This window comes from Saccostrea echinata, unplaced genomic scaffold (assembly GCF_033153115.1).
Source record: "Saccostrea echinata isolate AGI-Se365-2 ecotype Australia unplaced genomic scaffold, CSIRO_AGI_Sech_v1 ptg000016l, whole genome shotgun sequence".
In the NCBI taxonomy this organism is placed as follows: Eukaryota; Metazoa; Mollusca; class Bivalvia; order Ostreida; family Ostreidae; genus Saccostrea; species Saccostrea echinata.
Window position 1 is genome coordinate 14,915,272 of NW_026889765.1, and position 72,089 is coordinate 14,987,360.

General features: G+C 33.5%; 2 protein-coding genes across 2 annotated transcripts; one reads left to right on the forward strand and one right to left on the reverse strand.

The window, feature by feature from the left end:
• The first annotated feature begins 24,911 nt into the window (after window positions 1-24,911).
• On the forward strand, window positions 24,912-35,415 carry LOC133188170 (neuronal acetylcholine receptor subunit beta-3-like). Its single transcript, XM_061323551.1, has 7 exons — window positions 24,912-24,953; window positions 27,125-27,258; window positions 28,567-28,611; window positions 28,767-28,876; window positions 29,354-29,868; window positions 30,202-30,415; window positions 35,223-35,415. Exons 2-7 carry the CDS (start codon window positions 27,151-27,153, stop codon window positions 35,413-35,415), a joined length of 1,185 nt encoding a protein of 394 aa, XP_061179535.1. The 5' UTR covers window positions 24,912-24,953; window positions 27,125-27,150.
• Window positions 35,416-43,240: 7,825 nt separating this feature from the next.
• Window positions 43,241-54,298, reverse strand: LOC133188171 (polypeptide N-acetylgalactosaminyltransferase 5-like). Its single transcript, XM_061323552.1, has 9 exons — window positions 54,280-54,298; window positions 53,998-54,151; window positions 53,490-53,656; window positions 53,208-53,372; window positions 52,184-52,400; window positions 50,889-51,006; window positions 50,340-50,525; window positions 49,836-49,964; window positions 43,241-43,393 (listed from the first exon to the last, which is right to left on the reverse strand). The coding sequence occupies exons 1-9, from the start codon at window positions 54,296-54,298 to the stop codon at window positions 43,241-43,243; spliced, it is 1,308 nt and encodes a 435-aa protein (XP_061179536.1).
• Window positions 54,299-72,089: the final 17,791 nt, after the last annotated feature.

Here is a 72,089-nt window from a genome sequence, read left to right on the forward strand (position 1 = left end):
AGATATGTCTTACGACATAACTTAGGAAACGATTTTGAAACAGGCATGTCAAGCATTCAGTCAGATCTATTACGACGTCCATATTACCATATAAGAGAATGAAATTTTGTTTTGTATATAAAGTGGTTATTACAAATATGCGTGTTACAAAAATGTATGTTGAACAAATTTTCAGAGCTTTTAGACTACAAAATTTTTCAATTAATATTAAATAAACTATATACATAAAATAATACTTTTAAACATACAATAATTCACGCCTTCTTACAGCAGACAATTTATTCCGCTCTGTCTCTGTGTTTAACTTCAAAATTTGTAACCCACTCGTCGTTCACACGTGGCCGCAGAGATTAGCGAGCCGCGGTCATATCGAAGTTAAAATGCAATGTGTACTCATAGCGATTAATGGAAAATTGTGTTTGAAATCATTTCAAATCTTAAATATTATTTTATTTCACTCTATCTCACGCTTATTTTTATCATTATTTTATCCGCCTGTGTATTTATTCATTTTAAGTTATATGCATTTTAATTGCCGACTTAACCACTAGGTTTGCAACAATTTATTTTTCTGTCTCATGTTTTAAACTGCATGTACACATGCATAAAAATTGTAATTGGAGGTGAGTCAGGTGACATTTTCAATTCTCGGGAAAATCGAAAATTAAATTAAGCACTTCTAAGTTTGCATTATTTGCTACCAAACTTATAATTGTATTGTACAGAATGATATACTTATGCATTTCTTTTGAATATCCCAATACACGATTTTACGGATACATGCTTGTAAGTACATGCAGTTTTACATGGAAGAGCGCCCAAACTAAATACATCCTGAGCTTTCAGAATACACGTGCTTGTGTACAAAGCAAATGGGTAATTCACAGATAAGGAAAAACACAAAAAACATGTCTCCATAAATTAAATACACAATCGCAATGATGTTTTGATTGATCAGCATACGGTTTTTTATCCTTCGTCCATGCATTTCGACTATACGGAAAAAGATCCGATTCAGTAAAATTATAGCAAACGAGGTTGAAAATTGTCGGACTTTTAATCCAAATTAAAAAAAAAAAGTGTTGGTCCTTTGAATGGCAATATATCCGAATAGTAATTAAACAGCTTATCAAATATATCACGGCGTCCATATAAGGATGAAACTGTTTGGTAAATAAAGTGGTTCTTACAAATATGTCACAAATCTTAAACATCTAAATAATTATTTAATTTTTCTAACAAATACTAATTTGGTTCTAAGAAAGCTACGCAGTTGTATGCAAATATTCCAAAATAATCTTTCATGTTTAATGGACTGACAGGTGATCAAATTTCCTCTAATCACGATACGTACCCCCCCCCCCCTTAAAAGAATTCAATGTTTTTCTTTAGAGCCGAAAATGTCAATCGGTCGGTTTGTTCAGGTACGTATACATATAGGTGAGGGCTGGTCCGAGAGAAATCCACAACCTACATGTATTTTAAAGTAAACCAATAATCATACGCGACATTTGTTATTCGCGAATCGTCAAATGAATGAAAAACAAGGTCTGCAACGATTAATATCTGTGACTAAGCTTTCCTATTTTATAAACTTTTTAAGGTCTTTTATTTTATTTCTAAAACTTAAAAAATGTAACGATTTAATGTGTTCATTGGAGTGGTCAATCGCACATTGCATGAGCGTCGAAGTGTGTACTAATAGTTTCTTTGGGTGGGGGGAGGTACCATTTTCGGTGCATTTGATTTGCATTGCACTTCCGACAATTAATAAATTTCACTTTTAACATTTATTATTTTCATTCCGGATTTTTTGACTATATTTCCAGCAATTTAATGTTAACAAAATAGATGGAATTAAAATTTTAATAGGATATAAATGGTGAATGGCTGGAAATTTATACATTTTATAATGTACATGGTACTTACGGCCTTTAAGCAGTAAGGGCCGATGGAATACGGAGAAAATGATCAGCATTCCACAGGTAAAATGTTAAGGAAAAATGTACTTTTCCTTTGTGGAAAAGAGTGAAAGAGAATAATCTAAATGTGGAGACCACACTCTCTTTATTTGATACATATGTAGGTTCTGTTCTTCATTATGGATGCGAGATGTGGGGATTTCATAAAGCCCCACATGTTGAGCAAGTACATATTAACTTTTTGAAGAAAATTATGTCGCTTCGAAAATCTACAAATAACTTAATGGTTTATTTCGAATTTGGTAGATGCCCAATGTATGTTCAAAGAAAACTTCGAATTCTGAAATATTGGTGTAATTTGCTCAACACAAATAATTGCATTCTGCGGACATGTTATAAACAATTGTTATGTGAGTATGAAGAACAACAGGAAAATTGTACAAACTGGTTAAGTGCAGTTAGAAAGCGTTTTTAAAACGCTATTTGGTTTGAGTGATAAAATCCTTTAAAAAGAATATTGATGACAACCTTAATTCATCTGGAAAATCTGCAGCAAAATTTAAATTCTAATGAGTCGATTTCGACTTCTTTATCAAAATTGCTTTCCCTAAATTCTGTAACACTCGGAACTCGAGAGTTATCCGCTAGGTGTCGCTTCTGCATCACTTCCGTATAATTTCTACTTTGACATTTCCAACTCTTACATTTTTTACGTTTGACGATGAATACTCGGATTATTGTGGAATGCATAGGCAATTAAATAGCACGATTAAAGACAAAAAATGTCTACCGATACAAGATATAATAACATATTTTGGTGACATGTGTTAGGTATATAATATTTTAGGCCCGATATCCAAGAGGGGTCCGGTGTTAACAAATCGAAGTGACTTACCTTCTCTATTTTATAATACCGCGGGTATGATTTTTTAATAAAACATTAATTCTACGTTATTTTTTGGATTTTTCATATGGAATACATTGTAAATGTGTACTAGAAGATTAATTTATGGAAAAAGACGAATAAAAAAATATTCTTGGACCCAGGGTGTATATGGGGGGGGGGGGGGGGGCTGGCCACAAGCACCTGTGCAGCATTCAAGCTTAAAAGACCATTCAAACAATACAAATCAGGAGCAGTGCAAATCTTTTGAAATCAGAGGTAGAATCAAGTGCCATGGATCTGTCATGTTGTAAATTTTGAACTTACCGGTTGTCAGTAAATACAAAATTTACATGTCATGTTGTAAATTTTGTATTTACTGCCACCCGGTAAATTCAAAATTTATAGCATGAGAGATCATTTTCATGCTAGCACTTACTCCGACACGAGACCTTATACGGTCTCATCCAAAGGACTGATCTCCACGTTTTACTACTTTTCCAAACTGGATATAAAACATTCTCAATGAATTTTTAAATCATTGTGTTCAGTTGAACCTAACAAATTATTCCAACTCGCTGTATGGTCTCAAAAAACATGGCTGAACTTATCCATTCAGAAACCAACAGATTGGGATTGCTCTAAACCAGAGTGTGTTATGGCCAAGGTCATTTGGTCGAGTCAAGGTCACTGACAGAGAAACTGTAATTTCGCTAGCGTATTTGTGTACTAGTGAAACATTGCTGGTGTCATGCAGAGTGTGACATGGCCTTGAATCAAGTTCAAGGTCACTAAGGATTAGATGTTTTGACTGTATGTATGGACTAAAAGAACATGACGTGTCACTGTGAACTTTTCAAGTCGGTAACACACAGATTGGGTTTTATGACGAGAGTGTGTCATGGCTTGACGCAAGGTCATTTGGAATGTTCAAGGTCACATACATTCCTTTACAGTTTTTCCTAGCGAAATATTGTAAGTTGCTTCCCCTTACAAGATTGTTTACATGTATAACTTTAGAATGTGGCATGACCTTGACTCAAGGTCACTTCTTTCTTCCGCAGCTCCAACGGAAGACCTATTCGTTGCTTTGCAACGAGCTCGCTCTAGTTATTGTTAATTTTAGTCAGCAGAACATTGAAGAAAAGCTGATTAGTCATGGAGGAAGAAGTCTGAAGATCCCTCTCAAGAAAATATTGCAGGTGTGTGAGCTAAACAAAATCTATATAGAATTATTTTGGATGTGAAAATGTGTGTTTTGTTGAGGTAATGATTCATTAAATTTTATTATTATATCATTCTGTTCTATATTTCACAGTGATGAAGTCAGATGAGATGACAGGTTGTGTGATTTGAAGATGGACTTCTGCACAAAGTAAACACTCCTCCACCTTTTCCATACAAAAGAAACAGCAAAGCAGAGAGATCGAAACATTTGGTAAAAGTACAAAGAAAACAGGATTAGTTAAACTTGTGAAAAAGATCAAGACTACTGTAGAGCAGATTATATGTAAGAAGAAAGATCAAGACTACAATTGGTAGCTGAATCAGTAGCCTGGCCACATTAATTACTTTTTAATTAGCTATTTGTACATTTAAGGTAATCTGACTGAGTTACTAAAATTGTTATTTAACAAATATTTCAAATAAATAAAAGATTTTTGAATAACAATCAATAGATGCTATTAAGAACCTCAATCTCCAACCCCTTTTCTTCAAATAACAATTTTTGCCCATGATCATTTTTGTAGTTTTTAAAACTCTGTTTTGTATTATTTTAAGCATTTAAATGTATTTTTTGTCTATCATTATTGTACTTTTTTGATATTTTTGAAATACAATCCTTCATGCTGATAAAAATACAAAAACAATACATATTAATACAAAATTAATACATTCTATATTTTTTTCATACTTTTTTGTGTACTGTATTATTTTCATATTTTATATCTTTTTTGTACTTTTAATTGTTCCAGATGAAAAAATACAAAAATAATATATGTGATACAAAATTAATATATTCTATATTTTTTTTTGTATTTTAATTCTTAAAGGTGAAAAAATACAAAAATAATATATGCTAATACAAAATTAATACATTCTGTATTTTTTCTATACTTTTCTATGGACTGTATTATTTTTATACTTTGGAGAGAAAAATAGAGAAATAATACAAAAGTACAAAAACAATACGTTTTTACAGGTCATGTGTATCATTTCTGTATTATTTCAAAAAAATAAAGTATATTAAAAATATATTTTTCTGTGTTTGGCTTTTAAAAAGTCTATTATTTTTTACCTAAATTGGAACCAAGATTTAGAGGGTTCCAAATTTGGTCATTAAAAATATACTTTTTTTGTATTATTTTAGTATTTTTTTCTTGTATTATTTTTGTATTTATTTTCGATATGGGTTACCATGAATATTTCAAGTTTATTATGTGAAGTTTATCATTTTAATTAACCAACCTATACAAATTATTTACCTTTTTCTGATAATTAAAGCATAAAGGATGTATATAAAGTACATATACTAAACAACAAGAGAAAGAAAATAAAACTTATAACTACCTCCTCTAAAATTAAACTTGCTGTTAATTTTGGGCAGCTGTAAATCAAAATAATTAAACAAGATTCTGTGAGCCAATGCTCACGACTAATACCCCTGCTCTGGTGTGAATATATGCTCTCAAGTGAATATACACAAGATCAGTTGTGACAGAAATTTGGTACGGACAGATCCAGGGATAAACAAGAAGTTGACATCAGATTCTAAAAAAAAAAACAGAAGTCTCTGACGAGACTATAGCTCTACTGGTTGTACTTATAAATGAAGATAAAAGTAGCACTTGGACTTGAAACTTTGCAACAGCAATAAATAGAATAATGATCCTTGGTTTAGTCTCTTTTTGTGGCAAGATTTATTGCAATCAAACTAAAACTGTAGGAGGAGTAGCCTTTTAAAACAATTTTACAGAAATTTTGATTTAAGTAAAAATGGCAACATCATTCAACAAAATCAAAAAACAATAACATCAATTAATTATCTCAGTCTAGTCTACTTGTTTGGCACGTTATACTGAAATCAGACAAAACATGTAGGAGGAGTAGCATTTTGAAAGTATTTCAAGAAAATTTCTATTTTTAATAACCATGGCAACACCCTTCATCAATATCCAAAACTGGTAAAGAGAATTATGTATCTTAGTGTAGTCTACTTATGTGCTAAGTCATACTAAAATCAGACCAAAACTGTAGGAGGAGTAGCATTTTGAAGTTATTTCAAAGAAATTTCTATTTTTAGTAATCATGGCAACACCGTTCATTGAAATCAAAAATCAATACACAGAATTATGTATCTTAATGTAGTCTACTTGTTTGCCAAGTTGTACTGAAATCGGACCAAAATGGTAGGAGGAGTAGTGTTTTGAAAATATTTCACAGACATTTCTATTTTTAGTTAGCATGGCAACACCATTCATTGAAATCAAAAACCAATACACAGAATTATGAACAGTGGACCTTCAGATATCCGGACGCCAGGTATCCGGACGCTTCAGTTTCCGGACGATTTTTAATGGGAACGAAAATTTTCAACGTTATTTTGTCTCATTTAACCGGAATTCCGCGTTCCGTATCCGGACAGTCATTTTTCACCACAAAATGAATTTTTACGTTATATTTTGGTTCATTTATCAGGACGATAATTTTTCAACTGGTCTGTCAAGTCTGCTCAAATTACTTGATCTGGGTGTTAGTAATTGTTGTATAAACACTGGTCTGGCTGTTTGTTTTAAAAGATGACCACCTGCGACCTGTTATCAATGGCTTGCGGCAAGGTTAATTGTAGTTCGATAGGTACGCACGAGACTCTCGCTTCACTAACATGGTTTTGATATGTATTAATTAAGGAAAATAATTTTTAAGTCTAGGATAATTTTTCGTAGTCAGCAAATTTATTTCTTTTACTGTTACAATACAGTCGTAACATGGGTTTATGTATTTATAGACATGACATCGGAGTTTTTATATGCACAGTATTTCTATGCATTCTATGATTTGATGACATTTATAAAATCACTTTCAGAATTACACAATCGTTAATATGATCTCGCATTGGATTATTACGATTAGCGTTCGTATACATATGCAGATTATGTCATATTTAGCACTGATAGGCGTTCATATTAAATAAGACTCTACCGACAGTACCGTACCGACATGGCTACTAGGAGAAGTTGATTCATTAGACACTGGGATGTAGAAATAATTAGTGTGACCATATAAACACGTTTTTTTCCCAATGACAGATGTACTTGTTTATTTATTTAAACAAGTATTGAATAGTACTAACTTATATAAAAGTATTTAAACAATAAAACATATTGATATAAAGCAACATTCTTTACGATTGAAAATGGTATGAAAGGCCATCTAACTAAAATCAGCGCAATTCAGGTATCCGGACGCTTCACATATCCGGACAAATTGACTGGGAACCAAAGCGTCCGGATAAATGAGGTTCCACTGTATTTTAGTATAGTCTACTTGTGTGCCAAGTTATATCTAAATCAGATCAAAACTGTAGGAGGAGTAGTTTTTTGAAAGTTTTTCACAGAAATTTCTATTTTTAGTAACCATGGCAACATCGTTCATTGAAATCAAAAACCGATACACAGAATTGTGTATCTTAGTATAGTCTACTTGTGCGCTAATTATATTGATATCAGATCAAAACTCTAGAAGGATTAGCATTTTGAATGTATTTCCCAAAAATCACTATTTTTAGTAACCATGGCAACACCGTTCATTGAAATCAAAAACCGATACACAGAATTATTTATCTTAGTGTAGTCTACTTATGTACCAAGTTATATTGAAATCAGACCAAAACTGTAGGAGGAGTAGCGTTTTGAAAAATTGTTTACAGACGGACAGACAGACAGCTAGACAGACAGACAGACGGATGGATGACGGACACCTTACTATCGCATAAGCTCTTCAGGCTTTGGGGCCATAAAACTTAGACGAGCTCACTTTTGATCTCAGTCTCACTTTAACCAAAGGAATTAATAGTGGAAAAGTGAGACTGAGATCAAAATTGAGCTTGTCTAAGTTTTATGGCCCCGGGGCCTGGTCTCTGACCAGTAGAGCTAAAAATGAATCCCACCATATCATGATATGGCATGCCAAAACAGTGCGCTAAAATTTAAAGCATCTGCCTTGAGTAGCTGCTGAGAAAACTGTGATGGAAATTTGGTATGAACAGATGCAGGGATAAACAAGAAGTTGACATCAGATTCATACAACAAGAGGCCCATGGGCCACATCGCTCACCTGAGCACATTGGCTAGGAAAAAAAGCAAAAATCAGTACAGTATTCAGGGATTTTTTTACCCTCTGATTCCAGGGGCCGGGGCCGTCAAGATTGGGAAAAATAGTGATATTTCGCTGAAATTGGAAAAAAAAATATCTTCATACAAATAACAACAAGCAAAGACAAATATTTAATCATTTTTCTTATTTTTTTATAGTATGAAGCTGGCCTAAACCAGCTTTAGTGATATGAAATAATAGAGACTGTTCAGGACCTTAAAAATGGTAAAGCCGCAGGGTATAATAACATTGTAAATGGACACTTTTATACGATGTTGTCGTCTTTTTTACCTTTACGTAAGAAGTTCTTTAAAATAAAATTTGATAGTGGGTTTGTCCCAGATGAGTGGTTAATCGGTATTGTTTGACTAATTTATAAGAATAAGAGTGATTCAACACAGCCTGAAAATTACCGCCCTAGGCAAACTGGAAAGACTGACATGATGCACGTTTATTTATTATTTAACGATCCCGACTTTAATTTTAAACATCGATCCCGCTTGCATGCAACATCCGTAGTATTCTGAACAACTTTTCGGAACTCCTCGGATGGCTCGTACATCACACATAGAGGACATAAACACCTTTTTGTCATTATTTTATTTTAATAATTTACAACTTAATACTTTTTTCATATTGGGAATTTTTAGGTATAATTTTGGGAAAAACATGCACTTTTCAGCATTGGGAATGGGGCCGAATTTCGGCCCCGGAGAGACCCTAAAAAAATCCCTGGTATTGAAAAGTTTACAGGGGGGGGGGGGAGGTGTTGAATTTTAAACTACCTAATGATGCTTTCATATCAATATAACAAATGGCTTTGTTGTTCTTGAGCAGCAGATTTTTTTTCCCATATATTCATTTGTAAAAATTTGATCCCCCATTGTGGCCCCACCCTACCCCCGGGGGCCCTCATTTGAACAAATTTCATTCTACACTACGCAAAGATGCCTCCATATCAATTTGACTAATCATGGCTTTTCTGTTCTTGAGAAAAAGACTTTTTCCTATATATTCCTCTGTAAACTTTGATCACCCATTGTGGCCCCACCCTACCCCCGGGGGTCATGATTTGAACAAATTTGAATCTTCACTACCTGAGGATGCTTCCATATAAATATGACCAATCATGGCTTTACTGTTTTTAAGAAGAAGATTTTGAAAGATATTTTCTTATATATTTCTATGTAAAACTTTGATCCCTCATTGTGGCCCCACCCTACCCCTGGTGGTCATGATTTGAACAAACTTGAATCTTCACTACCTGAGGATGCTTCCATATAAATATGACCAATCATGGTTTTTCTGTTCTTAAGAAGATTTTTAAAGATATTTTCCTATATATTTCTATGTAAAACTTGGATCCCCCATTGTGGCCCAACCCTACCCATGGGGGTCATGATTTGAACAAACTTGAATCTACACTACCTGAGGATGCTTCCATATAAATATGACCAATCATGGCTTTACTGTTCTTAAGAAGAAGATTTTGAAAGATATTTTCCTATATATATCTATGTAAAACTTTGATCCCCCATTGTGGCCCCACCCTACCCCCGAGGGTCATGATTTGAACAAACTTAAATCTACACTACCTGAGGATGCTTCCATAAAAATATGACCAATCATGGCTTTACTGTTCTTAAGAGGAAGATTTTGAAAGATATTTTCCTATATATTTCTCTGTAAAACTTGGATCCCCCATTGTGGCCCCACCCTACCCCTGGGGGTCATGATTTGAACAAACTTGAATCTACACTACCTGAGGATGCTTCCATATAAATATGACCAATCATACCTTTGCTGTTCTTAAGAAGAAGATTTTGAAAGATATTTTCCTATATATTTCTATGTAAAACTTGGATCCCCCATTGTGGCACCACCCTACCCCCGGGGGTCATGATTTGAACAAACTTGAATCTACACTACCTGAGGATGCTTCCATATAAATATGACCGATCTTGGCTTTACTGTTCTTAAGAAGAAGATTTTGAAAGATATTTTCCTATATATTTCTATGTAAAACTTGGATCCCCCATTGTGGCCCCACCCTACCCCCGGGGGTCATGATTTGAACAAACTTGAATCTACACTACCTGAGGATGTTTCCACATAAGTTTCATCTTTCCTGGCCCAGTGGTTCTTGAGAAGAAGATTTTAAATGATGCCATTATTTTTTCACTAATTCCTAATTATCTCCCCTTGAAAGAGGACGTGGCCCTTCATTTGAACAAACTTGAATCCCCTTTACCCAAGGATGCTTTGTGGCAAGTTTGGTTGAATTTGGCCCAGTGGTTCTTGAGAAGAAGATGAAAATGTGAAAAGTTTACGACAACGACGACGCCAACGACGACGACGACAGACAATGGACAAATTCTGATCAGAAAAGCTCACTTGAGCCTTTGGCTCAGGTGAGCTAAAAATGAATCCCACCATATGGCATGCCAAACCAAACAGTGTGCTAGAATTTCAAGCATCTGCAAAGAGTAATTGCTGAGAAAACTGCAACAAAAATTTGTTATGGACAGACAGACAGACACACAAGGGTTAAACAGTGTACCCTAGTCTCCTTTGGAGCAGGGGTATAAATACAATCACATGACTTTCTTTTCATTAATAGCAAATCAGTGTTTAAAAGGATTATAAAAGTTAATAATAAGCTGAACTCTCTATTTAAAGCTCTGAACAGAAGCAGATGTACCCATTACAAAAAAAAATATAAATTCATTTGAAGAAACAAATCCAATCTAAAAAAAAATATGGAGACTGAGCACTTAATCCCTCGAGTGGATCATGAAGTTCATGAAAAAGTCACACCTTAATTGAACTTTTGAGGATTACATAATAGTAGCAGGTTTAAAGGGGGTGCATCCAGCACCCCCCCCCCCCCTTAATATTGTCAAATTCAAGATAATTAAATCATGATTGCATGATCTTTTAAAAGAAACAAATTTTAATTAGCATAAAAGGGTATAAATAAAAGGCTTTATTTCTATATTCTTGCATGGCAGAGCTTCTGGGGACTTGTTTCCTAGGTGCTAGGCTATGTTTCCATAGACCTTAAAATAATTGCATTAATTTATTAACTTTAATCATGACAACAAGAAATAGTAAAAATGTCTACGTAGAAGACTTCATTTTTGCTCTACTAAATCTCTAGTATTCAGGGGCGTTAAGGCAGCCCCAAGACCCACAGCCTAATCAGCTGGCAATTAACCTCTCTAACTTCAAATCCTGGATCCACCCCTGCAAACACACACACTTACAGAGAGAGAGAGAGAGAGAGAGAGCGAGAGAGAGAAAGAGAGAATTTAGCAATAAATCATCTAGACATATGAAAATGACAGGCAATCACTCTAATATTGAATATAGATAACAAATGTCACTATTATAAAAAAAAAAAAAGAAGACATATATATATAGGCAAATTAGAACATATTACCATTCATTATTTCATACGCATTTTTTTTAAATCTAGATAATTGAAGTATAGCTAGCTTTACCTTTCTTAAATGAAGAAATTGCTCACCTGACATGCTAGTAAATGATTAACATAGGCCACAACTACTCTCAGCTAGATTTGAAAATAACAATGAAATTTTAAAACAAGAATGTGTTCTCCTCGAGTTAAACCCTAAACCAAACAAACAAGTTCCACTTTCTCTAACAGTGAAGAAATACAAAACCCAGAAACCGACTGAATGAATGCCTGGGTTCATTTTTTCACCACCTGATAATTTAAAAAGAACTTTTTGTCCTTTATGCGACACCCTACGTAATGAATAACTGTGTCAATATTTACACTGCGTCTAATCACTCTTCCTATAAAATCAAATTGAAAATAAAGATCAATATTTTTATATTGTCTACTATTTTATAACTGAGAATGTATTTGATTGTAATAATTTTTTTTTATGTTTGTAATCCATCATCTATGATAATTCAATAAATGTATTTGATTTATCACTGTAGATAATTTAGTAATTTATTCGATTGGGGGGTCACTAAAAGGTGACAATAGCAGACACAGAACATTTTATTGTCTACAATTTATTATACAAAACAGTTAGTTCAATGACGGTCATAAAAGTATTATTATAACAGATTATACACACTGTAAAAACATATGTATATTAGTGAAAATCCACGAACAGCTTAAATCAATGCTGCTTACTGGGTATATACATTAAATCATTGATTGTAACCAGTTTGTATTTGATAAATTATACTCACTAAGTGACAAAATTCCTCAAAATTTGATTTTTTTTAAAAAATTGAATACATTTAATGGTCCAGCTAATATTTGACGCAGTCATCAGGCCTCGACCTTCCATTAGATTTAATCTTATATTTGTCAGTATCAGATTACTGAAGACTGTAATAACGCCTATATTCAAGTCATGTTTGTAACCTGTTAGAGTTTTTTTTTAGGTAATTCCCATAATAGGATTAGACTTTCAGAGTCCCCATGGACAATGTAAAATTCACAGGCTGATTCTGGTGACACGAGTGTTGATTTTTAATGACAAATATATTCCAAAAATAATAAAAATTGCATCAGATACAGTTGAACTTCGGTATCTCAAACACTCGGTCTGATATCTCGAATACCATGGATATGTCGATGTGATTTGGAAGTCCCAACCCCATATTCTTTAAGTATTTTACCTTGGATATCTTGAATCCTATCTCAAAGTTTTTTCTCGGTCCCATTGAGTTCAAGATAACAAGGTTTGACTGTATTTCATAAGTGAAAACTTTAAACTACATGATCGATCTATAAAACTTAAAAGTATTTTTAATATACTAAAAGTTTTAGCTTGGTAGTATTATATACTGTAATCTAACAAGTCAATGCTACAGATTTTAGACTCCACTTTTCTTTACAATACTAATTCTCAACTACAAGGATAAAGCCATTATTTGTTTAGAGTTACCTTTAGAAAGGTCAATGCTTACTACTCTCAAGGTTAACTCCACAGGCTGTGTAACTTGAGATCTTTATTTTTCACCAGTTAAAACGTTATACCTTCTGAGCACATATACATTCATTTCTCGATCCTTCCAAGGAGTAATGAAGAAATGCATATAATATATATACCATAGGACAAGTTTCACCATAAAATTTTAGTTTTTACAGTTCTAAGCCTTTAGCTAACACGAACACTCATCTGTTTTTCCAAGGAGCAATGAAGAATACTACCATACATGACAAAAAATATTATAGGACTTGTTAATTAAATAAATCAGTATTCCTGCATACCATCAGGTGTTATACTCTTGAAGAACCCCCCCCCCCCCCCCCCCCAAAAAAAAAAGGGATTCTAAAATAGCCACATTAATGACAATTATCCCTTTATTAAAAAATTCAATAATCATTTTTAAAGCAATATACTAAACTTTACAACAAATATACCAGAGTCCATTAATTTTCTGATCTGAGCTGAAGATCATAAAACTGCCATAAACTTTGAAGGGGGGAGGGGATGATCTATCTGACCTATCTTACTAATTTTAAAACATGACCCACTCTTGTTAGAACCAGCTTGTAGCAAAGAAAATTACACAGACAAATTCTAATCAGGCAATGATATAGCAAAACTTATGTTACCACTGTATACATGTACTTATACAATATATTTTTACTTTATTGAAAAATGTGTATTACTTCCCTGTTCACATTTTTTTTTTAACATTCTATGCTTAACCTTTATTAAATTTCCATATGTCAAGAAAGTTTTATACAGGAAAACGTTATTTTCAATTTCTGCACATCAAGCCATCAATAAAATACATGTACATAAGGATTTAAATGGAAGGGGGGGGGGGGGGGGGGGGGGGTAGTGCAGCGACTTACTCCAATTACCAAAAATTGACATCTTCAAACTACATAAAAAAATTAAAATTGCAGTCAATTAATCTTCAATGTATCTTTTAGTCTGTACCAGCTAACAAGGTTAATAAGGTCTAATAATGTCTGACTATAAGGCAAATTTCTTCTCTCAGTTATAGCACCATATATTTCTTTGACCTACATACATGTATATTATTGTATATTATAATGTACCTAGTCATGAGTACCTCTTATATTTTCCTCTCCTTGAAATCAACACCTGTGATATATTTCAGAAAAATACTATGTATAGAATAAGATATGTTAATTTCTTCAATAAAAATAGCATTTACCTCCAAATATGTCCACTTTCCTCTATCAAAACCCACTATATATAATAAAACGGAAAGGAAGTGTTTAAATTTTATCTCCTAGAGGGAAGTTTTGTAACATATATATAAATTATAATACTTCACCGAGACATTTACGAGATACCATCTCTAACACAAAGCAGCCAGGCATGGTAAAATATAAAACCATCTACAAAAAAATCTTTAATGGATTTCATACAGTAAATTTCTAAAAGGTGTAATATGATTTTGAGTACATTTCTTTTATGATGAAACAAAATCCATATAACATTTAGCACAAGATATCATACATTTTTTAAAATAAGGTCTAAAAATTATTAAAAAATTCATAAATATGTTAACATACCTTGTATGTTATTTTCCATCTACATATGTATCAATACATATACTTCTACAATACATTCATTTATTAAAGGACACAAATTCTCACCTGAGAAACATGCATCCGACAATCACAGAAGAGTTCTAATTAAATGTCATGCACCCTTTTCAAAGGCTCTCTATATAAACCTCAAGACACTTTAAGGCTTTCTGATTACAACACAGATTTCAATTGATAACCATCAAAATTTGAAAATAAAATTTTTCTGGATTCTGGCTATAGATTCTATTTGTCAGTTAACTGTCCTGACAATCTAAGGTTAAGAAGGATTAAATTTGTGGGGAAAGAGGAGGTCATACATGTGCCACTCTGAAGAGGATACTCATAAACGTGTCCTGAAGTTTTTTTTTTCTTGTGACTGTCAAGATGATAATCCTTTTAAGCATTATGGGAATCCCATATGTTAAAGAGAGTCTAGGCAAAATAAATACACAATATTTATATTTATATTTGATATTATTTGTCCTCCACTTTCGTGAGAGCAAGGGGACATTAATTCTCATTCATCTGTCGGTTATGTCTATCAGTCTTTCTGTCACAAAAACTTTAACTTGGTCATAACTTTTAAAAGGAGAAAAGGTAGGACTTTCATATTTCACGTGTACATTTCCTGTGACAAGACCTTTTCAAACATACTAAGATTTTTTACCCCATGACCTTGACCTTGAAGTTTGACATACTTTTCAAAAATGTTTACATTACTTTAAAATTTTTACCTTGCTCACAACTTTTGAATGAGAAGAGATAGGGCTTTCATATTTCACATCAAATATACCATGGTACTATTTTTGACATGTGACCTTGACCTGAAATTTGACCTACTTTTAAATAAACTTTAATATTGTTTATAACTTTTATATAATAGAAGATAATGTGCTTATATTTGACATGTGCATTACCTGTGACAAGATGTTTTTCAATATGCAACAACTTTTGACCCTGTGACCCTGACATTGAAGTTTGTCCTAATTTTCAAAAATGTTAACATCGGTGATAACTTTTGAACGAGAGAAGATAGAGTGTTCATCTTTGACACCTTGATGGTGAAGTCTGACCAAATGTTTTCATTGCTGTTGTCTTTTGAAGGAAAGAAATAGGGCTTAAATATATTTGACATGTCATTATCTATTTTAAGACCTTTCCAAATGTACTCTGGGTTTTGACCTTGTGACCTTGACATTCATTGACCTACAGTCTTTTTTCAATTTTTTTTTTTTTTTACATTGGTAAAAATGTTTGAATGATAGAAGATAGGGCATTCATACTTTACATGTACATCACCTATGACAACACCTTTCAGAAAGACATATTACTTCATTACCTTGACCTAGAAGTTTGACCTACTTATCAAAAAATTTTAACTTTGCTCCAGAAGAGCTTTCATTTTTTTTCACATGTACATGACTTGTGACAATGTTTTTTGAGTTGTATTATGATATTTGTCCTCAAAACCTTGATCTTGAAGTTCGATGCAGTTTTGAGAAGCTTTAATTTTTGCCATAATTTTTATCAATTCAATAATTTATAATTTTTTGGTATGACGGAGAGACAAGATAGCAAGGACATACAAACAGTACAGTTACAATATGCCAGATATAACTGCATATCAACCACTAACACACCCAAAGCGGGAGACCACAATATATTCTTTGAATTTGCTTTTTCTTAATTATCTTGTCTTAAAAAAATTAAATTTAGGTCACAGTGACCTACTTTTGGTATGTAACTCAGGTATAAGGTTTCATGATTCTAGAATTCATGGTGCATTTACTTGATTTGAACATGACAAAGTAAAAGAACACACTGACAGACAGATGGGAATGCCTGTACCATAATTCAGCCTAAAGATGGGTGACTATTTAAAAATTATTCTTCAGTAAATGAATACTACGCATTAAACCAGTGTTTTTTTCATAAAACCAGGCAATAGGGCTGTCACGGTTCCAAAATTTTTTGGGTCAAGTCGGTTCTGTAAATTTTCGGTTTGGTTTCGGGTTTTTCGGGTCGGTTATTTACATCTATTTTAAACCTTAATTTCATGAATTTAACTTGAAAAATCTTTATTTGTTACATAAAATTTACATTGAAAACAAGTCTTAACCATGCGAACGTCTAGACATCGTTGACTTAATTGGCCTATTATTAGCCACAACCTGACCATTCCTGCTCGTTTTGATAATTATTTAATACTTCCATGACAAGTGTTTTGTCATGGAATGAAGTAGATTTCAGTTGTGATGTTTATTTATCACTGTTATCATCATCATTCCTTTGATTTTGACGCCATTTTTTGTATTGAACAGACTCTAATATATAAACTAGACCCGAACCAAAATCTGGAAAATGGAACCGGAACCGAACCGAACAACTTGGACCATGGTTCTCGGTTATTTCGGGTACTCATGACAGCCCTACCAGGCAACCAGCAAAATTAACTGCATGAAGGAGAAATTTAATTCCTGTCATTGAGATTTCTGCTGGGGTGGGAACTTGTAAGTTAATCACATAGAAATCCAATAATCTGATATAATAGTTTAAGATTTTATGTGAAGAAGTCAAAATCTTTTAAGACTATATAATTCTTGCAAGCTACCATACTTCCTCAAAACTAAAAAAATTGTGAAACTTAAATTTCTCATTGATTATTATTACTTGAAATGGAGAACTTTATAATTATTTTATACAGTACTGGCCAGACAAAACATACATAACAGAAAAAGGACCCCAGTTGAACCCCCGGGTTTTCTTCGGGTCCAATGCATGGGGCTGACATCGAGCGGACCCAGAGCACACCAAAACCGTATAGCCCGGGCAGACCTAAAGTGAATTTGAACGCCAATTTCAGAAGCAGACCCAGAAAGTGAACCTGGCATTCTCTTTCACATATATCATGTTCTGACAAAAAGCAAATGTTACATGTGGAATGGCAGATAAAAAACACTCAGTAAATTTAGAAATATTTTAATATGGAGATAAAAACACAGTTGAATCAGTAAGATTTCTTTTGAATAGCTTCTTAGATTTTTGTAATAAACAAATACAGGAATAACTGACAACAAGAAAAATTACAATCTATCGAATTAATTTATGTAATACCGTAGTCTTTGTTTTGCTATGCATTAACTGAAATCTTAGATGTTGAGTCTGACAGTCAACTCTGATATTTAATTCTCTCTCTCTGAAAACTTGGCCACTCCTAAAATTTTTTGTCTAATGATATGATTTGATAATGAATTTAAAATTATAAAGAAAATTAAAAAACGAAAATAATTTTATTTCTATATTTTTTAGTAAATGTATCTGATTTTATATTCATGAATTTATCATTAATCCAAGTGCAGTCATTAAATAAGACATTATTTCTCAAAGTAAACAAAAAAAAAAAAACCATACAATTTCCTTTCAAATAGGTTTTTCTATTTTAACTTGAATGAATAGTACAGTAATACCCATATGACTGGTTAGTGGGCAATGATTATATATGTGAAGTGTTTTGTCATTTGAGCTCATGCAAGACTTCATGCATTTCAGTCACAATACAACCCCCTCCCATACTATCCTTGAGTTTCATGTTGTTGCATTATATAATTTTTTGTAAATGAGAAAGCACTTTATTAAATGTGCAATGTCATCAATTAAATGCACAGAGCTTGGAGCTACTACAAAATATTGGTGTTTTGTTTTGATTTTTGAATGAGGGTATTTATAAATAACGTATGTTCAGTCGAGACTGCATGGTCGAATTAGAACATAGGTACTGAGTAATCCCAATTCATTTTTTGTTAAAAAGAAAAGAAAAAAGTAAAGTAATTTAATTATTAAAAATATCGATCAAAGATTGCAAAATCTTTTCAATACCGGTATACATGTAATTTACTATTTTGTACTACATAATGAAACTTAGTGTTTGAAAGATCTTTTTTAAATTTTGTATGTCATAATGTTAAGAATTTAGACATAAATCAAAATGTTTGCCAGCCATTTGAGTTAATGATGACAGAAAGTTCATCAACAATTGTCAATGATGCCCACCAGATTAAATGTGATATTTCCGCTACTATGACATCATGTACAAAGTTTTAAGAAAATGAACATATAAGATTATAATTAAGTCCTGTTTTCCTGACATTGATAAAATACAGATTTGATGATTACCTTTAATGATTTTTTATGAAGGATACTGGATAATTAGTATAACTGACACACATTCAAAGCAAATTAATTTCCCAAGATTATATGAAGGAGAGTAAATATGCAGGACAGTAAAACATAGTTACAATGAACATGCTTATAATGAATTCATATGCATTCCCTGCAGCTGCATGTGGTTAAAACACATTATGTATAATGAGCTTTATGGTAGCGCTACAATATTGTCTGACATAACGAATTATGTTTATATTGAATCAAATGGTTCATCCCTTACACTTCCCTAATATATGCATATTTGACTGTATATATTCAATATAATAGAAATTTTGGCACAGATTCATGTTTTTATCTGAGCAGTATAAGTTTGAAGAAATTCTCAATCTGTTAAAAAATAAAAAATCAGAGAGTGTAAAAATATGTACTTCTCAAAATGGCACTATCAGCAGGTATGGTCAAATTAGGTTCTTTCCCGTGGTAGACAATAAAGACTTGAGATGCAAAAGGGGCTTTCCTTGTGCCTGATTCATCCTTGGGCCTTTGACCCTAAAAAGATTTTTAATGCAGTTTCAGTATGCCATGTGATCATGCAACATAGTGTACCCTACCCCAGAAACCTGTACCCAAGCTACCCTGCAAGATGACCACGACAATAGACTTCAGACATACAATGAGATCTTTATATAGGGGGAAATTTTTCTTTTATCATTTATCCTTGGTTTATGAATTTCAAATAGTTGGTAAAGCACTAACAAGTTATAATGATTCCTGCTAGATATCAAGGAGTAAATTTTGTTCAGGACTTATATGATCAGCTAAGCCATATGTCATCTGTGATCTAGGTGCCAGGCTTCTTTAATTTCACTATTTTGGTGAAGGGCTACCTAATCATTAACTTTCTGACACTACAAATAGAATTTGCCTGCAACATGTCCATGTTAAGAATTTTAAGACTGCATACATTAATTTTGATTGTTTTTGGTCCCAATATTATAACCCTTGAGCGATCTAGCTGCATGGCCTCAAGACCATAAACTGAGAACAGACTTAAGTCAAAATTTTGATCTTTTATTTCTTGAGTTCCACTAAACATATGTGAATACAAACTTACAGGTTTTTATAATACACAAATTCAACCACGTTGAAAATTTTGTTTCATTATCAAAATTATTTTAAAAATTATATTGATTTGAAATTTTGACTTATGTCTGTTCTCAGTTTATGGTCTTGGGGCCTGGTTCCATTTCGAAACTTCAAAAATTTTAATTTTTCTTCATCCAAAGATGCTATATGCTAAAACTGATTGAAGTTCTAGATGCTGAATTTGTTAAAAATTCAAAAGAGTTACACAAGACATGACAATAGAAAGGCATTTACAGATATTAATGGGTCAAATGAATGACTCAAATGACCTGAAAATATAACATAAAAAAAATAAACTTTAGCATTAATCTTTTTTTTTTCAATTAAATCATGAAAACAGTAAATAAAATATCAACTGTTTAATAGGAGGAAGTTGTTGTAAATTTGACAACCTTGTAAACAGCTGATTATAGAAGATGTCTTACAATCCAAAACAACTCATTTCACAGATTAGGTTGTCATGATTAATGTTTGTGTCCTCAACAACAAAAGGTGTATGTTAACTGCTACCATCAACTCATCTAAGAAACATACATTACAGACATTAAGGAATAATGGAACCATACATCAAACTTTACATCTTTCAGTTGTTAATTAATGTTTAAAACTCTATGTAATTACAGGTCAGAGTGTAGGAGGCTGTTTAAGAAAATGGCCGGATTATACCTTGTCTCTATTAATGGCAAACACACAAGTTTGACAAGGAGAGGAAAAGGGGGGTATCAGGGTAGAAGGGGATAAAATAGATCATTCAAAGGTATTCTCTTCAGAGAAATGGACAGGCTTTCACCTACATGTAGGCGAAAGCCTGTCCACTTTACTAAAGAAAATTGGGGATTCTAGCTTATGAATTAAACTGTGGCCCTTTTGCTCCTCTTCAGGACAATATATTTTCTTTCTCTATAGACATGCCCATGCAAAACAGTGTCATTACCCCATCACGTACTGCCCCACTATAGTCTCCGCAACATGTGCAATTTGTTTATGTTTTATAATGAATCTACACTTCATATTAATCAGTTCGACTGAATTTCACAACATTGTATTAAGAAAAGCAGTGCAGATATTCTGAGAAAATGTCTTAGAGAAATATACAGAAAAACACGATATAGCACTAATTTCCAATCATGTCATGTGTTTCTGGGTCTAAAATCAAGAAGTAAGACCTGATATAACTTTATTCTAATAGAAGATTTCGGGCTTTATATGAATTTATGGGCGATATTTCATTTTGGAATACTTACCATAATTACACCAATCAAAATATTGCGGGATGCAAATTATCCACGTGGGGGGTAAATTCCTTGTTAATTCATTCCAAAGCTGATTCGGCCAATCAATATTTTTGCCGGGGGAGGGGAGTCCTGTAATCAAGATTCGGAGGCCTATAGTTTTTGCTCTAACCGTCCGTCTGTCTGTCTATCTGTTTGTCCACAAAATCTTTAACCTCGTCCATAACTTTTGATCGGTTGGAGCCAGGGCTTTCATACTCCTTGTGATAAGAGGCGCGAGGCCTTTCTTTGGGTACCAAAATATTTGACCTCTTAACTTTGACCTATTTTTGAAAATTTTACCAAACTTTAACATTGGTCATAACTTTTGAACAACTGTCGAAGGTTTCTTACTTCATGTGTGTATTCCTTGTGATAAGACCTTCCCGGCTTGGTTACAAATATTTTTGACCTTGGAGTTTGACCTACAATGTACTTTTGAAAAACTTTAACCTTGGGCATAAGTTTTGAATAGTTGGAGCTAGGGCTTTTGTATTTCACATGTATATATCTTGTGACGAGAACCTTCTTTGGGTATGACTATCAACAATTGTGACACCTTAGTCTTGACGTTTGACCTACTCAGTTTAGAAAAACTTTTACCTTGGTCATAACTTTTGAATGGTTGATGCTACGGCTTTCATATTTCACGGCATTTGCTTTCCTTATGACAAGATCTTATTCATGGCCGTAGGAACCGGGGGGGGGGGGGGGGGGCGTAGTACCAGCATTTTGATATCTTGACCTTGGGCTTGGAGTTTGACTCAAGTTGTATTTGAGAAATATTAACCTTCGCCATGAGCTGCCATACGGAGCTTTTTTTTTTTTTTTTTTAATTTTTTAATTTCATTTTAATTTTTATTTTATTTTTGGTTGTTGTTTTGTATTGTTTTGTTTTGTTATTGTTTTGTATGATTTTGTTTTGTTTCTTTTGTTTTTTTTTATGTTTACGTTTTTTCCCCTTAATTTTTGTCTTTGTTTTTGTTTTGTTTTGTTTTTTTTGTGTGTTTTTTTTGGGGGGGGGGGGTGTTTAGTTTTTTATGTTTGTTTGGTTTTTGTTTATGTGTTTATTTTGTTTTCTTTTCTTTTGTTTTGATTTTGATAATGCGTTTCATGTGAAAGTATTTGACTAATTTCTCAAGAGAATTCTATTGATTTCAATAACATTAAAATATCATGAATTGTTTCCCCGAGACATTTATCCTATACAATAAAGAGAATGTATAACAGAGTTATGCCTCTTTCTACGTTCAGAATGTCTGGATACGTAAACTTCCCCTCCCCATATATTTGTTGATAAATTTTCAATTAGATTTAAATCAACTGGATCTTTTTCTCATATCAGAAATCTATCTCTACTCACAGTTCACTTTCTAAGGATGAAATTTTCAGAGTCACATTTCAGTGGTTTATACTTTTAACATTCCAGTCAACTAAGGTGAGCTCGATCTTCCCTACCAATACTGGATTTCTAAATTTCATAAAAATCCTTACAAACAAAGATACATTGCGGGTACATGTACGTCCAGTAAATGCTCTACAAAGCAAATAGCTTTACTCCTTACAAAAATATTAACCGCTGTAAAGGAGAAACTTCTGTGCTACAGCACACTCTAGAAGTGGTGTAACTCAGTTGTGGATTCTCAAAAATTCCAAAGAACTTTTAGAAATTTTAAAATTATGCATCAAATTTTTCTTAAGTCAATAAAATCAAAACTTAAAACTTTTCTACACTTTATACAACTAAATTAAAAACTAGGCCTTTTGATATCACATACAACTGCTTCTTCAATAAAAATGGAACTCGGAAATGTTCGTATCTCTTTTTACGTTGTCTTAGTTAAAAACCACTCTGATTCTACACAAAAGAACTCTGAATTTGAAATTAAAAGAATGTTGGAGTTCCTAATAATTAGTAATTGCCAGTATATACGTAGTGTTTGGAGACAGTCTTCCAACAAACTGCTAGAATTTCGATGGGCTCTAACTGTTTTCTTTTATAAGCTAACTTGCTTTTTACGTATATTCCTATAAAGCAGAATTATATAAAAAAATATTCTAGATGAGAAGAAACCACTGTGGCCTTCAACTCGACACTCAGATATATCGACGACATTTAATCAATTAACAATAGTTACCTCCATTCATATGTCGACTCGATATATATATCACAGTGAACTTGAAATAAAAGATACCATAGGATCTGCCACATCTGTTTCATATTTGGATGTTTTACTGACTATAGACAATAAGGGCCAACTAACAACTAAATTTTATAACAAACGAAATGACTTCAGCTTTTCCATCATCAACTTTCCTTATTTATGTAATAATATACCGCTGTCACCCGCATATGGTGTTTACGTCTCCGAACTTATACGATACTCAAGAGCATGCTCCGATCAATTTTTAAGGCAGGCTACTGATATATAAGTTGATGTTGCAGGGATTTCAACAACCTCGTTTAAAATCAGCACTTCACCAATTATATGGTCGCTGTAATGACCTTGTTAACGAATATAATCTGTCATTGAGTCGTATTTTGTCTGACGTGTTTCTTACCAATTGTTAGGCCTTTGTTTTTAATACTAAATTTGACTACGGAATGTTCCGTCTACCTGATCAATACATAGGACTCACGGCGGGTGTGACTGGTCAACAGGGGGTGATTACTCCCCCGAGGCACCTTTGGCACCGAGGGTCCGTGTTTTATGCTAGTTCATAGATTTGTATTGTTTTGTATTGTCATAGATTTGTATTGTTTTGTATTGTCATAGATTTGTATTGTTTGTAGATTTTTTGAGATCGGTTACTGTTCATTATGTTCACCTTTTTCATTCGTTACAGAAAAGTTTTAGTTCCCAGCACGGCAACCATAAATCAAATGACTTAGATGTAATAAAGATACTATAATTGATGCATATGGTTTGTATTTTCTGGCCTATTTGTTTGTTTAGAAGAGATTTTAGAGGATCTTTCCAATTTCAAAAGATTTTTACAAATGTTCCACTACAAGGTAAAGCGTCCCTTCATTAAATGAAATTTTTAAAGGTAAACCGCCCCTACATTAATTAAAGAAACAAAAGAATAACCATCGCCAAAGCTTCTTATTATTGCATCTTAATTGTCTTTGGCAGGAAAAGACGATAAAATGAAAAGGGGGAAAGTTTACAGAGCTAAAAAAATACAGATGGCAAACACGTCTTTCAGTGTAATTCACTTGAGATATTTGCTCCTAAAAGGTACAAGAAGTCAATTTCTGTATTTGAAAAAAAAAATCCACAATTTGACCCCAAAATTAACTTATGTAATGAAATATTGATTTTCTTAAGCACTCAGGGAGTTACCGATTTGCACAGAGACAAACTGTGTTTTTCTTTCTACTTAAAAATAATGACCACACAATGAGAAGGATGAAACTGACAAATCATTGAGAATTGATTTTATTTAATGGATTCCTCGTTTCGTAACCATTGAACAATCTCACGTGTGCAATTGCGTGGCTGTTTTCAAATTAAAGTTCCAAAGATGTCTTAATTCTCTCCATCGGACGATGATGAGTTCGTGGATGAGGGTCCTTTTTAAAGTGTGCCTTTTATTGGAGATTTCAAATTCTGTTAAAGGTACGATACAACTTCATAGTTTACAGTTTGCTTTATTTTTTTTTGTAAATTAATGACCTGATTTATTACTACGAAAAACCTTATAAAGAATACTGTCATGAGGAAAACTTTGACTTCCAATTATATTTAAAATTCTTAATAACAGTATTCCATAATTGTAATGGGTAAGTTAAATATAATTATATTTTTTAACACATCATTTATATAGTTATTTTTAAACAGAGATATAATATATTAAAACTCTGTTTTTGGTAGAAAATGTACATGGCCGTCTTTTATTTGTTTATAATTAGTCATATACTCATTATTTAACGACTGAGAATTGTAAATTAGTGAAGGACAATACTGAGTTATAAACTTGCTACCGAATTTGAGGCTGGTGTGAAGGAAACAGACCTATACATTACTAGGGACCATTTGAAATATCTTTGTTGCTGAACAGTGCGACATTTCTGTACGAAAAACCAAACAAGGTTGACTAATTATTTATCATACAGTTTCATTGTCTAAATTGGCATTTTTTCATTCCAACAATGTCATGTGCAAACATTAATTAAAAAGTAAATTTGAGACTTAGTCAAGAGTAAGATTTCCAATATGTTTTCAATTACCTAATGATTTTCTGTAACGGCAACGAAGGAATAGAAGACTATTCCAAAACGTAAAAAGCAACCTCGATTAAATGATCAGCCATGCGTTTTCTACCATATATACGAACAGACAGACAGACAAAGAAAGAAAAAAAAGTGTCCTTGATGAAAAATATGAAGTATTTATTCTTGCTACCAAGTGTTTCATAAATGTAATTAAGAGAAGCACCAATATAGAAAAATTTGTTTTGCATTAGAATCGGTGCATATTTTGAAACCCTATCACACAAAGACTCCTGAAGCATAGTAGTTGGGGCGAAGGAAGGGGTGGTACATTTAAGTTGTTTTAGACCATAGCAGTTAGGGTTCCTTTCAATGTTTATCTTGCCAACACCTACCAATCAGGGGATAGAGAGGTTCCAAAATCGTTTTCGTGCTTCTTTACCACCAATCGATTGAAGGATTGAAGGAGGGATTCTTGTCTGGTTTCTGACTAGATGAAATGTTCAAAGTATATTTGCTTATATGTTTTATACATTTAGATGTAAGAGATTAAAAAGATCATAATTTTCTTTCCTCATCACAATTGTACAACTTTAAATAGAATTTGATAAACTGAGTTTGAAATCTAGCAGGGACTATATTTTTGGCGGAATGGCGGTGTATGAAAATATCTTCTTTTCTGCCTCTCAAAATAATTATAGAACAATGAATTTAGTTATCATTTTTACACAATCAAAGACTTGGAGAAAATTTTTAAATGTAAGTTAAATTAATAATAAGGGACAAAAGTTTTAAAATATATCAAATAAATATGATTTTCCAATCAAACTAAAATTATGTTAACATTTAAAAGCTTCAAATCTAAGTTCAGATTTGAGCCAAAAATCCGTAAAAAATGTTTTCTCTCTCTTAGTAAACGGTCAAAACTTTTTTTTTGTATCATTTTGTATCTTTATGTGACAACTTTACCATAAGTGAAAATAAGAAAAATTTAAATATAGGAAGCATATAAAAGTAACTAAAATATCTTAGAATTTTAAGAAAAATAGAGAAAATTCGGATTAGCCAATATCTATTTTAGTTAAATTATTTATGTCAATTTGGTAATATCATCTTATTGACCCTATATGGTAATATTTCTTTATGCAAAAAGAAAAACATTTAATTTATTGAAATAGAGGTAGGCATCGCATGATTGGCAAAAGTAATTTTTTATTCTTAATGTCCAGGGAAAAGGTACTGACCTTGACCTGACCTTGCCTTTAATATAAAACTGTCAAATTTAATCTAAATGATGCCATCACTTAGTGATATTGTCTTCTTGATTCAGTGAAAATTTCATTGATTTTTAAATATAAGAAATAAGTGTTCTTATGAGAAGAATCCCTCTTTAAGAATATTTAAAACCCATTGACACACCTTTTTATCATCCATGATCTCGTAGTTGAACAAACTCCGAAGACAATCAGATCCCGTGAACGTAAATATTGAAATAAAATGTATATGGATTCCAATGCACTGAGGAATCTTCCTTTCTGAACGACTTAATTAATATCTACGTATTATAACTCCATATAGGCAGTGGTTCCTACGCCGTGACGTTGATGAATTCTCTCTTAGCGACCTACCACCCCGGAGTTCGACCTCTACTGAACTCATCTGACGCTGTACACGTCAACGTCACGTGGGAAGTAGCCGTTGTTAGGGGAGTGGTACGTTATGCAATCATATGAAAAAGTGTTTATTTTGAAACATTTTCAACACTTTTTGCTCACCTGAGTAAAAGGCTCAATTGAACATTTCTGAGCAAAATTTGTTCGTCGTCCATTGTTCCCTCTTACTGTTGAGCACATCAATTGACATTTTCGATTTTTCCAGTAAGGTGTCCTGTGCCTGTTTGGTATTACTGCAGTGGACTGGAAAGCGACGGAGATTCAACTTTGTTCAAATGATGGGATTCGCCTTTTCCAAAACGAGATAATTAAGAAATTGTAATAGGATGAGGTCATTTACAAATCTTTTTTTCAAGAGCCATTTGACAAAACATATAATAAAGGCTTGAGAAGAAAGGACAAAACTTTTAATGAAGGCCTCCTTACTGAGTGGAGATTCAAATTCATTCAAATCATGGCTCCAGCGTCTAGGGTTTGGATACAACATTTGTTTAAACTCTTAAAATGGGATATAATATGTGTGAGGATATTTGAGAAAAAATATTTCAAGAGCATGACTATAATTATTTAAAATGCAAACATTCTGATGTAGTATAGATTCAAATTTGTTCAAATTATGGTATACCCTGGAGCTGGGGAAGGGCTCAAAGTATATTTTAAAAATGTAGGAAAAATCTGCTAAAATCTCCCTCTGAAAACTGACAGACCACGGTTTCTCGTATTTATATGCAAAACCCCAATGTAGTGCAAATTCATATTTTTGTTCAAAATATGCCTTCTGGGCCTAGGGTAAGGCTAGAAGAGAAATTGAAAGTCTACATGGGAATATGTTATTTTAAAAAATCTTTCACGAATAGCAGGGCCACGCTAAATCACGTAAATGATTGAAATACAAATATCAGAAAGCTGTTTGGAGTCAAGCATGCTCAAGGTATACAACCGGGGTTCGGGTGAGGCAAAAGTTGGGGATAAAATTTCAAATATGCTATGAAAAAATATCTTTATATAAAAACCTTTTCCAGAACAGCACAATTGCATTAGTTATATTGATACTAAGCACCATCATGTCGATTGGATCCTTATGTCATGGCCCTTTTGGGCTAGACTTTGTTCACAATATGACAAACAGATTAACAGACAAACGGGCGAATAGATCAAAACTACATGCCCCCGAATCTTTTATTACAGGGGCATAAAAATATAAGAAAAAATTCTGAAGAAGAACAGGTTTTAGGTTGTTCAGATGAGCATTGTGTCCCATGGTTTTTATTCAACAGGGAAGTTTTTAAAATTTTTAAAAAGCTATTTTTTTTTTTTAATATTTCTTCAATATGATTTTCTTTCTAGATTGAAAAAGAGTCCAAAACACTAATGACTGTCGTTATCGGCTGTGTAAGTACCAACACATTAATAGTTAACTGCCAAGTTAACTAATTCAGATTTAATCACATATGCAAACCAAAATACATTGTAGAATGTTTAGTTTTCATAACATTTAAAAAGAAATTTCGGTGTTAAATTTTCCTAGTATTTTCTTGTTTTAACAGACTTGGAAAGACGAATTTCTAACTTGGAATCCACGACGTCACGGAAATATATCACGCCTTGTTTTCGGAGGGTCGCAGATTTGGAGTCCAAGACCGCTTGTTTTAAACAAGTACGCACATAAAACTGATTAAAAAATGTTTAATTATACTTAAGCTCAGACATGTATACGCTATACTGTAATTTCCTAAGAAAGAAGAATTGAGAAGTTGAAGGTGGTACATGTACATATATGTACATTATAAGTGCTCTCTAGTAAAATTGTTACGCACTAAGACATTAAGCCCTCTTGTTGCTGGTAACTCTTACTGTCATTGGACCATCAAATGAGTTTGGTGCCTATTGAAATGCTTAGTTCCATATTAGTTTAAACCATATTTCATTTGAAAATTACAAACGTTAAGTACAGACATACAATAAAGATCAAACTGGATTCGGAAACAAGTTTAAAAACATCTTTATCCATATTATAGATCCATATTACTGGATCGTGATAACATTGTCAAGTTTTTAATCAATTTAAAATTTACCATAATACGTTTTAGACTGAAGATTTTTACTGTTCATATCGATGGCATTGTTCTTTCAGACTAGGACAGTTTCTGTCCAAAGGTTTTACAGAGGACCTAATGGAAGTGACCAGCGATGGATTAGTTACTGCCAAACATACGGGTGACATTGAACTCGCAGCAAATATCGATACTCAGGAGTTCCCATTTGACAGTCAAGTTTGCACAGCTTTAATCCAATTCAACAAGTATACACCTTCAGAAGTTTATATGGAGGACGTTCGTCTGAGTCTCCGTCTATACACACAATCACCTGTGTGGGAAATATCCAGTGCAGACACAATCAATTACTTTTATCCCCAAACCCAAATTGCTTCATTTAAGTTTATATTGAAGAGAAAACCCCTTTATTACGTGTTTACTATGTTTGGACCATCTCTTATATTATCTATTCTCCTATTGGTGGCTTTCTTTTTACCCAATGACAATGGAGAGAAGATTATGTGCGGGACTACCATTTTTCTGTCTTACGTTGTATTTTTGACTTATTTGTCTGATATGTTGCCCGAAGATTCCAACAATGTTCCAAAAATTGGTAAGAAAAAGCTACAGTGAACTTTAACTAACTTTTGAGAACAGCCGACAACTAATATAGCGCTAATTAACATTGAAATTCCGCATTGTGTTTCTAATAATGAGAAATATAAAATTTTATTAATACAATGTACTCAATTTACTAAAAAAAAAATCGAGTTTATTGTGAATGTGTTTAAATTAGATATACACACATTTCATTTCAGTACTATTAAAGGAACTTACACTATGTATATTTCTCTGATAATATCTTGATTTCTTTACATTCCGAATATTTTTAGTCCTTGGACTTTCTTCTGTATACATTTAGAAATTCTGTACGTTTATTTTCCAGGAATGTACTATATATTACTGATGATCAGCAGTGCTGTTATGGTTGTCAACTCCATTGCCGTGAATTTCTTTAGAGAAAAAGATGGCGGACTCTGTTTTGCTAAATCTGCGAAGAGGCTTAATGCACAGCTTATTTTGCCAAGAATTATAAATGTGCTCTGTTTTGTAATTTCCTTCATCTGCACTCTGTCTGCGTTTTTAGTTATATTTAATAGGTAGTTATAAAATGACAGAAACACTAAGAATAGCTTCACAACACTCATTGGTTCAACTTGGGAATAGTTAGCAAGATATGCTGTTTTGGTTACTAGTATGTTTCGTAATGTTAAAAGTGAACCCATTGTTAGAGCTAGAGACAACCAACCCTATTCGTGGGCTCAGAAAGCAAATTTAGAATATTTCTTTTCGATAATATATTACATGTAAATCCATTTTTCTACATCTATATATTTATTTGTTATTAAAAAACTGAAATAAACTAGATTTCTTCCAAAATAATTGAAGTGCATGAATATTGCATAAAGATTTCACTGATTATTAAGCTGATTTAAAATGAACTGCGGGACGTGGAGACCGATCCTTCGGGTGGGACCATATAAACCGAGGTCCCGTGTCGCAGTAGGTGCTGGCACAAAAAGATCCCTCACCGCTCAATGGCTGTAAGTGCCAACTGCAGGTCTAAATTTGCAGCCCTTTATTAGCAAGCGATGGCGTCTCAGTACGAGTGAAAAATTCTCGAAGGGACGTTAAATACAAACAAACCAAGCCTAAAATGAAAACAGTTATCAGCTATAAATACAAACAAACCAAGCCTAAAATGAAAACAGTTATCAGCTATAAATACAAACAAACCAAGCCTAAAATGAAAACAGTTATCAGCTATTCTCGATCGTAAGCTAGCAAGAGAAAAGTGAAACTAGAGGCCCAAGGGCTCTTATAACGGTCACCTGAATATAATACAACACTGTAAAGGATCCATAGACGTGTATAAAAACCAAAATAAACTGATAGATGAAGCTTTGTTGCCCAAAAGCAAGATGGATCAACAACATGATAAGTACCCAGTAACAAATAAATAATATTGTCTTCCTGACATATTTTCTATTTATCAATGAAAATTGCATTATGACTACTTTAAAGTACTAATCATAATGGTGATTTTTATTGATAATTAAAATAAAAAATATGTCAGGAAGACAATATAATTAATTTGCCTCCATTTGTTACTATCACTATGCAGACTAAACAAAACAATAGTGCGTTTAGCACTGTTAGTAAACAATCTCATTCCACGTCACATTGGCCCCTCTTGTTCTTTGAAGAACAATCAATGTACAAACTTGAAGATAGATATTTTTGTCTGATTTTTATTTATCTATCATTTACAAGTCTACCTGACCATTACAACTATGAAACAACTAATATATGTATTATCTTGATTAAAATCTTGCATAATTCTCTTATTCAATAGACCTTTCAATTACATTATTTACAGTGATTAGTTATTTTAAAATATAGCGATTCTCTGTATTCACTTAAACTTCTTTGCCACGCATGGTCACCGATTTTGATGAAACTTTGCCCATTATTACAAATTGACACCAGAAACATATATCAAATAAAATTTCGTTGCTATGTGTCTTGGTTGCCATGGCAACAACCAGAAAAGTTGAAAAAATTGAGATTTTCAGCTACTTTGAATCTTTCTTAAGCCTTAATAAAGGCTAAGAAAAACAAACAAACCATTCTCTCACAAACACGACACCTTGTTGCCACTTACGCCTCAAAGAAACTATTTAGAATATATCTCTAAGTAAGTGGTAACCATGGGTACATTTGGAATACATTTTAGATGCTGAAAAAAACCCGCTCAATATTCATTAATGATATTTGTTACATGATCAAACTCAATCAACAACCAAAAAATATTTGACCTCAAGTAATTAGGTATTGGCAATACTATTCTAAAAATAACTTTCATGGTTGCCATGGTAACACAGTGTAACCATGCAAAATATGTTGCTAAGATTGGGTTAATGCTACTACCTTGAGGAAAAACAATAACATTCATGACTGGCACAACCTTGCAACACCGACAACATAAGAAAAATTGGGATTAATTGTTACTTTGCAGTGTAACCATGTAAACAACGTATCAGTTGTTTAAAGCGATATTTTTTGCTGCCTTAGGAACTTACTTACCTTTTAATCAAGAAACATATTATTTGACTCATCTTGAATAGTACTTATCTGGCTCCGGGGCCATAAACCTGAGATGAGCTCACTTTTGATCTCAGTCTCACTTTTATAAAAGGAATATAAAGTGGAAAAGTGAGACTGAGATGAATAGTAAGCTCATCTAAGTTTTCTGGCCCCGGACTCTGGTAGAACTAAAGTTGAATATCGTATATTGATAAAGTTTGATTAAAACTACAACACTGTTGCAGTCGCCCGCTGGCGCAGTGGTTAGAGCGTCTGCTCTAGAGTCGCGGAGTAAGGAGTTGATCCTTCCGTCGCGGGTTCGAATCCCACTGTGGGACGTGGAGACCGGTCCTTCGGATGAGACCGTATAAATCGAGGTCCCGTGTCGCAGTAGGTGCTGGCACGAAAAAGATCCCTCACTGCTCAATGGCCGTAAGTGCCGAGTATAGGACAAAATTTGCAGCTCTCCACCGGCAAGTGATGGCGTCTCCATATGAGTGAAAAATTCTCGAGAGGGACGTTAAACAACATACAAACAAACAAACAACACTGTGTTGCTATGGTTACCAAGAAGGGAAAATTGTCGATTTTGTTAACTTTATATCAATATTAAACCTTATGTACCAGCTTTTTGCATCCAGTTAGAGATTGTGTGGTAGTCAAAATTTAAAGTCAGGTTAGTTGTTCATAAATAACAATCATAAAAGTTTTGGGAATCTACGTACAAGGGTACGTATCCAAGGAAACAGAATATTTTTCAGATTTTTATGCATATTTTAAGGCTAATTTCCATAGCAACGCTCTATTTAAAGAATTTAATTTGAATTTTTTGAAACGTGAAAATTAGGGTCATACCTACGCCTTTAAAAATTGATCATCAGGTACATAGAAATATGCTTTTTAAAAAGGTAGGATAAGATTAAAACACTAAGAGAGTGAATTTAAACTCCCTTCGTGGTATTAAAACCATGGCAACCGTTGCCAACCTATAAGAAATATCACATTTCGTCCTTGGTATATGTTACAAGGATCTTTTGTCTATTATTTGCTAGCATTTCAACCTATATTTGTTTTTATTCTTAAGTGTATGGCTTTATAAAATTAAATGAACAAAAGTATTACTTTTAAATACTTTGTTTCCATAGTAACGTATATGATAGTTGATTTACCAAACATGTTTATCATGCATTTAAGACAACAGGTCTTCAACTTTCAGAAACAGTCATTGCCACTTGTTTGCTTTGCTGCAAACGCTAACTATGGGACTCTGAACATGTTGAAAAGTGCCATTTTTCAAACTTTAGGACATGTTGCTAGCGTTACCATGACACGTAGCAACCAATTTTTGCCTGATTTGAGTTTACAGTATCAGAGACTTTTATCATAGAGAGTTTGGAGAAATTCTGAGACTATGCGTGCCACAGCTCCTATATAAAAGTTCAAGTCATTATGGAGAATGGCTCTTTAAAAAAAAGGCGAAAAGCAAAGAGGAATAACTTCTCTGAGTAGAATATAAATTAATCGAGTCCTGCCTAGCACCAGAACACTTGACCAATTGATCCAGAATTTCAAATATCCTGTAAAAATACCCTTGCTTATATTATTACAACTTTGTATTCTATTTACTTTCTACATGCTCAGGAGCAGAGAAGACGATATTCAAAGAAATAATGCATTTTTCACTAAAGATTCAACACAGCCTCCAGAAGCCCAGGGGCCATGAAAATTCACAAATTTGTAAGAGGCGTCCTTGTTCATAATAACTATGCATTAAGTTTGTTTGTTTGATACCCAGGAACAGAGAAGATTTTAAAGTAGTAATGCATTTTTGCAAAATAATCAATAGAGCCCCGCTTTAACAGAACCCCTGATCCAGGGGCCAGGAAATTCACAAATTTGGCAGAGGCGCCCTTGGTTATCATAACTATTCATTTCGTTTGTTTGCTTAATACATAGGGGCAAAGAAGAAGGTTTTTAAAGAAATAGAGCACTTTTACTATATGATCCCGACCTAACACCAGCAGAACTCCTGACCCTGGGGCCATGAATTTCACAATTTCGATAGAGAGCTCAATGCTTATTACAATTATGCCATGGCAACAGTTTGAGTTTTTAAAGTCAGTAAAGAAAAAAGATTTTAAAAAGTAACATTAATTTTGATAGTTTTAGCCCCACCCCTCAGGCCCCAGGGGCAGGGAATACTGCTGAATATCATTAAAAACAGCAAATGCAGGATATCGGAGTAAAGCAAACAAACCACCAGAACTCGCTACTCAAATTTGACTTCACATAAAAAAAAGTCATAGAACCAATATTGCAAATGTTGAAGTAATTACAAAATTGAAGAAGAGCCGCTGATAGAAGTAGAGACCATCAAATACTAGTTAACCGGTCACGATTGCCTAGTGGTAGGGCGTTCGCTTCGTGATCGGGAGGTCCAGGTTCGATTCTCGCCGCGTCAAACCTAAGACAAAAACATAGGAGGTGTCCTCCGCTCCTTCCACTAGCGCCCGGCAATAAAAGTGAAAGTCACAGGTTTTTTGGATGAGACCTTAAAAAGCAGAGGCCCCGTGTCACGGCAGGCATTGGCACAATAAAGAACCCTCACTGCTCAATGGCACTGACTCGTAGCTGTAAATTTGAAACTCTTCCCGTATATGAGTGAAAAATCCTCGAATGGGCCGTAAAACAACATACAACCAATCCATCATATACTAGTACTTATGTAGTAGTATGAATTAAAAAATACTCAAAATACGCTGTTCGAACACCACTTCTTGAAAAACAAATCTGCTAATTGTAGAATCTGAAATCTTGCAGAGGCGTTGGAGAACCCAGCTCCATAGACCCTCAACCAACGTCACAAAGTATGAACTTTCCTGGAATCAGAATTGGAAACAGAAAGAAAACAACTAGAGTTTACTTTGAGAGAACTAAAGAAGAAACCCCAGGATTGGGAGGGTTGGAGAAATCTTGTTGGTGGCCTAATCCCCAAATGGTGGAGCAGGCATAAAGTTAAATCAAAACAACCATCACTCTCATTGAATCTAACATAAGAACAAATTACAACACATTTTATTTCGCATCATTTATTCTGCTATTACTTTCAATAATGTGCATGGTCCAATGATGTTAAAGGGCTGATTGTCCTCTTTCTTGGCTCCAATGTCGACGATGATGTTTTTTAATGAGATTCGTGGACACATTATACGATTATGATTTTTTAAACGGCAATGAATAAACAAAAAATTGAATTGTTATTAAGGCAAGAAAAGTCTATAAAATATGTCATGTTACACATCCGAGGTTTGTGAACGTTTTAAATCGAACAATCATCAACAAATGCCATATGATATTGATGAAACGAATTTCAACTGGAAATGATGAGCGTTCACAAAGTTTAGCATCCTTGCTATATACAAATACAACACAACTCACCATCTCGCATTTAAAATTCATTCATCGAAGCCAAGTAAAATTTCCAAAACGAAATAATAATAATACAATTATTGTACTACAATGATGATGTTATCAAATCTATTTTAGTTAGAAGAGAGTTTTAAAAATATTGCTTTTCTTCTCAATTTTATGTTGTACATGTAATTGTAAGCTTTGGCATGTCAAACATTGCAATATTCGATCTTTTCCATTTGTATTGTATAATTTTCCATTTGTATTGTATATTATTCAATTTGTATTCTAAAATTTTTCATTTGCATTGTAAAATTTTCAATATTCTATAATTTTTCATTTGCATTGTAAAATTTTCAATATTCTATAATTTTTCATTTGCATTGTAAAATTTTTGTTTGAATGTATTTAATAATTCTCCATTTGTGTTGTTAAATTTTCTATTTGTATTGTATATTTTTTTAATTTGTATTGTATAATTTTTATTTGTATTGTATAATTTCTTATTTGTATTGTATACTTTTCCAGTTGTATTTGTAAAATTATACAAATGGAACTTTATCCAATACAGATGGAATCTGTAGAATACAAATGAAAAATTATAGAGTAGAAATGGAAAATTATAGAATAGAAATGGAAAATTATGGAATAGAAATGGAAAATTATAGAATACATTTAAAAAAAAATTACAATACAAATGAAAAGAATATCCAAAACAAATGAAAAATTATAGAATACAAATGAAAAATTACAGAATGCAAATGGAAAATTGTACAATGCAAATGGAAAATTATAGGAAATACATAGAAAATTATACAATACAACTGGAAAAGATCGAATATTGCAACGTTTGACATGCCATAGTAAGCGCAATATCTGATTCTCATTAGAAAATAAACAGTTCTGTGTTAAACAATAAAATGCTTTCTTCCGTTGTTAGTACAGGAATGTCGCAGCTGTTGCAGAAAAAAATGCATAACATGCGTAAGCGGGTTATGTAAATTTTTTCTGCAATAGCTGTGACGTTAATTCCCGTACTAACAACCAAAGAAAGACATTTTATTGTTTATATTTATATCTGTATATTAAATAATCATTTAAAGTAGGAGTAAAAAGATTAATTATTGTATTATTGATATGTACGTCATTGTACGTTTAATTGATGGAATAGCCACTGATCAAGAAATCTGTACAGGTGATATGCCAAGTGTTGTTCATGAACTGATAAACGGCAATGGTTTTCTTTAGAAATAAAGAAGGAAATATTCAGTGGATGTAAATATTCAACTGTACAAGAGTCTAACTCCGCAGAAACGCCAATACTTTAAATTCAGGCCTGCGTTCTGCTGGTATGTAAAAGTCAATGATAAGAACTCCGTTTGGGACCTTTCGGGGGTTTTCGGTCCCAGATCCATAACTGTCGATCTGTTCCCAGGCATTTCTCCATGGAGACGGTCTGGCCATCTTCTGATAGTTCTAGACATCGGTCAGTCATAACATGTTGAATTGTGCCGTCCTCGAAAAAAAAGTTTAATTTACTTACAAAAGAATAAACATAGAAAGACTATATCCAATAGGAAATACTTCCAGGAAATTAAAGGTTATTTCATTTAACTCACAGAGACATGCACGCAGCATCGGTGGTGGTGGTGGGTGCTTTGGACATATAATGTCTCATTGTTAATTTAGTATAAACAATGTTCATCGAAAGGGTGGTTGCCTCCCCCTCCACTATTTTGTACTACATGTACATGTATAGTAAAATTCTTCCGTTTTGACGAAAAAAATTTGGAACCTACATCATGTAATCATCTTAACCCCCTGCCCCTCCCTTTCGCCTTTGGATAATTTCCTTTTTCTGGCTTGTCAAAATTGTTTCAGTTTGGTTGTGATTTATTTTTCCGGCTTCCCCCATCCCGGCACTCACTTCCAAAAACGAATGTCTGAGAGAGCATTATGTCTAGATATATTTGTATAGAGTGTCGATCACTATGAGTCTAATGATTCTAAGTTGAATAGTAGGAATATATAATGAGTAGGCCCGTAGTAAGCAATTTCAAGGGGGTGGTGGGTTGGGGGGCACAACCAATTATTTTCAGTTGGGGGGGGGGGGACTATCAAGTAAAAATTCCTTGATAAGAAAAAAAGAAAGGTCATCAGGCACAAGCATAACGTACGAGGGGTGATCAAAAAGTTCGCGAACTATCTCTATATTTACAAAACCACTCTTCAGATCAGAATGAAATTTGGCACACATATAGTCATCAAACTTCCGCCAGAGTTCGTTTGTACCAAACCAAATCTGTGTGCGGAGACGCAGAGGACTATGGGTAGTATGATATAGTCATAATCATGTTCTATAAATAGCAGATGTTACGTAATGTTTTGTTGCATGTTTGTGACGTCACAATGTGAAAAAGACGTCAATATGTAGATGACTTGTGACAAAAAATGGCTGACACAGTCGTACTCGAGCAACGAAAGGCTTTAAAGTTTAACGTATATCTTGGAAATTCCTTCGCAGTAGCCTATAATAATTTGTACAAGATTTATGGAGAAAAAAGACTTGCCAGAAGTTCAGTCATTAATTGGATTGATTGTTTAAGTGAAGGAAGGGAAATGGTTAAAAATGATGTTTTTTCTGGTGCCCAGTGAAAGTAAGCTGGGAAAGAGATGTGTCCTTAGTTGAGCAATTGATTTTGAAAGATCGCCAAGTTACAGTTAGAAATAAAGTTGAATATCTTAAGAATATTATAAGTATTAAATCCATAAAATACCGTTTAGGTTCATACTTCATGTAAGAAGTCACGAAAATCAAAAGAAATGGGTAGGTGTTTGGTCTTTGTCCAAGATAGAGCTTCTGGTAAAGTCAGGGGCATTGAGCGGTATTTGTCTAAAACAGAGCTTCTGGTAAAGTCAGCGGCATTGAGCGGCATTTGTCCAAGACAGTGCCTCTAGTAAAGTCAGCGGCATTAAGCGGCATTTGTCCAAGACAGAGCTTCTGATGAAGTCAGCGGCATTGAGCGGCATTTGTCCAACACAGAGCTTCTGGTTAAGTCAGCGGCATTGAGCGGCATTTGTCCAAGACAGTGCCTCTAGTAAAGTCAGCGGCATTAAGCGGCATTTGTCCAAGACAAAGTTTTTGGTAAAGTCAGTGGCAGTGAGTTGCATTTGTCCAAGACAGTGCCTCTGTTAAAGTCAGCAGCATTGAGCGGCATTTGTCCAAGACAGAGCTTCTGGTCACGTCAGCGGCATTGTGCGGCATTTCTCCAAGACAGAGCTTCTGGTAAAGTCAGCGGCATTGAGCGGCATTTGTCCAACACAGTGCCTCTGTTAAAGTCAGCGGCATTGAGCGGCATTTGTCCAAGACAGAGCTTCTGGTAAAGTCAGCGGCATTGAACGGCATTTGTCCAAGACAGAGCTTCTGGTCACTTCAGCGGCATTGAGCGGCATTTCTCCAAGACAGAGCTTCTGGTAAAGTCAGCGGCATTGAGCGGCATTTGTCCAAGACAGTGCCTCTGTTAAAGTCAGCGGCATTGAGCGGCATTTGTCCAAGACAGAGCTTCTGGTAAAGTCAGCAGCATTGAGCGGCATTTGTCCAAGGCAGAGTTTCTGGTGAAGTCAGCGGCATTGAGCGGCATTTGTCCAACACAGAGCTTCTGGTGAAGTCAGCGGCATTGAGCGGCATTGTCCAACACACAGCGTCTAGTTAAGTCCAACATGGTACTTCTGCTAAAGTTAGTTGCAAAGTTTAAATAAGTTATATGAAAAGTTGAACTTTTCTCAAAAAAAATGTTTTATTCACTTTTGTACAATGAAAATTCTTTTGCCTTAAAAAGAGTCACAGAAGGCCTGAAAAATTAATGTGTGCATAAATAATGTTTTGTTTAGACCAAGGACAGAAGAATCTGAAATACAATTGATTCTTTTTCTACTGATAGAATTACTTATAATTAAGATAAGGTTTACCATTCTATCTATGAAAGGCACTGTAAAGATATTTGTTTTTCTTAAATGGCAAGGATTTGATCATTAATTAGCATTTATGTTTTTTCCCTTTCTTTTGATCATATTTTCATTAGTACATAGATAATACAATAATATTGATTAAATTGACTTCACTAAATAGCATAATCCTGTCCGGTTATCACCCAAGAAGCATGCTAATTAAGCATTACAGTAATGGCAGTCAGATACATACTTATCACCAATGTGTGATTCTGTCCCAAAATCTTAGCAAGTGTTTAAAACCCTAAAATGATTAGGCACATACTGTTAATCATCTGGCTTCAATATTCTAATTTTCTAAGAAATGTAATCATTGATATTGCTTGGTTATGACTATTAACTTAAGGGCATCCCATGCATAAGTAGCAAAAATATATCTTTGATCTTTAATTTTAAAATTAGAAAATATGTAAAGAGTCCATAAATTGAGGTACATTAGAAAAAGCTTTACAATGAGATTTGTTTCAAAATTATCACAAAATAGATGTCTAACTTAGCGTCTAAGGACTAATTAATGTCCCCCATTCAATACAAGTTAAACCACAAGAAAGAATGCCCCTTCCATATAAGGTCACTACATGAAGAATGCTGCTTATTCTGTATAAGGTCACTACATGAAGAATGCAGCTCATTCCATATAAGGTCACTACATGAAGAATGCTGCTTATTCCATAAAAGGTCACTACATGAAGAATGCTGCTTATTCCTATAAGGTCACTACATGAAGAATGCTGCCTATTTCGTATAAGGTCACTACATGAAGAATGCTGCTTATTCGGTATAAGGTCACTACATGAAGAATGCTGCCTATTTTGTATAAGGTCACAACCTGAAGAATGCTGCTTATTCCGTATAAGGTCACTACATGGACAATGCTACTTATTCCGTATAAGGTCACTACATGAAGAATGCTGCTTATTCTGTATATGCTAATTACATGAAAAACTTCCTCATTCTGTTTATGGTCACTACATGAAGAATGCTGCTTATTCAGTATAAGATCTCTACTTGATGAATGCTGCTTATTCCGTATATGCTTATTAGATGAAGACTGCTGCTAGTTCTGTGTTGGACTTTACCAGAGGCACTGTGTTGGACAAGTGCTGCTCAATGCTGCTGACTTTACCAGAGGCACTGTGTTGGACAAATGCCGCTCAATGCTGCTGACCTCACCAGAAACTCTGTCCTGGACAAATGCCGCTCAATGCCGCTGACTTCACCAGAAGCTCTGTCTTGGACAAATGCCGCTCAATGCCGCTGAAGTGACCAGAAGCTCTGTCTTGGACGGACAAATGCCGTTCAATGCTGCTGACTTTACCAGAGGCACTGTGTTGGACAAATGCCACTCAATGCCGCTGACTTTACCAGAGGCTCTGTCTTGGACAAATGCCGCTCAATGCCACAGACTTCACCAGAAACTCTGTCTTGGACAAATGCCGCTCAATGCCGCTGAAGTTACCAGAAGCTCTGTGTGGAACAAATGCCACTCAATACTGCTGACCTCACCAGAAGCTCTGTGTTGGACAAATGCCGCTCAATGCCGCTGAAGTTATCAAAACTCTGTGTTGGACAAATGCCGCTCAATGCCACTGACTTTACCAGAAGCTCTGTCTTGGACAAATGCCGCTCAATGCCGCTGACCTCACCAGAAACTCTGTGTTGGACAAATGCCGCTCAATGCCGCTGAAGTTACCAGAAGCTCTGTGTTGGACAAATGCCGCTCAATGCCGCTGACTTCACCAGAAACTCTGTCTTGGACAGATGCCGCTCAATGCCACTGAAGTTACCAGAAGCACTGTGTTGGACAAATGCCGCTCAATGCCGCTGACTTCGCCAGAGGCACTGTCTTGGACAAATGCCGCTCAATGCCGCTGACTTTAACAGAGGCACTGTCTTGGACAAATGTTGCTCAATGCCGCTGAAGTTACCAGAAGCTCTGTGTGGAACAAATGCCGCTCAATGCCGCTGACTTTACCAGAGGCACTGTCTTGGAAAAATGCCGCTCAATGCCGCTGACTTCACCAGAAACTCTGTCTTGGACAAATGCCGCTCAATGCCGCTGAAGTTACCAGAAGCTCTGTCTTGGACAATTGCCGCTCAATGCCGCTGACTTTACCAGAGGCACAGTGTTGGACAAATGCCGCTCAATGCCGCTGACTTTACCAGAAGCTCTGTTTTGAACAAATGACGCTCAATGCCGCTGACTTTATCAGAAGCACTGTGTTGGACAAATACCATGTTTTGACTCTTTAAATAGAAAAGTTTTTTAAAACATCTTACCCATGATATTACTTAGTACTTGTAGTATTCTATAAACTAAAAGTAATGTTTCGTGACTTCTTACATGAAGGAATAGCCTACCGTTTATTTAAGACTTTAAATGTATCAGGTATGATAAAAAGAAGGCGCCAATACCTTATCCACAATGGAAAAACGACGCACCCAAGACCGAGAAGTCGGGTTGTGATGGCCACCATGCTCATTCTGGGAAAAGATACCCTTATCCAACTATCCTATTGACGAAATTTGGCCATTTGTGACAAATGGACTCTTCTTGTTTTAAAAAATACTTGCATGGTAAGAAAATCGTTTAGTTTCCGTGAACAGAACACTACGGAGCATGTCACTTGACCGCCTGGATCACGTGATTTGCGCATGGGCAGAACGGTGGCAGATGTGCATTAAAATCGGAGAAGACAACTTTAGAAAATAATAAACAGCGAAATCTAGTTTTATTTCTTTTATGGAAGTTATTCAATTAGTTCGCGAACTTTTTGGTCACCCCTCGTATGTATAGTATACTACATGTATATATATTTAGGCAAAATTATGGGGGTACCCCCTCTCCTTCCCAGTTCCTACGACCATGATATGATATACTTGTACGATATCATACCTCTCTGTAAGTCCAGTTTTGGTTTCCACCGTCTCCATGACAACCGTTGACGAAAACTTCCTGTCCTGAATCGTCTATACAACCATGTAAATCATGACGTATCTCGCCCTTTCGCGTGTATAACCAGTACTGTGTAAGAAAATAGATTATCCCAGACCAGTCAGTATTTCGCGTGTATAACCAGTACTGTGTGAGAAAGTAATTGTATCCCAGCCCAGTCAGAATTTTGGATTACGATTGATGGCAGATGTTGCATTGTTATACACGTACTTGTATCCATACATTATGTAACGTACAACAACTATTATTGTATCAGTTGAACAGAGATAAAGGGTGACTTCATCGAGTCGTCAATTAAATAACTAAGGCGTGCATCTTGCCATGCATGAAATATATGTGAAATCTTCAAGATGCAATTGTATTTGCAGAAATAAAATTAAGCATTGATTTAAATTTTGATTCTGAGCGTAATTTTCACGTATTTTACTCTAATTTATACATCTTTGTTCAATATCACATATGTTTAACTGTTAAGACTTAACTTTTCTAGCCTACAGTAGTAACCATTTACCTGATTCCCCTTTAGTCCGTGACAATAGAAAAGCTTCAGTGGTTTATTAACGTCACCGTATCTGTGAGGACTTTCTAAACACAGTGGTTGTGTCTTGCTTCTAATCTAAATGCATTAAAATCAACAAATCAAACACGGATGCAAATGTATAGTGATTATTTACTATAATTGTAAGTTTTCCTTTAAACTGGATTAACGCAAGAAAACTATGGCACGCCGATTGTTTCAAAATTATTTTCTGCACGACCTTAAACAAAAATTACACGAGTAAGGAAAAACTTACACAAAGTGAGGAAAATATACACGAAGTTATTAAAATTTACACAAACTATAGAAAAACTGCACAATCAACAAAATATTTACACGATATAGTGAGGAAATTACACAAAAGTAAAAAAGAAAACTGCACGAGTGAGAATACAGCAGTGACATAATATACTACGCATCCTCATTGCGCACATTTCATTAATATTCAGTAGAGAACAGGTCAATGTGGCTTGGATGCTTGAAACATAATACAAAAGGTGGAGTAACGAGTATTCTTTAAAAAAAAAGATTCTTTTAAAATTCTGCTAGACTCTCAAGAATGTACAACGTATATTATACATGTAGATAAATTGACAGACACGCAATCTTAAACTTGTAGTATATGAACACCCCCGAATAAAAACATTCTACACAGAATACATGTATAGATAACGTAAAAAAGGGGATGCATATTACAAGTTGTGTGTTTAATTGTTGGATTTTTTAAGTATGTCATTCCTCTATATAGCAATTTCTTTTGAAAGTTTTGAACACTGACATATATGCCTAAATAAAAATAAATAAAAACAACATGTGATATAATACAGGAGAGTTAACAACAAATCACACTATTCTCCTCCACCTCCCACTATGTGTACTTTTGGTAATAATCAAGCATGTGCATGCGTGGCCATTTCATACAGAGATCTCTCCCTGTTGCATGGTTCTGGAACGAAAAACACCTGTACGCTAATCGATTTATAGCTCTTTGACACACCAATAATACCTTTTGATTAAAGATTACTAGCAATTTATACAAAGATTTTGAAGCAATGTTGCGATCATCTGGGTTGTGGAATTTGACCGAAAACGTTTTGGAAGTCAACAGTAAAGAAAATCGAGTAAATAATTGTTCAACTTAAATTTTAATTTTGAAACGCATATCTCACTTTTTGATGTATGTATGTAACAAAGTAGTAAACAGTAAATGTAGTCTTAACTTTTGAGCAATGTGTGGTGATTTCATAAAACTCCATGAAAATGTAGATAAAATATACAGTCGTTTTACTTATGTGAATTAAAGCTTTATTTATGTTGTTTTTAATGTACCGGCGGTAGTCTATTTTGAATAGTTAAAATGCATATAAATGAGTTAAGAAAATTTAAAAATGATAAAGTACAGGCACGTATAGTACCGTTTTTGAAAGGGGGTGGGCAGCCAGAATTTTTTTTTTGACAACCTACCTGAAAAAAACGTTGACAAGCAAAATCAAAGTACTGTGAGTACTGATAGACGGTGGCATGAATGTTGTTTGTTTTAATAAAAACGACCCTCTCGGGAATTTTTCACTCATAATGAGACGCCACTATTGCCATTGGTGGGCTGCAAATTTTATATCTATACTCAGCACTTAGGGCCATTGTGCAGTGAGGGATCTTTTTTTCTGGCAAGCACTTACTGCGACACGGGACCTCAGTTTAACGGTCTCATCCGAAGGACCGGTCTCCACGTCCCGCAGTGGGATTCGAACCCGCGACCTAAGGATCGACTCCTTACTCCTTGACTCTAGAGCACACGCTCTAATTACTGGCCACTGGCATGAATGAATTAAATTAAATAAAACGATATGAGAATCTGTAAAATGATATGGAAATTATGACAGTTTGTTGCAATTTTTCACAATACATGTATTTGATGAGTTATTTTATATTTGCGTCAGTATGATGAGGACATGTATCAATTGAAGTTGTTAAACAATTTATTGCATGAAATTTTCTATATTTATTTAGTTTTATTGTAAAATAATGTTTGAAGAAAAAAAATGTGCTGAAATGCCAGAAACGAAAGCTTGATCATTTCAATCTTTTTTTTTTCATTAATTAATCCTTAAAACAATTCATTTTACCCTAAATGTTAAATTAAGGGAATCAAAGGTTCTAATATATTCATGTGGTGACCGAACATATCTATTTTAAGATAGCTTTCTATACATGCATGTGTGGTTCCATTTAGGCTCTCTTCCAAGTTAGAAGTGCATTTATTTATTTATTTTTTTTTTTTAGCAGAAATGTGTTTGAGATATTTGAGGAACAATTTAATAAACCTATTGTGAGTTGCAGATATGAGCGAGTATCAGTAAATTCCGAATTCATTGTACTTTCTTCGCATAATTTGAAAATAATCTTATCAGCATGCATTTCAGCGATATCAAGTATCAAATGAAAAAGTTAAATTTTACAACAAAAAGTGTCATGAAGTCGTGGTGTTTTGAAGTTAGAAATTGTGATTTTATAATTTAAAATCTTATACTCAGTGGTTTATTATCAAATTTTGCTAATCTGGAATAAAATTAAACTCACAATATTTTTTTTTAAACAAAAACTAACTTTTTCTTAAAATATATGGTAAAAAGGGAAATGATGAATCACTTTTGGCGTTGTACTGTAGATTGTGCGACATAAATCATATGCTGAAAGATAATGAAATAGACTTTATCTTTGGATCTCCATTTTTGCCAAATTTCCAGTAATTTACTTATTTCCATAAGGTTGAAAGACTTCGAGAATTGTACAGGAGTTTTACCTTTTTGTTTGATATATATATACTGTTCGAAAAGAAAAAAAAGAAGAAGAACAGAATAACAAAATAATTTTCACTCTCTATTTCTCTTAATATCTTATTATGCACTGACCCCGCTAGTCATTGCGTAATACGAAGTTTTGAAAACACATGACTTGTACATGTAGGAGAAGACTGCCCTATATTAAGTCAACTGAATTCGCAAGAAAATCCTAATATTTCATGTACGTGTATTTGTGTAGCTTTTTTCTTACACTTTTTAAAGGGTAAATTTTATTCGAGGCACGATAGTATTTTCAAATACAATTGAAATATATGGGTAACTTTTGTTCGTCACAGTCTTATAATTATAGCTTTGATAAATAAGTATCCTTTCAGTAGTTTTTGTGTCCGAGATAATTAGGCAATGACTTTTGTTTTTAGATAGAACCGTAATAAACTTTGCAAAATGGCATCGTACCTGCCTTCAACAACTCTTTTTTATGTAAACTTTAAGAGGACGTGATTTTTTTTTTCATTCCGAAAATATATCTTTTTCTAATATAATATCGTCAACAGATACTAGAAATTCAAATAATCAAAAGACACGTAAAATTTCCATAAACTGTATAAGTATTATTGTATAAAAATTCCATAAAACATCTCAAATAAAACATTTAAAGGCCGAGGTTTTCAACCGGTCGGTTTTCCTCAGGTATATATAAGTTTGGTGTGGGGTGGAGCTTAATTGAAACGGCTGTGAAGCCCCGAGGGAACCAAGCTGGCTTGTGTATACCTACCTATATACACAGGGTGTTACCTGTATATTACCTGTAAATGTTTTCCTAAGACATAGTTTTACTTCGCGTGTTGGTCAATCGAAATGTTGATCGTCAAATTTATGAAAACATGCTAAATTTTTTATGTAGACTGATTCCTTTAGTTCAATTCTTTCTTTATGTTTGAATAAAGGAGAAAATTTTAGTTTAATTTTTGCGTTAATAAATTTCATGCAGTTCTGCAACAAGGAATACGCAGTCCTCGAATCATGTTAACTGAATTTTTGGAAAATAATGGAGAAATTTGGGGTCGACGCTTTCCAAGCATGGAGTATCTCGTAATTAGGGAATACCATATTGGGAACATCTCGTAATAAGCGTTTGTCACACATCCAACAGCGAAGAAACCGCCGAGAGTGTGTTGGCTTAACAATAATTATTTTATTTGCTAAGATGGTAAGGTGTAATGTGAAACCATTATCCATAAATATTTTCCCCCAGATTTTTTTTTTTTACTTTTAATAAATTTTATTGAAATTTTACATTTACACAACGTAAAAAAGGCCATGTGTACGAACTGACTTTTTGCATTTGTTTCATGTTCAGCAAATTTTATGTACGAATTGACTTCTGTGGTTTGCATACGAATTGACTCCTTATATGCGAATCAGTTTTTGTACGAATTAACATTAAGTCGACGTAATTTAATGAATATTCATGAGGCGAGAAATATTATAACGGCAAATATCTGGAATTAAACTTTGCGCCCATCAACAAAATGTCATTGAAATAACTTAAGAACAATGTACATTTTATTTTCGAACATCGAAACGACCCCACTTTCATTACTTTGTCTCTGCAAAAATCGCCGCTAGGGTCCCCGTGATTTTACACTGTTGTTTATTCATCGCCCAGACCAGCAGCAATAGCCTGTGGCTATAAATAGCCACCGTCTAAAAAGGGTAAAGTGTCCAAATCCAAACTCGAAAATCCTATTTCGTGGAGGGGGGGGGGTCCACCTTCCACTTTCTTTTCGAAACACATTATAATACCAAATTACTTTGATTTAAACTATCCTACAACAGAAGGGGGGGGGGGCAACCAGCTTTTCAATGGACATTTACAATAGAAGTAGGTTATGTTTGGAAAAAAGTGGGGGCCCCTCCTGATGCTTCGTGCCTGAAATATTTTTTTAAGAATTTAAGGGTACATATCATAGTCTATCGAAATCTGGATTGCAATTCATCTGAACTGTAATGATATTGTAAGACCAAATTCAAGAAGACATACAAGATGAACTTAATTAGCTGGGACTTGGCTACACATGCATATTTATTTTCAATGCAGATTTTGACAATAATAAATTTGCACACGGTAATAAAACAAAGATTTCTTGAGGTTTCTATTCGTCATATGTTTTCTTATACATGTATTTATTCGTAGTCATAATCGAATTAAAACAAGACCTGGTTGATGCCATTGATACACATGTACAATATTGCTATAAAGCAAACTTTTTAATTACTTGTACATGTATACGTAGATTTGGGTAAAAAAGTGTTTTTACAAAAAATTAGTGTTCGGAAAATAATTAAAATTTTATGCATACGAATTCGAAATGTAAAGAGAATTTGTTTTTTCTTATTTGTAACATTGTACGTAGATGTATTTAGTAATTCACTATGTTTTAAAATTTCTGATGTGTCGTTATGGTCCAACGATTTGAAACTTTAATAAATACATAGATTCAGATGTTGCGACTCAATCAATCCACGAACCAGATCCGCCACTAATGATATGTTTTACCGGTGCCAGGATTATTTGAGTATAGAGTTTTGTTATTTCAGTTGGACAAATTTTAAGTAACAAAACACAAAACCGCATGTACATAAAGCACATAGAGTATATATGTTTTCCTATATCTGGTCCTTTTTATTAAAAGTGAAAACATTTTTCAAGTAATCGCCATTACGAATGAGGGTAACGCTTACCCTTAGGAATGTCTTGTTTTTTTATTGAGTAGTTTATGACTGAAAATATGCGATATCATGGAAGGAATTCATAACAGTGTAGGCTACAGATATCCAACCAAAATTGATATCCTCATATTTTATACTGATAAAAAAGATACATGTATAAATATACATGTATAATACATTGTATAATTATACATGTATAATATTTAAATAAAATATTTTTTATGTTTGAATTTAAAAACATACTGTGTATATCTAAGGTCAGGTAATCCCCACTTTTTAATCTTTTTGAAAATAAAAAAAATATATCCAGCCAACTAAATAATTTCCTATTCCTAAATGCAAAAAAAAAAAAAAAAAAAAAAAAAAAAAAATTGCCCAAAATGAATTCATAATTAGAACAAATGAGAAGTACCAAAATAAATTCTACAATTTAATGATTACAATCAGCAATTCTGCCATCATTTTCATGAAGAATCCACTTTATTAATCGTTTTATTACGCATGTGTTAATTTTATTTTATACAAGTACTGCTCGTGCAGTTTTTGATTTTACGTTTGTGCATTTTATACCCCTTAATCGTGTGAAAAATTTCGGATTCGTGTATTTTTCGTTATGTTTGTGTTAAAATCTTTCAAACTATGTACAATTTTTACCGATACGTGCATTTTCATTTTACTCGTGTATATTTTTCATCATGCTCGTGTATAAAATCGCGATCGTTGTGCAGAAAATAATTTTGAAGCAATCGGCGTGCCATAGAAAACGCTAAAAACAGAACTGAAGGTACAAAGTTGTTAAAAACATGCAATTGAAAATGACATTTTTACAAGATTTATACTGCTGACTAAATATATTGACTGGCTTTATAATTTGGCAACTAATTATAATGTAAACCCGTTTTAAGTATTAGAACATGATAAAAAAATTATAAATCTGTTAAATAAAAGATTTTGATATATAACGCTTTTTTTCAGTGACTAACCTCCCCTGAATATAAGGCTTCAGCAGGAACAATGAGTTCTGGGTATACATTGACAAGGAACCAATCAAAACTTCTACACTTTAGTCTTTCTCGTAGAGATTTTCGTGATGAGACGTCGCCATAGTCGCCCTTCAATATCAACATGAAACTTCCGGGTTTAATTCACATAATTTAAATTATGTTATTATTTAAAGTTAATAAACCCTCTGCTCACTCATATTAAATGTTGCTTTAAATCCTATGAATTTCCAAAATAAATGTTTTTTGTAAAGTAAAATACAAACAATTATAGCAGAGCTTGCGGGGCAAAATTGGACAAAAAAGGATGATTCAACTTGACAAATTTATAAAGGAATAGTAGACATGTATGTCATTAGGAGTTTTCTCTCTTCTCAGTGTATGAAGAACTTTAATATTTTCATGATTCAATGCTCAACATACTTATTATTTGTTTCTTGAAGCTTAAATTCAACAGTAAAAATATGGAATCAGCGTTCAACTTACAAGGGTGTAGTTAATATGTTGGTAAAAATATTCTTTAAATTCGTCAAGCCACACTTCCGCCATGCGCACATTATTGTTTCTCACAACATTGGCCTTTGACCCCCACGAGTATGGCGGAGACTTTCGGAAAACATGACCAATATGAGAACAGGGAGCTGTAAGAAGTGTCCCACCACACATCCAAATCTGACACAAAAGTTATCTCAACAGTGATTTCGTGGTACGTTTACTCAGTTAACTACCCACTGTGTGAAATGTGAGGAAAACGAACAGTAAATGATGCTCAATTAAGTTTAATTAAACGATACAAATTGTGAGCAAAGCAAACATAGTGATGTCACCTTCCTTCAAAATAAAGTGATACGCTAGATTTAAGCATATCGTTTGTGGAGTAGATCAAAGAGATAACGTGCTTGAAATTTAAGAGACAAAATCGATCATATAATTTAAGTTTATCATCTTCAAAAAGTTTGCAATATTAAATGAACGTCAGTTCTAATATCCTTTTCTTGTCCCTACAAGCTACTTATGTTTTATCAATACAAATACCCTGAATGAGATTTCTAGGTTCTCTCCTCCCCAGATGTCCATGCCTTCATCATAGGTTCCGAGGTACTCAAAGTATTTTCTGCTGATGGCGAATAGTCCCCCTGCCATTGTAGGTGACCTAGAGTATTGGAGAAGAAGTCTGATGACCAAAATCAACAAACTCCCATGGATCAGAGAGAGTTAACTGAAGGTACTTCGGTGCTTTAGACATAAATAGTCTGACCGGAGAAAGAAAACAAAAGGCCCATGAACGACCACTTAAGGATCATGAGGAGTAAAGAAGGTTTTCAAACATGTAATGTACTTGTACTTTCAATATGTGGCAAACCACCCAGAGATCTGAACGCTGTGGCCATGAATCATGAATTTTACAATTTTGGTAAAGGGGTAAGTACTCATTGTAATCATGAGAATAGTTTACTTAATATTTGGGTAAAAAGAGCTTCAAAGGTGCAATATATCACAAACTTGATGCAATGGGCCAAGGGGTCATGAATTTCAAATCTGAAGAAGGTTTAGAACTTATTCAAATCATGGAAACAGTTTGCCTGCTCTATGACCATGAGTAGAAAAGAAGAATTTTTAAAGTCGTAATTCTGTATTTTCAGGTCGATCTCAAAAAACCAACAAACAATACAAATCTGTGAACGGGGCATAAAACACGGAACCCTGGTGGGATCAGGTGCCTAGGAGGAGTAAGCATCCCTTGTCGACCTGTCACATCTGCCGTGAGTCCTATGTGTTGATCAAGTAGACGGAATAATCCGTAGTAAAATTTAATATAAACAAGATACACAGGGGCCACAACGCTCACCTGAGTAACAATGGCCCCTCTGTTCTTCATCAGCAGATTTTTTCCCTTCAATTTCTTATGTAAAACTTTGTTCACTTTTTATGGCCCCATCCTAACCGAGGGGTCATGATTTGAACAAACTCGAATCTATACTACCTGAGGATGCTTCCTTATAAATATGACTAATCATGGCTCTGCTGTTCCTGGGGAAAAGATTTTTAAAGACTCCTCCTATATATTCCCATGTTTAACTTTTTTCTGCCCCACCCTACACATGATTTTGAACAAACTTTAACCTACATGTACACTACCTGAGGATGATTTCATAAAAATGATTGATCATTAGATCATCTCCGGAAATAAAGAATACTGTATTATTTTTGATGGATTTTGACTCATTCCTCAGGTCCCAAGGTATAGAGACACCATGAAAATAACAAACTTCGTTCCCATCTTCCCATTGATGCAATATACCGACAAAATCCCACACATTATACTTCACCTGACTGGCAGATGGTGCTGATATTTTCGACGTTTTTTCTCAGATTCAGGAATTCCATGCCATGTAAAAGACAGTGACCAATCAAATCCACCGACACTAGTCGTCTCAGCAGGTAGAAAGGAGTACTGAAATGTATCGCTATCTATGACGTCAATAACAGGGGTCATGACTGTAGTCCAGTTCTTGGCTATTGGGTCTATCAGGGGTTCTACCCACCCTGTTAAATATTGACAGTATGAAACATTGATAAATCTTTCGTGTCTTTTGGCATCTAGTAGCGAACATTTACGGAGAAAGCCAGAAGTCTCTAATGAGACTACCTCTACTGGTTAGAATTCACGATCGTTATTCACTTGCACATATTCTTATATCACTTCTTTTTGTGTTTTACATTAAATGAGTTATGTATTCTAATAGTTTCTAAACTTAAACTTACACGTATTAAGTAGATTAGCATTTTGAGAGAATTTGACATTTACATTCTATTTCAGTAACCGTTGCAATACCATCAAAATCAATTACTTAATACACTCTTCTCTTCCTAATGATTTTATTTAAAGGACGAGTAGCTTTTTTATGCTTTTCAAATAATCCTATTTTAGTAGCCATGGCATTCATCGAATTCAAAAAGCAGTCATGAAGGCACCTTGATATAGTCTATTGGCTTACAATGTTTTATTGAAATTAGACTAAAAAGTAGTAGAACAAAAAGGTATTCTCTTATAAGTAACCAAGGCAACAGAATTATTCAGAATTAAAAGCACATAATTATAACAATTTATATATCTTGGTGTAGTCTATTTAAAATAAAATCGAACCACAGCTTTAGGAGAAGTACAAAGAATTCATAACATTAGCCATGTACAATGTATCTCAACATCTTTTGTTGATATAAATCAAACAAAAACAATAGCAGGAGGATTTGCATTTTGAAAAATTGTTTACGGACGAAGAAATGAACATACCTAATTAATACATAAGCTCTTTTGGCCTACGATCAATAGAGTTAAAAAAAAGTGTTTACCTTCTGTGCATTCGATGTGAGAATCAAGAAATACGACAATTTCTCCAACTGCTGCTTTATAACCTAAGATACGCCCTCGTGTTAATCCCTGTCGCCTAGGGGCTCGAATTAATTTAACTTTCTTAAATCTAATCAGAAACTCTTCTAATGGACCCTTAAGATGCTCTATCAAATAAAGAAGCCAAAAAATTAATATGAATACATGTAAGCATTTAGATTATCTTTGATGGGCTTGAAAGAAAACCCTTTATCCTGGAATTTCATTACTATTTCTTTACTCACCCATAGTTGAAAAATCGTCTACAAGGATAACCTCTTTTAATAGAGAAGGGGGTGTTCTATTTAGTATGCTGTAGATACTGCGTAGGAGGACACTCCAAGCCTCGTTATGAAATGTAATCACCACGCTGACTTCCGGTAAATTATTACTGTATTTGACTGTGAGGCATCTAAAACCATTAAGACCTTAGCTGGTTTATTTTTTGTCTTGTTTGAGGTTATAGTGATTTTTTTTTATATGTTCAAGATGTCAAGGTTATCTTTCATTCAGACTTTGTATAACATTTCAGCACTTCAAGGTGTGCTAACAAAAGAGAAACAGAAGTTGTTGAAAAATGTTTTGTAATATATTCGTTCTCTTAAAGTTATCATCATTGGTTGTCTGAGAGAACTTCTAGACAAGGAAGTTTGCTACAAGAAAGGGCTATCCAATGCATTTACGAACTTGTAGAAATTTCCGTGTTTTTAGAATTGCTTTAAAACAAAGATACAATGATCGTAACATACTCACTGTTTGTCTCTGTAATCCAGTAGTGTTCGCTGTACGGATATTTTGTTGCTTACAAACTCATTGAAATTATTTATTCTCCAACCCTCTTCAAACTCCAACTTTTCTTCTGGCGTTAACAGTGATTTATTTACTTTAAAAGGTTTACCCAATTCTCCTGTTGCAAGAAGAATTAAATTATCATCATATTTAATAGAGAGGAGGAGTTCCAAATAGCTTTTGAAAAATACTGTATTGCTAAAGAAAAAAAATTATTGTATTAATGTTCATTTCTGAATAGTGTACCTGGACCATTTGTATCCATAACAGCTTTATATCTGGGCTCAGAATCATCTAAATTATCGTCAGTCACTATCCTGCTCCCTCGTCGCTGCTGCCCATGAATTAAAACATGTTGATCACTTGAGAAATTACGTCCAACCAGTCTTTCACTGAAAATGTCAACTTCCTTCGGAAAATTTGAATTTTGTATTGGAGACGGCAGATAAAAGAATTTAGTTACAAATAAAGTAACCGTTGAAATGATAATTCCCCTCTTCAAATATCTTTTTATGTAGCGGTAGTTCATAGTTTGGATTAAAGCCAGTATAAAATCTCTCGTCTTGATTCAAATAGATCCACACGTTGGCATTGAAACAGATGTCACAATAAAGTATCAAATTACATCTTAAGTTTGGTCAGATGAAGTTTTACAAAGGATGTACCTGATTAAAACGTCCCAAACTCTTGTACATGTATCTATGAGTAGATAGCTTAAAAAGTATTATTAAGAAGAAAAAAAGAAAATATTTTTAAAAATTCAATGACTTCAGGCCACAATTTCTTTTTTACAATGGTCAGCTTTATAAACAATGTAATCGATGAAAGTATGTGCTAAACAACGCAGAAGAGACAAGGCGGCAGCTGATAGCATAATCTCTGTTACCTTATAAAGACAATTCATCAATATACAACACTTTGTAAAAGAGGGTAAGCTGTTCTGAGGAAGTCAACCAGTATTTATCAACAGATAATATCTGACAAGGTGTTTTGTTCTGGATAAAGGTCTTTGTAACCACTACTAGCTGTTATTATGCAATGTAGATTTGTAATAAATACAGGTAAATGTATTTGCAAAACTATTATTATTAAAAAAAAGTGCCTGAACTATAGACACCCTTATCCATATACAAAAAAATTGTCTTACAAGTCTTTCAATGTCAAATATCTACAGTGGACAGAAATAATACAAGTAGATTCATTACCCATATAAATGTTTTGTATATATGCAACTAATGCTGTTTTTTTGATTCCGGAAGTCGACATGGTGGCGATGGCCGAATAATTTCTCGGCTCCGCCGACTAAGTGGATTAACAGTCGATAAATTCGGCTTTCTGACTAGAAAAAGTTGCACAACTTTCTCTTTGTGAACTGGACCATCTTTCTTGCAACTTTTTTCTTGTCAGAAAACTGATGTACATATTGAACCGACAGAAGTAGTTGCCATACATCGAATACCCGGTCAGAAAAAACAACCGAAACCGATCTTGATAAAAATGAGTACAGCCGAGGCAAAATCCAAAATCATGCGAAAGCGATCCGAAGTGAAAGACGAAGAAAAGGGGTGGCGGATCGCGGATAATGTAACCAGAGAAAATACAGCACTGATTGCTAAGCTGAATGAGCACCACAAAATTTCCGCCACATGGTATTTTAATGGTTTCGTTTATGGGCAGTGCGGAAAGAAAAGAATGAAATTTGAAAAAATAGTTTTGCGTGGACTCGGTTTCACAGTTGGTGACATGATGAACTTTCCGGTTGTGAAGGACACAGCTCAGGTGAGGAAAAGAACTACCTGCAATTGTTTATTGAAATAAAACGTTAAAACCACTTAGTGGTGGGCTAGCAGTGGACAAGGAATTTATCAAAGTTTTCTTTTTTTTCTTTTTTGTATGTGGATATGTGCTTTGTGTGTGTGTTGATATGTGTCGTTTTCTTTTTGTTTGCATGTATTTGTTGCGACTGGAAGGTTATATTTATACTCATGTATCATCAGATCATTGTCCCTTTTCTCACCAGATTTTTTCTCTCTTCTGCATTAAACAATGAGCATTAAGATGATGTCCCTCAATTGCAGATGGTTAGGTTCTATGGAGAAAAGAAGAGATGTATTGAACTTCCTTACACAAAAGCAATATTCAATTTATTTCGTACAAGATACAGATTTTACTGTAAAAGATTATGAACAAATTAGAGCTTTTTGGGAATTCAACGTTTATTTTTCTCCTGGAAAATCTGATGCCAGAGGCACAGCAATACTCCTAAATAATAATTTTGAACATAATGTTAAAAGTGAATTGAGAGATAAGAGGAGAGAAACTATATTATACTTGAAATTAATGTGTGTAACAAATATGATTTTTTACTTATTAACATATATGGTCCAAACAAGGACTTTCAAGATTTTTTTCAGTCTATTTCTGACATCATTTCAAATTTTGATGGAGAATTTGTTATCACTGCTGGTGACTTTAATCTTGTTCAGGATCCAAATCAAGACTACTACAATTATAATCAAGTTAACAATAAAAAAATCTAGAGATGTTGTTTTAAACATAAAGGAAGCAAACAATCTTATACAGATCCCTGGAGGGTGAAATACGAGACACTCCGAAGGTATACATGGTTCAAAAATAATCCAATAAAAAAAGCCAGACTAGATTTTTTCTTAATATCAAATGAATTAATGCCTTTTGTAGAAAAACCATTCTATGACCATTCTATTGTTGAGCTGTTTATATCTTTTTCAAATTTTGTAAAAGGAAAAGGATTTTGGAAAGAGCCATAGCGCATTTGATAGGCATTTTCGCCTACTCTACTAGTGATTTCTTAAATACATTTTTTAACCAAAATTTTGTCATACAGTCTTAGTTTATACATGTGTAAAACCAAATCACACAATAATGATATTTAAATGTTAATAGTTCCCTCATATGATAAATTTGAAAATTATCCAGTTTGTATAGAATATATAGTAAATATTGAGGTATCCACCTAACGATGACAAACTGTTGTCAAAGACCACCCTTAACCAGAAAAACAACTTTTGAATAATTTTATTTGGATATGTCTGCACTTCATTCCCTTTAGATAATTTTGGTTAAAGGTGGTCTTCATATTGAAAATGATGAAAATATATATTAAATTTTTCTTCTCATATAATCGTAAGATTTAGTAATCTGTCTTAAATTTATCAACTTGTCATCATGGACTTCGTTGGCGCAGCGGTATGATTGCTGGAATGTAAATATGGTGATCGCGAGTTCGAGCCCCACATTTTTCCATGTTTTTTTTTTATTATTATTTTTTCTTTGTGTATCTTTTCTACGTTTTTCTTTATATGTTTTACAACATACACAATTTCAGAAAGATATAATATACACATTACACTTTGAAAGTATCTCGGGAAAAGACAGTCCTTATATAACTTTTATTAAAGTTTGCAAATTCATAGCAACTTGTTTTATTTTTATTGATTTTCTGCGTAAATCTTTTGTCTCAGAATTAGAGTATTGAACAAGTAAAATGATTTTCATTTGACATACTTGCAACACTCGTCCTCAAATCATATTAGATAGTTTGCTCATGAATTGAAAAGGTACAGTATATCTATAAATAGAAACAGGTGATTTCCTTTTAAATTCTTGAGTCGGCCGTGTCGTCGGTAAGGCAGCTATGGCTCTTTAAAAATTCCTTGCTTACAGATAAGAAATATATTGAGCTTGTAAAGGACATAATTATTATACTTAAAAAACAATATATGGCTTCTCCTTACAATCCTATTGCTATATATTAATGATATGGAAAATGAAATTATTTCTTTCCAAATTGACGACCAACAATTTTTTGAGCAATTACTTTTAAGCATAAGAGGGGCTACAATTAGTTATTGTAGCAGAAAGAAAAAAGAAAAAGAAAATAAAGTCAAAAAATTAGAAGAAGAAATATCTCAATTAGAAAGTAATAGAAATACTGATAATTCACCTGAAATTATAGAAAAGTTGGAACATTCAAAAAGAAAATTGAAAGATATACGAAAAGAATACATTAAAGGTCTGTTTGTGAGAACAAAAGTTAAGTGGATAGAAGAAGGGGAAAAGCCGACAAAGTATTTTTTAAGTTTGGAAAAAAGAAATTTTATAAACAAAACAGTATAACCAAACTAGTTCAAGATAGTGGTAATATAATAACAGAACAACATGTATTTTATAAAAATCTATATGCATGTTGTGATGATAAACTAAATGATATTGACTTGAAAAGCATTTTAAATGTGGAATATGTTAAAATATTAAATAAAGAAACATGGTATCAGTTAGAAGGTGTAATAACCAAAGCCGAAGCTTTAACAGCATTGAAAAACATGAAAAATGACAAAAGCCTAGGAAGTGATGGATTTACAGCTGAGTTTTACAAAATTTTTTTGGGAAGATATTGGACAGTTCCTTATTAGATCAATTAACTATGGATTTCAAAAGGAAGAATTAATATCTACCACTCAGAATCAAGGAATTATATCAATTTTACCAACAGGAGAAAAATCGAGAGAATTTTTAAAAAATTGGCGACCAATATCATTGCTTAATGTTTCATACAAAATTGCTTCTGCATTGTTATTATTATTATTATTATGGTGTATTAGATTATCTTATACATGACAATCAAAAAGGTTTTCTTAAGAATAGATTTATTGGTGAAAATACACGCATAATTTAAGACATAATTCACAGTGCAAAGACAAGAAATATACCAGGAATTATTTTACTTATTGATTTTGAGAAGGCTTTTGACTCAGTGTCATGGAAACTTATGTACAAAACACTGCAGTTTTTTTAACTTTGGACCTGATCTTATTAGATGGATACATGTATTATTTAATCAAACTCAACTATGTGTAATCCAAAATGGTATATTTTCATCATTTTTCAAAATAGGGAGGGGTTGTCGCCAAGGAGATCCTGTCTCTCCATATATATTTAACCTGTGTGTAGAGATTATGGGATACATGATTAGACAAAATAAAAATATAAAGGGAATAAAAATAGGTGAGGAAAAAATATGTTTACTTCAATATGCAGATGACACAGTAATGTTTTTAGATGGTTCAGAAAAAAGCCTAAAAAGTGCTTTAGATCTTTTTCAATTTTCAAAATTTTCAGAACTTAAACCAAATATTACTAAAACAAAAGCTATATGGATAGGTTCTAAAATAAATTCAAGAAACACATTATGTAATGAAATAGGACTTCAGTGGACAGTGGAACCATTTACAGTCCTCGGCATTACATACACTGCTGATCTAAAAAATATGGAACAGTTAAACTTTGAGAAATGTTTTCAAAACATTAAAAAGGAAACAATATCATGGTCAAAAAGAAATATATCTCCATTAGGGAAAGTTACAGTAATAAAGAGTTTATTTTTATCAAAACTTACACATTTGTTTACTGTTCTCCCAAAGCCAAACAAAAAGTGGATTAAAGATTTGGAAAAACATTTTTTATAAATTTATATGGAACAATAAAACAGAAAAAATCTCAAGAAAAACAATGCAACTTTCCAAAGAGAATGGTGGTCTTAAAATGACCAATTATTGACTGTTTTATTAAATCTTTAAAATTAACTTGGATCAGAAGATTACTATTTACAAAGTCTAGTTGGATCCCACTGTTCACTGAAATAACAAAATGTAATATTGTAAACCTGTCCCATTTTGGGCCAGAATATTCAATAGCTAAAGAATACACAAAATAGCTTTTGGAAAGAAGTACTGTATGTATTTTCAGAATTCTTAAATCTTATAACATGTAACTCGAACCAAGGAGATATTTTGTTGGAACCTCTGTGGAAATTAATTCATAAAAAATATTATTCAATAACAAAAGACACAAGGCTTTTATGGTTTAATTTAAGAATCATACATAGGATTCTTGGTACAAATAAGTATTTGTTTTTGTCAAAAATGAGAGAAAATAAAATATGTTCTTTATGTCAGCAAAATGTTGAATCAATTGTACATATTTTCTTTTATTGTCCTAAAGTTAACCCATTGTGGTCTCTTTTAGAAGATTGGATATTTGAAAAAACTGGAAAAATAATAAAATTTGATGTACGCACAGTTATACTTGGTTCTTCTAAAGAAGACACATTTATTAATCTTATATTGCTACTTATTAAACAGTACATTTTTCAACAATCAAGAAAAAACCAAAATATAAATATCCAAAATATCATTAAATACTTATATGTGTATTATAAATTTGAAGAAAAATTGTATAAATTTAACAATGAACTTCATATGTATAAAAGAAGATGGATTAACTGGAACCAGATATTTGAAAACATAAACATATGGATAAATTTATGTCATCTACATTATTATTTTAGTATATCTTGTGTATTCATTTTTTTTTTTTTATTTCATGTTTATTCCTAAAAATTTGTATGTAAGCTTTCCATCCGTAGTGTGTCTGTGTTTGTGTATGTATGTTTGTTTATGTCTAAAGTCAATAAATAAATAAATAAATAAAAACTAATGCTGTTTTGCCCCCCCCCCCCCTTTCCAAACACCAGGGTTGTTCAACTCATTTTTCATGATTATTCTTTTGACATAAATTTAAAGAGTTCAATTGGAATGCTAAAAAATGAAACAAACCTTAGACTGGAAGAAAAGGTAGCCACATGCTGTGATTTGATACATCTTAAACCTGTGACTAATTGATACCTTATTCTTGTTTTGCATTAGTACATGTAACCCACAACAAAACAGAAGTGTAAATTTCGGGGTGTTCGAACAAGGTATGGAAGGTTTTCCTGATGAAGTATTTTCCTGACAAGGAAAATCAAAGACGGGTCAATAGGAAACAAAGATTACTGTCAAGAATATCTAGGCCACTTATATTGTACGAAGTGACCTGATAACAGTCGAAAAATTGGGAAAAAACAAACAAGAAACATCTTAGAAAATGGTTCCTACATCCATAAGATTGTTAAGCAGAAGTAACCACCTTTAACATCAATAGTTGAAGAATTTAAATCGGGCAATGTACTGTCTGTTATGAATTTGGAATATTCTGGAATAGATAGAATAGCAAAAGCAGCAGGATTAGAAGCAAGAACGGGTCAAAAGTGGTCAGACTCCAAAACTGTTTCAGAAGCAAAGAGTAAACTAAAGTATAAAAACGTAGTTGGAACAGTGTCAATAGAAAGGCAAGGTCTTTAAACATCAATGAGCTGCTACTGGAAAAATCCTGACACTCGAAAGAGAGGAAGCCGGGGTTCAAGGCGACATAAAAAAGAGAAAAGAATTAGAAAAAAAAGATGTGCAGGCAATTGAGTAAGATAGCTATGGTGCATGGTTAAGATGGGAATTGGAGCATGAATCCCTTACATGGCCAGAAGAAATCCAATTTCTTATTACAATTCCTCCTGAGATCGGTTTATGATGAGTTACCAACACCATCAGATCTGCACGCACAGGTGGAGCCTATCAGAAACAGACTGCCCCTTATGTAGAAACAGAGGAATGCTACAATACATTCAAACTGAATCTGAATAACCTACTTTTACTGGATTCCAAAACTTCATAAAACAAACAAAGCAGGATTTAGTAAATGTTCTTGCTCCTTAATATTTACAGCACCGGAGGAGAACTTCAGCAGTACTGTGCAGTAACATATTCGGGAGTTGGTGTTAATCAAATAAAGATACTTAAAACTTCAAAGAACTTTTTAAAAATTTGAAATCACAGAACTTTGCTCAAATCAGTGGACTTAAACATTTCCTTAACAAAAATAAACTACTGTTTACTATATTTTATTATAGTTTACTCTATAGTATCAAAGTTTTCTCTATAGTAAATCAAATTATTTTACTATGATTTCAGATAGCTTATTTTATGTTCTCTTATTCATACATGTATATGTTTTTATATTAAATAGAAATATTACTTGTATATTGACATATCATTTCCAATTTTACATCATTGGTATTGATTTTAAGAGATTTTAAGCTTCAAAATCTCAAAAAAGTTCTACTGTAAAGTTTCATACTAAATCAAAGTATTTATTATAGTTAACTTTAGTAAATTTTTGTAAGGGTTTTACAACCATCCTGCGCGTTAAATTAAACACGAGGCTTTTTGAGACCTTAGATTACTGCTTCTTCAATAAAAAAAAAAAGAACTTACATATTTTCATATTTGTCATTGGCCATCTATAAGCTTAAATTACTTTGTTAAAAACCATTCTTATTCTACACACAAGTACGCCTCATTGAAAATATGTACGTAGTCTTTGGAAATCAGGTTTTCACACAATCACTTGGAATTTAAATAAGTATTCATTGTGTCCCGTTATTAGCACACCTGTTTTTGTGTCTTGTTCCAAAACTTCTACATGAAAAGAAATCTCTTGTCGCTGTCTTAAATTCGACATTTAGATCTATCAATGATGTTTTACAAACAGTATTTTTTAAACCATACATGTACATTGATTCGAAATATCCCATTAAACTCAAAATGAAAGACGCAACAGAGTATGACATGTCTATTTCATATTTGGATGTTCTGTAAGAGAAGGTCATTGTTGGCTAATAATTAAACTTTATTACAAATGTGATGGCTAACAATTAAACTTTATTACAAATGTGATGGCTAACAATTAACCTTTATTACAAATGTGATGGCTAACAGTTAAACTTTATTACAAATGTGATGACTAACAATTAACCTTTATTACAAATTTGATAACTTCAACTTCTCTATTGTCTTCTTCCCGATTTTATATAGCAATATACCATTTACACTTGCATATGGTTTTTATGTCTCCAATATAATTTGATATGCAAGAGCGTGTTCTATGTACGAACAATTTCTTAGAAAAGTTATTCTCCTGAAAAACTAGTTGATGATACAAGGGTATCAATAATCCCGTTTAAAGTAAACATTTGGCAAATTAAACATTTGATTCAATGACCTTGTTTGCAAATACAATCTTTCTTTACATGTAAGTCGAATATTGACTGACATCTTTCATGCAAATTCTTACGCCATTATTTTCATACTGAATTGTCTACGGATTTCTCCATTTACCCAATCATAACAATGGGCACGCAGAAGGTTTTTCAGAGGTCCTTGTTTGCTTTGCTCACAATTTGAATCGTTTAATTGGATCTTGAGCATGATTACTATTCTTAAGGTCTCATTTTACTGTAAATATCATGTTTGTAAAGGAAAACAAATCAAGTGACAAAAGAAAACAAACAATGCGAGGAATATTAAATCCAAATAGAAATATGCAGCTAAAGATAGTTTTATAGAAAAGAAACTAACTTCCTGACATTGTTCTAACAAAACAGACCAGGTATGGTTTTCTGTATTTTAAAAACATATGAAGGTTGCAATAATGGAGTTAACAGTTTCTTGGGATGAGAGATACCGGTATGGCGAAGGCAATGAAACAAAAAATTCGAAATATAAAGATCTGATGGCTTTGTTCGAGACATAGAATGGCAAACATGGGGCTTTCCTGTCAAGTTTGCCTGCAGCGGCTTCCCTGTACATGTGTGGAGGATGTTCTCTGTGCTAGGCCGTGAAAGAAGAATGACTGATCAGAAAATAGAAAAAGAAGGCATCCTCCTGGAAGAAGTTTACGTTTTGGTGTATGGGATTGAGTAGTGAGAAGTTATTCAGAATAACACATACATTAAAAAGATTATACATCAAAATGTTCCAAGGCACTATAAGTATGCATATGTGAGAATTCTAGAAAACACACGACAGCAACTGTGTTGAAATCTGATTGGCTTAGATTGAAGGTATTTCTAACTTTCTAAGTTTTTTAACGCAAGAAGACGAAATTCAGAGTATATGAAAATAAATTATTAATACAAGTCTCTTCAATATGGAATCATCAGAAATGAGTTCGAGGGCATGCATGCACGTGTGCTGAATTCTGATTAGTTAATATTCAACGTTTTCTAGTGAAATTCTTTGAAATTTAAAATGTAGCTCTTTATTACGACATACTATGAGATGATGTACATGTAACGTATATGCATGCACGTGTACTTAAATTAAATAGGACTGTGCTCATTTTATTATATGTGCGTTGTTATTTCCCAAAAATGCTTTAGAAAATAGTTTTCAAAAGTCTATAATACAAAGATTTTGCTTAATTTAATGAAGCTTATAGGGAATGGGACACCAAAAGGGAGTAGGGGAGCGTTTGGGGAACATCTGTGACGGTCTCCGTTACAATTAGAACTAGTTTTGACTGACATACTTCACACTGATTGTTAGGCCTTTGTTAGCTTTGCTGTCCGAATCCGTCTGTCTGTCCGTCCTTCTGTAAACAGTTTTTCAACTCGCAACTCCTTCTACAGGTTTGGTTTGATTTCAATAAGACTTCGTGCACAATCAGACTTTTAAAGATATATAATTCTAAGTACCGGTTTTTGATTTCGACGAATTGTGTTGCCATGTTTTCTAAAACTGGAAATGTGTTTGAGATTCTTTCAAAACATTACCCTTTCTACAGTTTTTGGTCTGATCTGAATTAGAATTGGTAAAGTACATAATGTACAAGATATAATACATACTAACATACGTAATTCTAAGTATCGGTTTATGTGAATATTTTTTTCCCAAAACCCTAACTCTTCCTACAGTTTTTGCCCAGTTTCTTGGTACATAGTTGGTACATAGGTAAACTTTATGGAAATACGTGATTCTATATATGGGTTCTGATTTTCGACAAACTGTGTTGCCTTGGTTACTAAAAATACAAATTCTGTTAATTTCGTCAAATTGCTATTCTCTTACAGTTTTTGTTTGATTGCAATTAGAATTAGTACACAGGTAGACTATACTAAAATACAAAATTCGGTATATCAATTTTTGATTGATGGCAATGTTCCTATGGTTACTAAAAATAGAAATATCTCAATGACACCTCAATACAACTTGGTTAAAGTCGTTTGTCACCGAAAGGCTAAATGTGATTGGCTGAGAGAAAAGAAAAGTAAGCCTGATTTATAATTTCCTCTTAAAGAAATAGCTGCATGCTTGGAAAAATGATGAAGTTTGTCGGGGATTTCAGGGCCACAAGTGGACTCAGGACCCCTGACGTTGTGAAGATATATAGCCCAAAAAGATTTATTCCTCACCAGAAAAATCGCTACACAAATCCAGAAGAAATGGAACATGAAGCAGAGTATTAAGTTGAAAAGATACTAATAAAATCAAAACTCAAGACAGGCAGATTAATCCTTGGGAAAGAAAATCTGGATCTCCCGTCACAGGGAACTACAAATTTACACCAGTTTATTACTATCTTTCAGCAGCGTATTGGCGATTGAAGGCCTTTTTTTTAAATAAATAAAACAATAAATGTAATAGAATTAACAAAGACATTGACCTTAGAACCTTGCAAACTTAAGTAGAAGTCTGTCTATCAGAGCAGTGGGCAGTTAACACGATTTTGTAATAATGATATAAATAATGCTCTTGCAGCTAAATGATCCTAGAATCTCCCACTTATTTCAGGTAATGTAGTTCTATGATTGTAATAGTCACTGTCGCACAGTGGAATATGAAAGAAAATTAGCTCGATGAAGTGAATGATTGATGAAATCAAAGAGCAAAGGTGCGTTTGGGACCTTTCGGTGGTTTTCGGTTCCAGATCCATAGCTGCCGATCTATACCCAGACATTTTTTCATAGAAACATACTTTCCGTCTTCTGATAGTTCTAGACAACGGTCACTTCCAACACGCTGAATTGTATTGTCCTAGAAAGAAAAAAATACAGAATTATACAGAACACCCCAAAACTCATTTAAAATCAATTTCAAAAGCCAAGATTTAGAAAAAACGACATTGAATCGGAATACATTTGACAACTGTAAAATAAAAGAGGAACAATCCAGGCCCTATTGCTGGTAACTCCTGGCGTCATTCGTTTATAGCAATTATGTAAGTTCTACCTTTACCCTTGTCTCACTTCTACATATGACTTTCCACTTAGCAACGTCACATTTAACAAATAATTAAAAAATATGAGTATAAATCGTTTGTTACGGATGCTAGATATAACCTCTCGATAAGTCCAGTTTTGATTTTCCCCTTTTCCGTAACAACTGTTGACAAATACTGTCTGAGCAGTGTCGTCCATACAACCATACAAATCATGGCGAATCTCACCATTCCGAGTGTACAGCCAATACTTAAATAACAAAAAATCAATCTTATCCAGCAAAAGAAATTATCTAAAATGATGAATTGCAATACTCTACATAATATTGTCTATTTATTTGTAGTTTACAATTATGCATACTAATTGTTGAATAACTATGGTTTAGAATTGCTGAAGAATAATTGTATTAGCTAAATACAAATTTATATTGTTTTGACTTGCATGTTTGGTTATCACATTCTAAAAAATGAGAGAGAGAGAGAGAGAGAGAGAGAGAGAGAGAGAGAGAGAGAGAGAACTTATCCCCCTCGAGAGAAAATGGTAAGCTCAAGATAATTAAGTTTTAACTAAGGCCGAGGATTTACACAACAAAATTAATTTATTTTGTACGGATGTATTTGAGAGATGAGACACACCACATTCATTTCTTCATAAAAGTACAGCGGAAATGACATTATATAGAACCTTTTATTTACCTGATTTCCTTTTAATCCATGACAGGTATAAACTTGCAAAGGTTTATTGACTTCTGCATATCTGTAGGGACTCTCTAAACACAATGGTTGAATCTTGCTTCTTATCTGAAATATTTCCAAATTCCAGTAAAAACGAATATGACAAAGTATGAGTTCAATGACACTATAAAGCACCATTATGGTTGTTGTTGTATGTATTTCACTGTAACTGAAAAATAATAATGACGACTTAAGTTAAAAGAATTGATAGGAATAAAAGATTATTTTTACTTGCAATGTTTCACAACAAAAAAATTCAAAGCAGATAAAAGCAATCAATACATTCAAATTCTGTTCTTCTTTGACATCACAAATTATACCCAAGGTAAAGATCTAGTTATCGTTATGGTTCTAATTCGGAGGCCAAGAACTTAGTAATTACTGTTTTTTTGAGAGACTGTAGGCAATATGGGTTAGTTTCATTTGCCCTATTTTAAAAAAAAAACTCCCATTGTTTTTGTTGTTTATAACAGCATCTAGTTTTTACTGTTTTTCATCTCTTTTAAATATGAGTTTAAATCATGATTTAAATATTCTTTTTCATTGAGTTTACCTAAAATTATGCCCTAATAATGTAATATATTTATTTAATCATTTTCTAATCTAGGAAAAGTGTAAGCATCTTCATTTACTAGATCTTTAGTTTAAGGTAACTTTCACAGAACCAAGCGGAAAAGATTTTTTTTTAAAATGCTTCCAACTCCCAGGCATACTTATGATACACAAGTACACTTACTTGTATCTGCCTTTGGGTAGATAAATGAGACAGACAAATATTTTTCACTATTCTTATCTTCACCTACATCACGTACATGTATATTTTTGCTTTAAATATTTATTTTTGAGGGTGTAGATGTTTTTAAGCCTAGTCTCTCTTTGGAAATACATTTTACAATTAAAAAGGAATTATAAAAGCAGAACATTCGAGTTCGTAGCAAGATTAATCCAACAAAAAATAATTCCACATTTCAAAATGACCAGTTTTCAGGGCAATGGCATATCCTCTGTTTATATGTGCATTTCTAGCAAGAACATACTTTCAACTTGAACTAATATAAACTAAGAATTCTCATACAAAAGCTTTACGGTTCATCAACCCTTTAATAAGATAGATAAGATTTTTTTAATGAAATCGTTGAGTGAAAGGGCCACTTTAGTCAAGTTTTGCACTGCAAAGCATGCTAAAAATGCAGCACATTTAAGTTACAAATTCAACTTCTTTTAGAGAATCATAAGGGCTAAGGAAGCTCTAAACACCAAACAAAAAACGTTTTTGGACTTTGAGAAAATTTAATCATATAAAGATGTATATTATATTGAATTTTTCTAGTTCATTTTCAACATAGGGTACCTGCCATATTTCTCCTGGAAAAATGTTCAAGGACAATGAAGTATTTTGAACTGAAATAAATTGTTAACTTAAAAATTTGGAAAATTCGTGCAAATAATGTATTTAATTACTTTATCTTGGTTTGGTAAGAATGCTATAACCAATTTTAAATTATCTCATTTACTGTTAGCTATTCTAATTTACATCAAAGATCAGATCACTCTAAATGCATAAAACTATCATGGAATTTGGACAGTGTTTAGAGCTTCCTTAAAACCAAATTTTCCATGGTCCAACAGAGGGACGATTAATCTTAAATGACCGCTCCCTAGCGTATGAAGTTGAAGTTCCTTTTACCTCCCCTGAATATAAGGCCTCAGCTGGAACTATGAGTTCCGGGTATACATTGACAAGGAACCAATCAAAACTTCTACACTTTAGTCTTTCTCGTAGAGACTTTCGTGCTGATACGTCGCCATAGTCGCCCTACAATCAATAAATTTTAGAGTTATCATACATCCATGAGATGTTCTTTGATTCAGGAAGTTTCAGGAGCGGTAAGTATATATATATATATATATGTATATATGCCTAGAAAGTGATAATTGCATGGTTATTCAATATTTTTATAATCTAATATTTTAACCATTTACTTGTAAAATACACGTAGTTTGTTGTAAAATTGGCATAATGAAAGAGTTACAATCTGCAAGAAATAATTATGTAACATTGACTTCTAAATCTTACAAGAGTGTATCCGATATGCTGGTAGTAATATTCTTTAAAATCATCGAGCCAAACTTCCGCCATGCGCACATTATTGCTTCTTACAACATTGGTCTTTGATCCCCACGAGTACGGCGGTGACTTCCGGAAAATATGGCCTACATGAGAACAAGGAGCGACTAAAAGAGTTCCGCCGCACATCCAAATCTGAAAAAAAAATCTCTATTGAAATTGATTGATTGATTGATTGATAGTATTTAACGCCGAGTCGGCTATATTTCAGCCATATGAAATTGATTAACGCTTTAATAAAGATCCACTTATCACACACTGCATCTTCTATCGTGATTACGAGGGCCTTTGGATCTTAGATTAAGTTTATGGAATAATATTCAAATAACAGTTGTTTGAAATTAAAAAAAAATATTTAAAATTGATCCACTGTAGATTACAAATTCACAACTTCCCTGGATGTGACGAATTACCGTATTATCCCTTGAATCGTACATGTTTTAAATTGATAACCCTTGCATGAATAAAAAAGATTATCACAATACCCTGAATGAGATTTCAAGGTTCTCTCCTCCCCAGATGTCCATGCCTTCATCATAGGTCCCGAGGTACTCAAAGTACTTCTTACTGATGGCAAATAGTCCCCCCGCCATTGTCGGCGACCTTTAAATTAGGAAAAGAAATTTTTTGTAGTACAGTGTAAGGAAGATGCTTTGATCTGCACAATATCGTGACTTTTTTCCCACCCTCCTCAGCGGGTCTGAACATGTAAGGGTCATGTACTCGAACATCAAGATATTAAACAATTGCACTGCAATGTTAATGAATGTTAGCTAATATTTTGTACATGTGAGAAAGCTTCAACCGGAAAGGGAGTTGATCATAGTAAGATGTTGAGACAGAAATGCAATAAAACTGACATGAAACTTATTTATTTGTAAACTCATACTTAGTATCACACATTTGGTTGTAAAATGCTGTATTTCTCGGTGAAATTTGAAAATGGAAGAAAAACACTGACTAAAATTCGACTTTATGCCAGTAAAACATTATTCCTCATGCATTTCTTCACAAGAAAGGAAGGAAAATTAATATTTATTTTTGGGGGGGAGAACATTAATTTTATGTCAGGTAACTGGTAAATTTTTCTTGCTATTTTGATGAAAGATTAAATTTTATTACTACTAAGCATCAGTCATCAGGGGAGACAAGTGAAAATTTTCAAACCTGAAATATATTCTTAAGCTCTATTTATATGATATGTCAAATTCAAACCTAGTAAGGAAGCAAGAAGTCCCTCTTGATTGGTTTCGTCCTAGCCAATCAAGACCCACCGTAAAATTTTAAAACATGCTTAAAGACATACAGAGGATAAACAACAGACTTGTTTAGAATAGCTCGTACTTGGATAACATTGGCTACAAAAACCAGGCATCTGTTCCTCACCTGACTGGAAGATGGTGTTTATATTGTCGACGTTTTTTCTCAGATTCTGGAATGCCATGCCACGTGAAAGACAGTGACCAATCAAATCCACCAACGTTTGTCGCCTCGGCTCCTTGATAGGAATACTGAAAAGTATCCTTATCTATGACATCAATAACAGGGGTCATGACCGTAGTCCAGTTCCTGGCTATTGGGTCTAGCAAGGGTTCTATCCACCCTAAATATTGGCAGTAAAATACATTCATAATTTACTGTTATAAAGTACATGACCTACAACCAAAAGATTATAAATATACATATTGACTGGGTTCGAGGGCAACATGCTTTTTTTCGGACCCAAGAACCAAACTGTTTGCCTGAGGCCTTTAGGCCGAAGGCAAACAGTTTGGTTCGAGGGTCGACAAAACGCATTTTGCCCGAGAACAGAGACAATAGATGTTTTGTTACACATTTTATTATTTTTTTAAACATACATGTACGTGTATCTTGAGTTGGCTTCAGTGATGCAAATTTCCTTTAAATGCATTAAAAGTCGGTCAATTATGATACTGTCGAACACTTACAAAGTAAGATTTACCTGGTCACGCCCACAACGTGACGTAAGCGGTCCAAAATCTCATCGACAGATCCAATATCTCTCTCTGCGGTCAAACATAGATTTTTTATGACCGCTCAGTAAAACATTAGAAATGTAAACCTTTTTAAAGTATAGGTTTATATAGGAACCAAATTTTAAAGGTATAACAATAATTGATTTAAAAAAACATTAAACCTTCAGTGCATTCGATGTGAGAGTCAAGAAATAGGAGAACTTCTCCAACTGCCGCTTTATATCCTAAAATACGCCCTCGTATTAATCCCTGTCGCCTCGGCGCTCGAATCAATTTGACTTTCTTAAACTTGATGAGAAATTCTTCTAATGGACCCTTAAGATGCTCTGTCAAAGAAGCACATAGTTATTGAGAAGTCACCACTCAAAGTTGATATCTATTAATTGAAATTTCAACACTGTTTAATCTACTTGCCCATAGTTGAACAATCGTCGACGAGTATAATTTCTTTCAAAACAGAGGGAGGTGTTCTGTTAAGTATGCTGTAGATACTTCGAAGAAGAACACTCCAAGCCTCATTATGAAATGTAATCACAACGCTGACTTCCGGTAGGTTTTGGATGTATGTAATATCGAGGCATCTAAAACCACAAAGAACGATTTTTCATAACCGTATATTAGCTAAAAGAGGTGCGTTGAATCGATATAATTTTGTAACTCGTTATGTTTAATACAGCTATTTAATATTAAACTTGTTTTTATTAACTATTTCGTAATTTCAATTCAAAATTATGATAAAACATGTAAAACAAAGCCAAGTGGACCATGGGATGCCTACTCTTTGTCCCGTGGGTCCGGCAGTGTTCGCTGTAGTGATATTCTGTTGCTGACAAACTCATTGAAGTTATTTATTCTCCAACCTTTTTCATACTCCAACTTTTCTTCTGGCGTTAACTGTGTAATATTTACTTTCACAAGTTTACCCAGTTCTCCTGTTGCAGATAGAATTATTTATTTATTTATTTTTTTTTTTTTGAAAAATTATAAGTAAACGTTTCTTTTGTACTTTTAAATAATAAATTCAACAATTATTTTTTCTTTCTTTCTTGCTCATAAAACAAATTGTACCTTGAACGTGTTTATCCACCACAACTTTACTGCTTGGTTCAGAATCATCTTGTTCATCCACAAACTTAGACAGTGAGGAGTCTAAAGAATCATCGACATAATCGTCAGACAGTTTCACTGTCATTCGTTGCTGATGAACCCGAACATGATCACCC

Bases quoted from the DNA above. Each gene is read 5' to 3' on its own strand.
- LOC133188170 (XM_061323551.1), top strand. From the start codon at position 27,151: ATGAATTCTCTCTTAGCGACCTACCACCCCGGAGTTCGACCTCTACTG. The intron at 28,612-28,766 runs GTAAGTACCAAC...TTGTTTTAACAG, and splicing joins TGACTGTCGTTATCGGCTGT to ACTTGGAAAGACGAATTTCT. The intron at 29,869-30,201 runs GTAAGAAAAAGC...TTTATTTTCCAG, and splicing joins CAACAATGTTCCAAAAATTG to GAATGTACTATATATTACTG.
- LOC133188171 (XM_061323552.1), bottom strand. The intron at 52,401-53,207 runs GTAAACACTTTT...AATATTTAACAG, and splicing joins TCACATCGAATGCACAGAAG to GGTGGGTAGAACCCCTGATA. The intron at 43,394-49,835 runs GTTAGTCACTGA...TAATGCATTTAG, and splicing joins AAGCCTTATATTCAGGGGAG to ATTAGAAGCAAGACACAACC.